The 72,089-nt window shown below is 35.1% G+C and overlaps 2 protein-coding genes and 1 non-coding gene across 4 annotated transcripts; 1 reads left to right on the top strand and 2 right to left on the bottom strand.

Annotated features, from left to right (window-relative positions):
• Window positions 1-107: 107 nt before the first annotated feature.
• On the bottom strand, window positions 108-214 carry LOC120076919 (small nucleolar RNA R71). The gene has a single exon (XR_005481666.1). It is a non-coding gene; the product is annotated as a small nucleolar RNA R71 (small nucleolar RNA).
• A 27,822-nt stretch (window positions 215-28,036) lies between these two features.
• Window positions 28,037-51,939, top strand: LOC120075366 (centromere protein O). Of its 2 annotated transcripts, XR_005481323.2 has the most exons (13): window positions 28,048-28,289; window positions 31,280-31,328; window positions 31,453-31,501; window positions 32,359-32,429; window positions 32,571-32,629; window positions 32,807-32,893; window positions 33,355-33,412; window positions 34,007-34,143; window positions 34,232-34,288; window positions 46,912-47,009; window positions 47,518-47,732; window positions 47,821-47,942; window positions 51,142-51,939. XR_005481323.2 is itself a non-coding variant. In XM_039028689.2 (12 exons), exons 1-12 carry the CDS (start codon window positions 28,215-28,217, stop codon window positions 47,889-47,891), a joined length of 1,026 nt encoding a protein of 341 aa, XP_038884617.1. In that variant the 5' UTR covers window positions 28,037-28,214; the 3' UTR covers window positions 47,892-48,302. The 2 variants fall into 2 exon arrangements, 1 of the variants encoding a protein (XP_038884617.1); XM_039028689.2 differs by lacking the exon at window positions 51,142-51,939 and having other exon boundaries at window positions 28,037-28,289; window positions 47,821-48,302.
• Window positions 48,665-57,649, bottom strand: LOC120075365 (plasma membrane ATPase 4-like). Its single transcript, XM_039028688.2, has 16 exons — window positions 57,355-57,649; window positions 53,433-53,552; window positions 53,089-53,325; window positions 52,233-52,994; window positions 52,022-52,144; window positions 51,694-51,798; window positions 51,470-51,614; window positions 51,222-51,386; window positions 50,748-50,986; window positions 50,556-50,588; window positions 50,377-50,458; window positions 50,132-50,292; window positions 49,871-50,044; window positions 49,558-49,740; window positions 49,159-49,340; window positions 48,665-49,040 (listed from the first exon to the last, which is right to left on the bottom strand). The coding sequence occupies exons 1-16, from the start codon at window positions 57,412-57,414 to the stop codon at window positions 48,944-48,946; spliced, it is 2,868 nt and encodes a 955-aa protein (XP_038884616.1). The 5' UTR covers window positions 57,415-57,649; the 3' UTR covers window positions 48,665-48,943.
• Window positions 57,650-72,089: the final 14,440 nt, after the last annotated feature.

Raw genomic sequence — 72,089 nt, 5'->3', positions numbered from 1 at the left:
ATCAAGCACGAAAATGGGCGTATTCTCTCGAACTGGGGGAGATCATTTCTTAGGAACAAGTGGTAGAGAAGTTTATGAAGAAATACTTCCCACCTACTGAAAATGTCAAGAGAAGGAAATTAATAACGAATTTTGAACAAGAAACTGACGAATAGCTCAGCGATGCTTGAGCGAGGTTTAAGAGGCTGGTAAGAGACTGTCCACATAATGGCTTACCAGACTGCTTGCAGATGGAGATTTTTTATCAAGGAATGAACCCTGCTTCGTAGACCACTGCCAATGTGGCAGCAGCTGGTGGTCTGCTTGACAAAACATATGAGGAGGCCAAAAATATAACTGATCGCATTTCCAAAAATCACGAGGACTAGTGAGAAAGTGATCAAAGATTAAAAATTAAATATAGTGACGTGAACAATGGGGCCATCGCATCCCTTCAGAACCAAATGACTATGATGATGAGTTTGATACAAGGCATTGCAATTAATAGCACGGGAGCGAAAAAAGGGCAAGTCAACGCAATTTCTCAAACGATCGCAAGTTGTGTCATCTGTGGAGACACTCATCCAATGGAATAATGCCCAGGAAATTTGCAGTCAATATGCTTCATAAAGAATAATCCCTATTCCAATACATACAACCCTAGGTGGAGAAACACCCAAATTTCGCATGGAAAAATCAACAAAGCTTTCAACCAGTGGCACAAAAAGAAGGGCCACCCGAATTTTTCCCGCAAACCAACGATCCAACGCATAACCAAGCCAGCTGTTCACAGACACCGCAATCTTCGTCCTTAGAGAGCTTGTTGAAGCAGTACATTGAGAAGAACGAATCAGTGCTTTAGAATCAAGCAACGTCCATCCGAAATCTCGAAATTCAGCTGGGACAAATTGCGGGCAAGCTAAAAAATAGATCGGAAGAAGATTTTCCGAGCTCAACTGAGCTTCCTTATAATGCTGGGGGTACAAGAAAGGAACAATGCTTAGCAGTCTCCTTGCTAAGCGCCAAAATGACTACGAAAGTAGGGGAGGAACCCATCACGACCAACTTAAATGCGGTGACAACCGAGGACCCGTTGACTTATAATTCGGAAAAGCCCGAGAAGATGAACCCTAAAGTTGCGTCCATCCTTGAGCCTTTAGAACACGAAATAGAAGAAGTCCAGCTACCACCATTCTCACAAAGATTGAAAAATAAACAAAATGATGAAGACAAGTTCGCGACAGTGGCAGTAATGCAAAATGCTATGATCCCACAAAAAATGTGCGACCCTGGAATCTTCATGATACCATGCTCTATTTGAGGGGTCTACAGTGGCTAAGCACTATGCGAACTTGAGGCGAGTATAAACGTAATGCCACTATCAATCTTCAAACAATTGAATATGGGCAAACTCACGCCCATGACGGAGACTCTCCTGCTTGTGGACAAATCCCGAATACATCCTGAGAGAGAGTTGAAAGATGCCGCAATCTCAATTGGTAAATTCATCTTGCTAGCAGACTTCATCATTTTGGATTATAAAGAGGACAAAGATGTACCCATCATATTGAGACGACCATTCCTCTCGACCGGTCGCGCTTAAATTGATGTGCGCAAGGGGGAGATTGTGATGAACATTAACGGGGAAAAGCTCCGGATTAAGGCAATCAAGATTCCAGAGGACAGAGAAAAGAAGAAAAAGTCGTCGTGGACGTAAAAAGTCCAGCTTGTATCGTAAAATAAGCCGTCCCAGAGCTACTATGCGATTCAACCTCATCAGAGACGCAATCCTTTTGAATATCATTTTTCTATATCAATACTTCATGAACCTTAATCACCTTGTTGTTATCTGTTATCGCATATCTACTTCTTTAAAAAAATAAAAAAATAAAAAAATAAAAGAGAATGCGATCGTGCTAAACGATTGCGGTAAACGATTCTGTAACTCTATTTTTTTAATATTATTTGACCCTCTCAATGTTTTTCTTGCAATGATCGAGGTGAACGATTGCGGAGGCGCTACATGAAGACGCAACTACTTTATTCCGTCACTGCAATCCAAAGAAAGGGGATCGTCGCAAAGCAGGATGCGTCAAAAAATAATGCGGGCGATAGCGCAAATTTGGGGGTTGTATCTTTCCTTGAATTTATTCCAAATTTTGCACTATCACATCGCATTTTAATTTTGAAAATTTTATCACTACATTCTCTTTGATTATCGTAATCATTTAACATTGATTAATTTAGTAAGTCACCGCATGCTTTCTCTTTGCCAATTATGATTTCAATGATGAAACGCATGCTCCTATTTTTTTCGTATATACTAGAGTCAACTTAATTTTAGGACAGTCCCCTCATGAAATATTTCTAGAAGTTAGTGGTTTGCTAGCTTTCTTTCAAACTAACCTTTTACGAAACTTCCTAAGAACATCACATGACTTCTTTCAATCTATTGGAAATGAGAACATTGCCGCATTTTCTAATCGAGGGTGCGGTATTCATTTTTTGACCTTGCCATATTTAGCCCTATCTAAAAAATATCATAACATTGCGATCGGATCCTACTCGTAGTTGGATGTCTGCATGAAACACGTGGGGGCAAGTCAAAACGAAGGTAGGAATCGTGATCAACGCATAAAAAATGACCACAACTCCGCTGCCAAGTAGGTATGAGTTTAATCTGAGAAAGAGCGCCTTACTCGTAGTTGGATGTCTGCATGACACACGTGAGGGCAAGCCAAAATGAAAGTAAGGCACTTGGATCAGCGCAAGGACAGAGAGAAAAAAAAATAATGTCTAAAATAAGCAAGGGTAAAAATCATTTAACACCCCAGTGAAAAAGTTTTTTTGAAAAAAAACATGCGATGTCCTGGAATCTAGTAAAGTCTTTTTTAAGGTTAAACTTGTGGTCCCTAAATTTTAGAAATATTTTAAGAAGAGACCTGAATAAGAATTAAGGAAAGTTTTGTGTTTAGGATTTGAATGAGACATCCTTGAGAAATCTAGGAAATCTTTAGCTTATGCTTGAGGACAAGCATTGTTTAAATTTATGAATGTGATAATGGGCAGAAATGCACGTTATTACAGTGCTAAGTTATTAAACAGTATAGGTTTGCGTTGATAAAATATATAAAATTGCGTCCAAAAAGCATTAAGTTCATAATATTGCGGTCGCATGCATCCATCGCATGAAAATGGGATCAACGCAAGGTTGGTGGAATGAACGCATCAACATATCTACCTTGGGAAAATCAAAAGCTGATGTTGACATTTCACCTACCATGCCGTTAACAGCAGAGATTCAGAAAGGACTAAACACGCCAAATGTCAGAAATAGAGCAGTTCATTAATGCTGTCAAGAATCCAGGCTTTATATAAAGAAGTCGATGAGCAGAAATTCAAGTTATCCAAGGTTTTCGCCTGGGGTCTGCCTAGGGTGGATCCTTGTGATCCAGAAAAATGCGTCACCTTCTTCATCCATTCCGAGTGACGACCGGATCCTTCGATCAGTGCTAGACTTGAGAGAATCAGCTCCACCGCCCATTGATGCGTTATTTTATGAAGTGAAATTATGGATGATATGCGATGGTGGAATTGCGTTGAGCACTCAAGTTTCCTCAGTGGAATCTAAGTGTAAACTCTACTGAGTTTCCTGGTAAGTCCAGGGTCGAACTCAGCGACTTGTGAAAACAGGTTGCGTTGGTAATTTTTTAGAAAACTTTGCGGTAACCAAATAAATCAATAGTTGTTGAGGTTGTTGTTTGCAGTGATGAAAAATAAATAAATGCGGTAGAGTTTGAAAAGAGTTGATTAAATGGGAAATGCGATGAGTATGAGGTGAACGGGTTGAGAAAAGTTTCGGCTAATACTTCCTAGGATGCGTTCATGCTATGCGATCATGCAATATGCATACAACAGTAAACCACCTCTCGGTGCGAATGCCACAGCTTCTAAGGCTAGAACGTATGTGATATATGCGATAAGTCTATAGAACCTACACATAAGTCTCTATTCTTATTTATGCGATGACAAAATGACACATACACAAATAAGGTGACCATATAATATCATTCCCATCTCTAGGATGCATGCGATGCAAGTTGGCAAATAGAGCTTATCTCTAAGTCCCTATCTCTTGTTTATGCAATTCTATTCTTGCTCTCTCGCATCCAGATTCTAACCTAGCTCTCTCGAGTCATTAGGTTCTTTCTTTGGACTCTCTCTCGAGTAGCTCTAAAGGGGTGTTGGGCACAACATAAAACAAGATAATCACAAGCAATGAACTTCTTAGGTCATGTTATCTTAGTTCTTCTCAACCCATTCGACTAGTTTAGTTACTCATGCATGCTAAGAGAGTGAATAGATGTAGAATAAGAACTTCCATTGTATAAATATAAAGATGAAGTACAAAATAACAATGCAAGTATAGAATAAAGGGCCTAGTAGCAATCTTTTGCTGCCCAGGCTTTTACACTATTTTTCTACTCGTGTTCAAAAGATAATTGCTCTCGCAGGAGTCTACCCGCTCTCTACTTCTACACCTCAAGGTTCTCTCTCGAGTTGCCCTGAGCGATTTTCGGCGTCTTTAATCTTCTCTTGCTTCGCCTTAAAATAAAAGGAAAAACTATGGACAAAGACGAGTTAAGCTCTTAAGTTCGTAAACAGATGAACTCGTTAATAGCCGAACCCCTTTTCTGAAGGATGCCTCTGGTATTTATAGAACTTCCAGGGTGAAAGTCGGCTTCTCTCTTATGATTGCGTAGATGGGACGACTTTAATTCCTAACTTATGCGCCGAATATTTGTCACCAAAAAGCTGAATGTACTTGTTTGTTAGCAGCTGTCAACTTAATTTGGATTTGATTGTAATCAGCTTTCTGTCCCATCATGATTAATTATGCCTTTCACCTAGATGCGTCCACCATGTTGCATCGACCAAGTTGCGACAATCCTTCTTCGGCAAATGTTTGCGAACACAATCACCGTAAGGCCTTGCGGTAATGCTGCGCTCGACCAATGATTTCCTATGATCGCAATTTCCACCTTGTGTCAACGCATATTCTACATAAAAACACAAAAATCAATTGTTCCTATGCGCTGAACGCATACGGCCGCAATATAATAAACTTAATGCTTTCTGGATGCAATTTAACATATTTTATCAACGCAAGCCAGCATTGTTTAAGACTTAGCACTATGATAACGTGCATTTCTACCCGTTATCACACCCCCAAATTTAAACAATGCTTGTCCTCGAGCATAAGCTAAAGACTTCCTTTAGCAAGTCAACCGCAATGTTCTTCTCCTAGATTTCTCAAGGATACTTCATTCAAATCCTATATACCAAAGTTTCCTTAAGTCTTATTCAAGTCTCCTCTTAAAATATTTCTAAGACATGGGGACCGCAAGCTTAACCTTCAAAAAGACTTTACTAACTTCTGGGACATCGCATGATTTATTTTAAAGACAAAACAAAAAAAATCCACCGGGGTGTCAAATGTTTTTATCATTGCATATTTCTTGACATTGTTATTTTTTGCTGACCTTGTGCTGATCTAAGTGCCTTGCCTTTGTTTTGGCTTGCTCTCACATGTGTCATGCGGATATCCAACTACGAGCAATGCGCTCTTCCTCAGACTAAACTCATACCAACTTGGCAGCAGAGTTCTGGTCATTTATTTATGCGTTGATCCTAGTGACTTACTTTCGTTTTGGCTTGCCCCCACTAGTGTCATGCGGACATCCAACTACGAGTAAGTGCCTTTCACAACTTAACTCTTATCAACATGGTTTCCCATTGCATTGACAGTGGAGTTGTTATTCTCAAAAAATTTCTCTCTTTTTTTTTCAAATAGCAAGGTCAAAAATAAATACCTCACCCCCAAATTTAAAATGCGGCAATGTCCTCATTGCCAAAAGATTGAAAGGAGTCATGCGATGTTCTTAGAAAGTTTCGTAAAAAGAGTTTGAAAGAAAGCTAGCAAACCCCTAACTTGTAGAAATATTTCATGAGGTGACTATCGTAAAGTTAAGTTGACTCTAGTATATATGAAAGACATAGAAGCATATTTTTCATCATTGGAATCATACTTGACAAAGAGACAGAATGCGATAACTTACTAAATTTATCCATGTCAAATGATTGCGGTAATCAAAGAGGATGCGGTGATAAAACTTTTAAAACTAAGATACGATGCGATAGTGCAAAATTTAAAATAGAGATAAGCAAGAATACACCCCCAAATTTGCGTTGTCGCCTGCATTGTATATTGACGCATCCATCTTTGCAGTGATCTGTCTTCTTTGGATTGTGGAGACGGAATAAAATAAATTGTTTCTTCTTGCATCATCTTCGCAATCCAGCACCTTGATCGAGAAAAACAGAGAAGGAGTCAAATAATTTTAAATAAAACAAAATTCTTAATCACAATCTTCATTTTTCTTTTTTTTTTTAAAAAAAGTAAGAATAGATAAAGATTGAAAAGATATAGTGAAAATTCTGAGTGGTATAGAAGAATTGAAGATTCCATGATTCTCAAAACTTGTGTCCCTGATGGATTGCGATCGTCTGATAACGCAGGGACCTCCTACTTCCTTCTTTATTCAAAGTTCTTGAGTTCCACCGAGTCGACTTGGCGATGCCAGCCTTCTCCATGATACGCCTTTACTTGCTGCCCATTAACTTTGAATATGTTGGTTCTGTCATCATTTGATAATTCAACCGCACCATGTGGAAATACCTGTGTAATTACGAATGGTCCGGATCAACAGAACTTTAATTTTCTTGAGAAGAGCCATAGACGTGAGGTTAATAGTAAGACCCTCTACCCAACCTGGAGGTTTTTACCGCATATGTGCTTGTCGTGCCAATGCTTGGTGCGCTCCTTGTAAATCTTTGCGTTCTTATATGCGTTAATCCTCCATTCTTCTAGCTCGACCAGTTGCATTTTTCGCGCTTCTCCTGCCTTCTTCAAATCAAAATTCAGCTTCTTTACCGCCCACAGTGCCTTATATTCCAGCTTTAGAGGCAAATGACACACCTTACCAAATACCAACGCATATGGGGACATACCTTTAGGTGTTTTAAATGCAGTTTGGTATGCCCACAACGCACCATCGAGCTTTGTTGCCCAATCTTTTCGTGAAGACCTTACTACCTTCTCAAGTATCAGCTTAATTTCTCGATTGGACACCTCGGCCTGACCATTCGTCTGTGGATGGTATGCGGTGGCCACTTTGTGGAGAATGTTGTATTTACGCAGCAAGTCCTTAACAGTATGATCGACAAAGTGTGGCCCCTCATCACTTATGATGACACGGGGAGTGCCAAAACGAGTGAAAATGTTCTTCTTTAGGAATTTAGAGACTACCGCTGCATCGCTTGCGGCGCACGCCATTGCCTCTACCCACTTGGATACATAATCGACGACTAATAAAATATAATGTTTACCATTAGAGGGAGGGAATGGTCCCATGAAATCAATACCCCATACGTCAAACAATTCAAGCTCCAAGATGGTGTTCATTGGCATTGCATGTTTCCTGAAATGTTACCTGTGCATTGGCACCGATCACACTTCATGGCATAGTCAGTTGCATCCTTAAACAGTGTAGGCCAAAATAATCCACTCTATAAAACCTTGGTTGCGGTGCGCTGTCCTTCAAAATGCCCACCGTATGGTGAGTCATGGCATTGCGATAATATGCGTTGTTGAGCAGCATTTGGTACGTATAATCGCAAGATCTGGTCTGCCCCCCTTTTGTACAAATTCGGCTCATCCCAGTAATAATGTTTGCATTCATGTTTGAGCTTCCTCTGTTGGTGGTAGGTATAATCTTCAGGAAATTGTCCGTAAACCAGATAGTTGACTATGTCAGCATACCAAGGAAACTTCAGGGTTTTCCAATCTGGACAAGTGATCCGCAACTTGGTTCTCTGTCCCCTTCCGGTCAATTATTTTTATGTCAAATTTTTGAAGGAGGAGAACCCATCTGATCAACCTCGGCTTTGCGTCCTTCTTTATCATTAAGTACTTTATTACCGAATGATCAGTATGGATGAGTACCTTTGTCCCCAACAGATATGCTCAAAATTTTTCCAACGCAAAATTTACCACCATAAGTTCTTTCTCTGTGGTGGTATAATTTGTCTAAGCAGGATTTAATATTTTACTCGCATATGCGATGGGATGTAAGATTGTTTTTCTCTTCTGTGCCAAAGCTGCTCCCATCGTAAACCCGCTTGCATCGCACATTATTTCAAAAGGAAGTGTCCAGTCAGGTACAATTAACACGGGTGCAGTAATCAGCGCATTCTTCAAAACTCTAAATGCGTTGAGGCAATTGTCATCAAAATCAAATTTTCTATCAACCTCCAATAACACACTCAGTGGTCGTGCTATTTGCGAAAAATATTTGACAAAGCATCTGTAGAATCAAGCATGCCCTAAGAAACTTTGTACAGCCTTCACGCTTGTTAGAGGTAGAAGTTTTTCAATTGCTTCGATTTTTGTTTTATCCACCTCCAACCCGTCCCGGGAAACCTTGTGCCCCAACACTATGCCCTCCTTTACCATGAAATGGCATTTTTCCCAGTTAAACACCAGATTCATCTCTTCGCATCGCTTCAGTATCTTCTCCAAGTTGGCTAGACAGACTTCATAACTGTTCCCATAAATAGAGAAGTCGTCCATAAACATTTCGACAGAGTCATCACGATAGTCTGAAAAGATGGCCATCATGCACCGTTGGAATGTTCTTGGCGCATTGCAAAGGCCGAACGGCATGCGGCGAAAAGCAAAGGTCCCATATAGGCAAGTGAATGTGGTCTTGTCTTGGTCTTTTGGAGCTATCATAATCTGGTTGTACCCTGCATAACTATCTAGAAAGCAGTAAAAGTCATTTCTAGCTAGACGGTCTAGCATTTGATCAATGAACGGCAGGGGGAAATGATCTTTCTTTGTGGCTGCATTCAGCTTGCGGTAGTCCATGCAAATGTGCCACCCAGTGACAATTTTTTGCGGTATTAGTTCATTGTTTTCATTCGAAACTACCGTTATGCCACCATTTTTCGACACACACTGCACGGGGCTGACCCATGTGCTATCTGCTATAGGATAAATAATGTCTGCATCTAACCATTTAATGATCTCCTTTTAACGACGTCTTTCATTGTAGGGTTGAGACTGCGTTAATGTTCGATCGTTGCCTTATGGTTCTCTTCAAGACGAATGCGGTGCATACAGTACGCTGGGCTAATTCCTCAAATGTTGGCAAGCGTCCAGCCAATTGCTCACACATGTTTCTTCAGAATGCTCATCAACGCATTCTCCTTGTCTTCGTTAAGTGCAGAGGAAATAATAATTGGCAGTTTCTCATTCTACCCTAAAAATGCATAATTTAAATGATTCGATAGGGTCTTTAATTCCAGTGTTGGTGGTTCTATTAGGGATGGTTGCATTGTTTTTCTGTCTTCTTTTTCTGTTGGCTCTTCTTCTTGGTTTGCGATCATCTCTTCTTCTTTGCTTGTTTTTGTTATGATCGCATTACAGGCAGCAATGGATGCGTTGGCATCCTCTTCTTCATTTTCTTCATCAAACTTTTCTTCTTCAATCAAATTTTGGTCGTCATCTGAGTCATGCAGGTCTTCTTCGTCAGGAAACTTCATGGCACAAATTATGTTGAACTTGAGCTTCTGTCCGTTGATGCTCAAAGTGATCTCCCCTTTATGCACATCAATCTGGGCACGACTTGTTGATAAAAATGGTTGCCCCAAGATGATGGGTACATCTTTGTCGGCCTCGTAATCCAAGATGATAAAGTCAGCTGGTAGGATAAATTTATCAATGGTGATCAGCATGTCCTTCACCTTTCTTTCTGGATGCACCAGAGATCGATCAGCCAGTTGGAGAGTCACGGTCGTGGGTACGAGTTGCCCCACATTCAGCTGCTTAAAGATCGACAGAGGCATTAAATTGATATTGGCTCCAAGGTCACACAAGGCTTGCCCGATGTACAGTCCTCCTATGGAGAAAGGTATAGTAAAGCTCCCAATATCACTCATCTTCGGGGAATGATTGATTTCGAACTTTGTGTTAAAGCTACCGTGACAAACTTACCAGCTCCCCTCTTCTTGGTTACCATATATATATATATATATATATATATATATAAATTTAAAATTTCAAAATTAACTCCTTCCCTTTAATTATCTCTCAATGAAATGTGTATGAGGAAGGTTGGTTCAGTTGACAGAATCTCCATCTTCTTCATTTTTTAGTTTTTACAGGAGATGGTGTCTCTCTGTGATTCACTGTAATCTCCCAAGAACACGTAGAGAAGAAAATATTTTCTTCTTCCTCTCTCAAAATCCCCTCCCTCTTCCCAACATCTTAGCAAAGATAACCACTCCTGCTTATTCTCATCCCTTAAGGATAGTACAGGAGGCTCACTTGTGGTGGTGGCTATTTGGGTTGCTACGGGTTTTTGGAGATCGAAGTGTTCGTGATCGGATCGAGGGGAATACATGAAGACCTTTTGGCTTCAAGGGTAGGTTTTAATTCTTCCCTTTTTCCTCCCTTAATTAGCATATTGTAAAATTTTTATAATGCATATTTTGTACGTTTTGTAATTTTAATTTTGTGAAAATTTGAAAATTGTATCGATCCCACTTCCGCTACAAACCTCAAGGTCCTTCAATTGGTATCAGAACCAGGTTCTTAGTCCTAATTTTATTTTTCCATAATTGAATTTCAGTTTGATGGTGGGTGTTGCATTCTGTATTTTTCTTCACGTTGATGATGAATGGATGAATGTGGTTTGCGATTTATGGATGTTTTTGGGATTAAGCTTTATATTTCAACTTTCTTTACAAATTTGATTTGTAAGAGCCCATTGTTTTGGGTATAATTATTGTTATAGAGTCTGTAATTCATTTGTCTTGAGTCGTTCATGTTGTTTTCAACATTTTTCTGGTGAAAATGAGGCCAAATCAAAGAAGAAACGAAGGAATTTACAACTATACAACAACGTTACAACGCTGCCAAGGGCAGACGAAATTTTTTTTTTTTTTTTGTAGCGTTGCAACACTAGATCATAGCATTATAATGCTCAGAGATGGAAAAAATTGATCGATTGGTGCGTGGTTTTGGTTCGTGGTTCAACCGGTTCACATCCGATTTGCAGGTGGTTCAGTTCGTGCGATTCAAGGTCTGGTTCACCTGTTTTAAATCAGTTATGCTATTATTTGATGTAATAGTTAGTTTTTTTATTAATTAAATTAATATAATTTAATTAATGGTTTAGAAGTCCAATCCCAATCCATAAATTGTTATTTAAATTATGCATTTGATGTATGGTTTAATTTTAATTATATATGTCATAATATATGCCATATAGTAAAATCTCACCATAGGTTATGCATTATTCATGCATCATCTATATTATAAATGTTATAATATATAGTTACATGATTTATTTTATTACTTACTCATGAATCATATAATATAGGTGTTATACTATATGTTTGCATGCATAATAACATTATTATCATCATTTATATTATAAGAGTTATAATATATAGTTTGATGTATGTATGAATGTTATTTTATTTCATTACTTTAGTATATATAAATGTTATGTATGTTAAGTAATGAAATGGAGATTGCATGAAGTATGTCATTACTTTAGGTAATTTTATAAATGTTATAATTTTACAAAGTATGATATCAAATGCAATGAATGGTTTTAATTTGTTTCATTTATTTTATAATTGTTATAATTAAATGAATCAATAATTAAAATCAATAATTTAGAATTGCATGCAAACTTAGGTTAAAAAAATTTTTAAAAATAGTTTTAAAATATGATTCACATAGACCTAAGATCACAAAATTTCTAATGAGATTAGAAATTAGTTTAATCTTTTTAATCAGTTTAATAGGATTAAATTGACTTTAATAAAAGATTAAATTTGTATCAAACGTTTCTATAAGGGACCGTCTAAGGCTAGTTTTGTCTAGGTTAGGGTATTTAAGCTTACGGAAATGGAACACCCTTATCTGGGAACTGACCTAAAAGGTGAATTAGATAGATTTGTTACAAGCATGCAATTGTTGGTTAAAGTTTGTTAAAATGCTTAACGAACATTAATAAAAATTATTTAACTATCCAAAGTAAGAGTTATTGTTGGGCAAACTTAAACAATCACTTAGCAAAAATAGTTAACCATATTTTCCCTAAGTTAAATAAACCCTAGTTTTTTTAAAATGCTAAGCGGGAGGAAAAAAAAATATATGATACATCAATCTTCCACTCACATTTCTCCCTTAATATTCACACCGTGAGACTTATGCTTGGCCTCGAGGTATCCTGGGAGCATCCCCCCTTTGGATGGTATTTACATGAGTCAATATCAAGGTAAATGGAGAGAGTATTTATAATAAGTGGGAGAGGGATGTGTGTCAACATGTCCTACGATCTCCATCATTAGTTTGCAATGTGAGATCTTCTTGCACGACCTTGAGGCACCCTGGGAGTATCCCCCTTCGGATGATTTGTGCATTAGGTCAATATCAAGGTGAACTCCATAAATGGATAGGATCACTTTAGTTTTTACCCCAATCGATTTTTCCTTTGATTGGCTCATTGGGGTGAAAGTCTATGGTCTAAAATGAAGGGTCACACTTATGAGAAATTCTTAAGCTAGTTAATGATTTCTTGATTAAATCAATGATGACTAGTTGTTATAAGAATAAGAGTTATTTTAGTGTAATAATTGGTTGATAGTGTCTTAGTTCAGTGAAGGGACAACTGACTATCCTTCGGTAGCTTTTGTCATAAATCATTGAAGCAACATCGCAAAAATTAGAAGTTAAATAGGGTTCACTCAGTTTTTTCTAAAAATTGATTGGATGTTTTAGAGTTATGCTAAAATCTAATGTAGATCATTTTGTTTCTTTTAAGCAAAAATGTCAAATTGCATTTTTTCATTATTTGCCTCTACTTGTTTGACCGTTTTAATTATACAACTTGGAAAGATTCGATTAAAACTTTTTTCGTGATTAACGACCTTAACATCGTCTTGACCGAGGATTGTCCTTAAGTCCCAACCCCTGATGCAACACGAAATATTCATGATGCATGCGAAATGTGGACGAAGGCTAATGATAAGGTCCGAGTTTACATTTTGGCAAGCATACCTAATGCCTTAGCCAAAAGATTTGAGAGCATGGTCACTGCACAATAGATCATGCAATCAATGCAATAATTGTTTGAGTGAAAATTCTCACAATTCAAACAAAATGGGGTCGATGACGACGAAACCAGTAATGTCAACTCACACGATAAACTCCAATCCATATTGAATGCCAAGGGACAAATAGAGAAAGCAAATGTTGTCGAATCTAGTGAAGTTAATCAATGAGGATTGTCCTCTGAGATAAAACTTGCAGTTTATGATATGGGTTTTAGAGCTAATCTTACTTCTCTCCAAAAAAATGAAGAACTCTGAAGAAAATAAATTTGATTTATTTGTCTTAGAGATGTGCTTAGTATAGAATGATGATTCTGCTTGGATAGTTGATTTAGAAGCTACTAATCACATATGTTCTTCCTATCAGGGATTTAATTCTTGGAGACAATTGGTAGCTGGAGAGATGGCTCTTAGAGTCAGTACTGATGAGACTGTTTCAGCTGTTGTCATGGGCAAGCTAAAGTTATTTTTGGACAAGAAACGATATATGTTATTGGATTACGTATATGTAGTTCTTAATATCAAGAGGAACTTAATTTGTGTTTCTTGTATGATTGAACAAAAGTATTCCCTATCCTTCTATGGAAATAATGTTGGTTTACAGATACATCCAGCAGAAGAAAACAAGATCATTAAGCATTCTAATTCACTAATTTTGACATCAAAATAAGCATTTCACAGAGAATTAAGAGTGTTTCAACACATACCTTTGAAGAATTTCTTAAATCTTGATCTTCAGCTGCAATCACCTTTTCCTTTGGTTGTGAACTACCACGAGGTCTTCCCTACTATTCTCTTGGAGCCTTAGATTGAATTGTGGACTCAAAATAAGTTTGAATTAGGGAAAAATGGAGAGGAGGTCACTGGTTTACTGAGATTGAAGACTTTCTTCAACATCTAGAATTTCTCAGCAAATTCAGTCAATTTGCATAAGAGTCTTTCAACTGAAGCTTATGTGATATATCCTGGAATATCATGCAATCCAATTGCATCAAATTCTGCCAGCTTCAAACCTAATTTTTGGTAGTGAGAAGTGAATAAGGTGCTTGGTTAGAAAGTGGAAAAATCCCACTTTTGGTGGGTTTTTCCATTTTCAAAATTTTAATTTCTCTATTAATTTTGAATTCATTTTCAAAATCAAATGTCATTTTCAGTTTTTTTATTTCATAATAAAACTGCAAATTTATTAATTTACAAAAATTAGTTCAAAATTAATTTTTCTAATAAGATTAATAATTAATTAAATTAATTCTAATTAATTTAATATCAAATAATAAATTAATTAATCACCAATTCATCTACCAAGAATCCCTACTCATGAAATTAATATTTAAATCATATTTAAATATTAATCAATTTTCCAATTCTGTTTAATTCCAAAATTAAACGTGTAACTATATCACATATATTTACTCATTCTCTTAATTCAAATTTAAACGTTTCATATCAACTTATCACACGATTCTAAAGCTTATCGTTTATGAGCTAGTAGGGGGACCTAATGGACCTACAGATCATGGATTCCAACGATCCGGGATTAATTGGCTAAACTCTTTACACCAAATTAACCCCCATTCGTTAACTACTGGATCACTCCACTAAAGCCCAATTGTTGCACTTCCTTCACTGTAGATATGTCGTGTCCACTCGATATAGCCATGATTAGTAAGTTAACCCTTCACAGGTTGTTCGTAATAACGACTGGGTCAAAAGGCTATTTTACTCCCATGATTACCTCTAGTTTCTTAAATCCCACTGATTCTCTAATAAAAAATTGGTTTGTGATCCGATCATCAAACGTCCCTCTCGAGCCAATGAGAGGGTGGGGCCCCTTGTTCAAGACATGGAGTCAGTACTTAAGAGAACAACTTCTCTATTATCCCTGAACGCGGGTAGGAGTGAATTCCATCTTACACCCTATGTCCCCACCTATCTACCCGGTCTTACCCCTAAAATGGAAGGTTTATTGAGCTGGCGCTGTTGAGCCAACTCTCACTCATACAAATCTAAGGACAATCTCGAATAAACAGAAGTTCATAGTTAGCTCAGGATTAAGATCAAGTTATATAGGCCATCATTGTGAAATAGTCAGTCTTAAATAGTAAACAACGTTATAAAATAAGAGTGACTTATTTCTTGGTCTGATTTTGCGCAAACTCATTGCACATGACGTCCCCACTCCTCATGTCACTACATGTACGAACTAGGATCACTTCGTCTGAAGCACTTTACAACTCCTTGTAACGACAACAGAGTAGGCCGCATCCGATAGTGTTACTAAAATAAGGCACCCAACCTTATTCATATACTATAGATCATTTGGACTATTTGCTCGAACCTGATCCGCTCTTATGTCTCCACATAAAGTTCAAGTACTCATGTAATAGTTATGGATCTTTTAGTTTATTGGATTTATTTCTAAAACGAAATAAGCAATTCATATATTCAATAACAACTTTATTGTATCAAACTTCAATAACAAATTTATTGAATTTCAGAATAAGTTTATTGTTTACAAACCACGAGTTTTAGGACATAAAACCCAACAAATAAAGCGTTTGCTCTTATGTCTCCACATAAAGTTCAAGTACTCATGTAATAGTTATGGATCTTTTAGTTTATTGGATTTATTTCTAAAACGAAATAAGCAATTCATATATTCAATAACAACTTTATTGTATCAAACTTCAATAACAAATTTATTGAATTTCAGAATAAGTTTATTGTTTACAAACCACGAGTTTTAGGACATAAAACCCAACAAATAAAGCGTTTGCTCTTATGTCTCCACATAAAGTTCAAGTACTCATGTAATAGTTATGGATCTTTTAGTTTATTGGATTTATTTCTAAAACGAAATAAGCAATTCATATATTCAATAACAACTTTATTGTATCAAACTTCAATAACAAATTTATTGAATTTCAGAATAAGTTTATTGTTTACAAACCACGGGTTTTAGGACATAAAACCCAACAAATAAAGTGTTTGCTCTTATATCTCCACATAAAGTTCAAGTACTCGTGTAATAGTTATGGATCTTTTAGTTTATTGGATTTATTTCTAAAACGAAATAAGCAATTCATATATTCAATAACAACTTTATTGAATCAAACTTCAATAACAAATTTGTTGAATTTCATAATAAGTTTATTGTTTACAAACCACGAGTTTTAGGACATAAAACCCAACGAATAAAGTGTTTTTATTTTTAGGAATGGAATGGAGCTAGGCTTTGGTTCAATGAAAAGTAGCTTGTATGTACTAAGGTCGTTAGTTACAAAAGTCGTGCTAAATATTGAAATGTTCAAAATGGCAAAAACTGTTAAAAGACTGAGAATTTCTCCTAAAGAAAATGCCCATTTTTGGCATCTAAGGTTAGGTCACATTAATCTTCATAGGATTGAGTGATTGGTGAAAAGTGAACTTCTAAATGGTTTAGAAGAAAACTCTTTACCTGCATTTGAGTCATGCTTTGAAGGTAAAATGACAAAATGACATTTTACTATAAAAGGTTATAGAGCCAAAGAGACTTTGGAGCTTATACATTCAGATCTCTACGATCCGATGAATGTAAGAGCACGATGAGGATATGAATATTTCATCTCTTTCATAGATGATTATTCTACATATGGGTATCTATACCTAATGCAACACAAGTTTGAAGCACTTGAAAAGTTCGAGGAGTACATGATTAAGGTTGAAAACTTATTAGGTAAAAAGATAAATTAAAGGATTGCCCTCATAAGTAGAAGTTCACAACTCACTCAGGATTAAGGTCAAATTACCTATAGTCATCCTGGTGAAATGTAAGTCTCTTCTAGTAACAACGTTATATGGAGAAACTTAACATTTTGTGGTCCGGTCTTTATGCAAACTCTTTTGTATAAGACACTCTTGCTCACATGTCTCCACAAGAATGATCAAGATCAAATCATTTGTAGTACTTTACTGTCACATCCCGCCCCGAACACGCCTCCTGTGCCCGGAGGGGAGGCGTGAAGGACCACAAATACCATCCTTTTGTGATACCTACTGGCCACCTGAACCTCTTTACTCTCATAAAACTTTAAGTCAAAGATGTAAATAACAACTGTTTGATTAAGCTCATTTTATTTCCAACAGTACAATGTTTATACAACTCTTAGGCTTAACTACAAAGTTTATAATAAAAACTCTAAAACCCGAAAGTGTGCATGTGGCTGTGGCAGACCTTGACCTTAGCAGCACCCTGAAACTTCTCACCTTTCGCTACCTAGGAAGAAAACATGAAAAGAAATGAATGAGCTTCAAGAAGCTCAGTGAGTGATACGCAATTTCTAAAGTCTATTTCAACTCATAAAATAACAAACATATCACAATACGAGGTTAATATTTAAACCTTAGCTTTGAATATGTTCTTAACTCTATCTACACGTACTGTAGATAGTTAAACTGATACTACTTAGAATGAGTCTGTTCTCAACTCTACCTACGCACATGGTAGATAGTTAAACTGATAAATCATAAACGCTTACTCTCTTGTGTTCCCTATGTTTCCTATGTGCACATAGATCCCCGCTTATGGGCTCAAAAGCTAGGCCTATCGGCCCTTTGACCATCCCATACGAGTTTCTTCTCACAGGCTGAGGAACTAGACCTCCCGATCCCCTGACCATCCCATGAGGTTCTACTCCTGGTCTCAGTAACTAGGTCTATTGACCCCCTGACCATCTCGTTCACATATCTCTTCTCATTTTAATTATTCATTCACAACATAAGCATAAACATATACTCTATAAGATATGCTTAAGACTTAAAGGAAATTACCATTCACCTTGGTAAGGTAGGAACCTTTCTCTCTAGAAATTCCTTGGTTTCCTCGGGCTCTCTTTTACCATTCACCTTGGTAAGATAAGAATCTTTCTCTCTAGAAATTCCTTGGTTTCCTCGGGCTCAGATTACTCATAGTTCCAAATCTTAGTTCGAGATACTTCATTCTACAAACATGTTCTAAAATTTCTTAGAAAGCTTACGTTAAAATCTTAGCTCATAACTTCTCGTGATTTGGTTGGAATCCTTAAAACATCAAGACTGACTCAAGCTTACCCGAGAGCTTGACCCTTCTGCCTTTTCCTCACTCTCTAGCATGATTCCCTAGAGCTTCTTTGGCGGCCCTGCCTTGAAAACTAGACTCTCTGAGCTTTCAAGTGGCTTTAGAATCACTCAAAATGCACGAGTATTCTGGGATAAATCCTCGTCCCAAGTTGATGCTACTTCTAGACCTCACTGTCTGACAACATCTCTTCCTCTTGGAACCGCTTGATCTTCCTCTGAATCTGCTCTCAGACCCTCTTCCTACTGTTCTTTGAAGAGAATTTATGTTATGAGCTGAAGAGACACCTTGTGGTGGTATTTATAGGCCAAAGGAACCGATCTTTCTCATTTTTTAAAGCTTCCAATGCAAGACACCTCCTTCTTTAACAACTTTTGGAGTTTGCACCAAGCTTTGCCACCACCTACTTGAAGGAGGTGGTGGCTAAGTGTGAAGTCAAAAAGAAATCATGCATTTGGTGTTAAGAAACATTAACGCATGAGGCTCTAATGAGGCTAAATTTGTAGAGGTTATTAAAGCCTTAAAGCCAAGGACAACCATGCATTGAGCTTATGAAGATTGCCCAACCGTTGGCATGACAACGGATGTATTTTGGTCGAAGTGTTAGCAAAGAGGCATTGCCCAAAGGTTACTCATGCGTTGGTCTGATGTGATGATGCGTGAGCGGGAGCGAGAGGGCTAGACAAGGAGCGCAAGACGCTGGGCATTTGAGCACGATCGCATAGTTGCATGCAGTGCTAAACGATAGCACTAGACGATAGCGCTAAACGATGGACTTGGGCATTACATGATCAACATAAGCACTAGACGATAGCACTAGATGATAAGCGTGAGCGTTACACGATAGGCAAAGCGTTAGATGATGGGCGTTGCATGATAGACGCAGTGCTAGACGATAAGCGGACTTGCTAAACGATGGGCGTGATGCGTTAGATGATAGGCATCAGCGCTATACGATGAGCGACAACGAGATCGTTAACAGCGAGAGCTACACAATGAGCGACAGATCGTTGATAGCGAGAGCTACGGGATGAGCGACAGTGAGAGCTACATGATGAGGGCAGCGAGAGATCACTAAACGATGGAGCTATGCGATGGGTGCAAGAGCTACACGATGAACTAAACGATGGGCCAAGTGTTTATGTGATGTTGAGGCTTGCGTTACGCAAGGCTGATGAATTCACTCGGATAAGTAGCTGTACTGAGAGGAGGTTGAGAGAGAAAGTACAGCTACTTATCCGAGTGAATTCATCAGCCTTGCGTAACGCAAGCCTCAACATCACATAAACACTTGGCCCATCGTTTAGTTCATCGTGTAGCTCTTGCACCCATCGCATAGCTCCATCGTTTAGTGATCTCTCGCTGCCCTCATCATGTAGCTCTCACTGTCGCTCATCCCGTAGCTCTCGCTATCAACGATCTGTCGCTCATTGTGTAGCTCTCGCTGTTAACGATCTCGTTGTCGCTCATCGTATAGCGCTGATGCCTATCATCTAACGCATCACACCCATCGTCTAGCAAGTCCGCTTATCGTCTAGCACTGCGTCTATCATGCAACGCCCATCATCTAGCGCTTCGCCTATCGTGTAACGCCCATGCTTATCATCTAGTGCTATCGTCTAGTGCTTATGTTGATCATGTAATGCCCAAGTCCATCGTTTAGCGCTATCGTCTAGTGCTATCGTTTAGCACCGCATGCAACTACGCGATCATGCTCAAATGCCCAGCGCCTTGCGCTCCTTGTATAGCCCTCTCGCTCCCCCTCACGCATCATCACATCAGACCAACGCATGAGTAACCCTTGGGCAATGCCTCTTTGCTAACACTTCGACCAAAATACATCCCTTGTCATGCCAACGGTTGGGCAATCTTCATAAGCTCAATGCATGGTTGTCCTTGGCTTTAATAACCTCTACAAATTTAGCCTCATTAGAGCCTCATGCGTTAATGTTTCCTAACACCAAATGCATGATTTCTTTTTGACTTCACACTTAGCCACCACCTACTTGAAGGAGTTCAAATATATTAATTGAATATGAATTTGATTCAAATTAAAACTATAGGTTAAAATTAATGTGTATTAGATGCACATTAAAACTATGGGTTATGAGAGAAATTCAATTGAATACGACTCAAATGTAGGCTAAATTAAATATTTGATATTTAATTTGATAATTATTTAATTGGAGAATTAAATAGTTATTTAATTTAATTTGATTTGATTAAATTAATTGAATTAAAAGTATAAGTTATGTGAGAGATGTTTCATGCAAATATGATTTAAATGAAATTATTAACTAAATTATATTTAATTAATTATTAAATAGTTTAATTAATTTAATTAATTAATTAATTAAATCATATAACTAGGGGAGTTATCTGAAATGTGGGCTATCTCATTTTTCCTCACTCTTCCTCATTTGGTTGAAAAACCTTCAAAACTTTTTTACATGTTATAAGGATTCTCTTCTCATAATTGTTTTGTGCCATAGAGAGCTCTAAAAAAAGTCTCATTTCCTTCTCCCTATTATTATTTTGGTTCTCACAAACCAATACCCAATAACTCCCAGTGAATAAGAAGGTTGCCCATTGGTGGTGTTCGAGAAATCCTAAGGAGAATTAACATTCAAGTCTTTAAACGAAGATATACTGGTATTTCACATTTTCTAAATTAATTTCGTGTAAGGTCCTAATATTTTCTGCTACATTAGAGCTTTTACCCTACAGATATAATCCTCAAGTATCGAATAGAAGTGTAGTGGAACCTCATAAATAGTCATAGTATGATCTATCCATGGTTGAACTCTATCGAATAACGGTATGCTATTGTGAAAAGAAATTAACCTATATAATAGTTAGATAGATGGATGACTACTTTAGGGGAGGCTCAGTTGGTCATTTGTTCGAGGAGAGGATTGTTGGGAATGCGACCAGGGTTCCACATTGGTTAAACAAGGAGATGATAGTGGGTACATAGGTGTATATATATGTAATTTCAATTGATTGAAAGTATAAAGTCTTTATTTTATTGAACCTATCTAGGATCTTGAAAAGAGAAAATGAATTTTGATCTTTATGGATTTAGTAGAATTTTAGTAGAATTTCTCAAAGGAAATAAACCAGTGGATCTTCACATATTTTGGTGCATATTCTCATATGATTAAACTATTTGAAATAACTACTATAAAGCCTTGATAGCATTTCTATAATACATCAAAAAGATGAACTACCAAATAATGGTGTAAGAACTTTAATAGTACTTTAGTAAATATCCCTTGATACATGTTTACTCAAATTTATTTGAGCTAGTCGTGTGATTATTTGTTTGTATGTTGATGACATACTGATCTTTAGTACAAACATAGATGTAAGTTATAATACTAAGTTATTTATGTCCTCACAATTTGAAATGAAAGATTTAGCTAAGGTTAATGTGATTCTTGGTGTTACTAAAAATGGATTTTCTTTATATCAATCACACATTGAAAAATGTTAAAGAGATTTGATTGATTTGATGAGAACACCTTATGATGCTAGTATGAGTATTAAGAAAAATAAGGGAGATAGTATTTGTCGATCTGAATATGCAAATATTATAGGAAGTATCATGTTTTTTACGAATTATATTAGACCTATTATTGCATATGTTGTGAGAGGATTGAGTAGATATATACATAATCATAGAGATCACTGGGTTGCTATTATCATTCATCAAGACATCTTAAGGGTACTATAGATTGTTGTTTGCGTTTTAATATTTTTTACCATATTAGAAGGGTATTATATCCAAACTAGATAACTTAGAATGGCGAAGTAAACTTTATTAGTGGATATGTGTTCTTATTGGGTAGAGGAGTTACTTCATGGAAGTGTGAATTTATTGCTCTAGAATTAGCAGGCATTAGTATGAGTGACTTAAAAGCCTACTGGGAGATGTACCATTGTGGGGGGCATTATACTAGTCCAAGAATAATGCATGTATTGGCAAAGGAAGCATATACGCCTCAGATATGGAGCTATGAAACAGTTGTTTAAAGGAGGAGTTATCTCCTTGAAGTTTGTGAGGTTTGAGAGGAACTTGGAGATCTTCTAACCAAAAGCCTAACAAGAAGAATAATTCAAGAATCATTGGACTCAAACCCTTATAGTAGTCCATAGCCCTTTATTTAGGTGGTCTTTTGTGATATACTTGATGATCCATAGCTCTTTATTTTGGTAGTTATAGTGTGGACTTGATGGATAGAACTAAACTCTTAAAATTCCACAACCATTTCTTTGGGTGGTCTTGGTATGGACTTGATGGATAATTATAAAATCTTCATAGCTTAGTTTTTTTAGTAGTTTGTCTATAACAGACTTGATGAAGTTGGTTCTAGTACGGACTAGATGATGGAAGTCTTCATAGCTCAGTTTTTAGGTGGTTTATCTCTAACAAATTTGATGAAGCAATTGACGTGATTGTGAAGGTGTGACAACCTTTTATGTAAGAGTTTAAGGGTCTCTTTCTAGAGCTTTCACAATGACCTAAGGTTTTAAGTGTATGGCCTTAACTAGCACATGGTTTACTATTGTTATCGTGGAATCAAGAAAAATACGAGGATTGAAATGTGTTGTGGGGGTTTCATTCATAACTATGGAAAGTTCGAAAGGTAACTTACTTTCTCTAGTCAGATTGTTGCCCTACCTCACTAAGCATTAATTCAAATTGATAAATATTGATGTTTAAGTTTATACTCCTTTCTTTGCTCAGATAAAATATTTTATTAATGTTTTCATTAAAATGCTAGTCATTAGTGGGGAATTGTTGGGAATGATTTATCATTGTAATGACTTCTACATTTAAGTTTGTGACCGTTTTAATGTTACAATTTGAAAATTGCATTTACAATTATTGTAACTTTTTTGTAGTTACAATTCGGACGTTTTAAATAAGCTTAACCGTTGTAGATCTAAAATTAATTTTGGATCTAATATGTTTTCCTACAAATTGAGAAGAAAGATTTTGGTTTTGTAAGATAGTTTTCTTCTTCTTCCAATTTTATATCTATTTGATTTTCTCTAAGAAAGTTATTCTTTGATTCCATTCCTTATTTCAATGAGTGCACGTCTGAGATTGGAGGTTGTGTAAACTGTGGGGAGCAACTGACGATTGCGATTTGACACCAAGGTCGAACCGAATTTTGCTTTTCAATGCAGTAGATCTTCTACTACACAACAATAATCGACATTTGATACCAACATTAAGAACACAGGAAAAAACAAGAATCGAAAAATACCGGAAAATGCTAGTTGGGTGGAGGAACCAATACAAATCCATCATTCTTTGAACAAAATTCGCAAGCTTAGAAGTTCGAAAGATGAAATTTTGAAGGCAAAGAAAGAGATCAGTGAGTTGTGCGAAGTTGAGTAGAGTGAACAAAGCATAAATCCAGAGATATTAAGCACATTGAATCTCGTCAACTAAGCTCAACAACATTTGAACAACAGAGACATAGTGATTGCTTCAACTCTGACCTTTGACGAACTTGACGAATTGAAGAGAAATTGAAGCTAAATGGCTTGGCCTGAATCTTCGGGGCTTTGAACTTTCATTTGCTTTCTCCATGTCCTTCAACCTCTGTCTCTACTCCGTGTCTTTCCTTTTCTTTTTTTTTGTTTGTTTAAATTCTATTTTGGTATATGAATTTTGAATCTGGTTCTATATTGGTCTTTAACTTTAAAAAACATCTATTTTAGTCCCTAATTTTTTTTAAAAAGCGAGTATTTTGATCCTTATTATTAAGATTAGATAAAATATGTTTAAGGATGATATTACATTTAGCATGAGTTGAGCAAAATAAAAATGAAAACCACCAACATGCCAAAAATGTTGAACAACCAAAATCTTGGACGCAAAATTACTTGAAATCTCTAAAGAAAATTGTTTTACCACCTAATTCAAAATTGAAACCCTAGATTTTTTAAAATGACTAATTTATTTGGTAGGCTAGTCATTTAAAAGTACAAGTCATCACACCATTATGTTTAGGAGTTAATAAAATCTTAATAACATAGACCAAAATAAACACTCTTTAAAAGTTCAAGGACTAAAATAAACATTTTTTAAGTTTAGAGACATAATAAGATTCAAAATTTATGAAGCATTTAAACCTTTTTCTCTCTCTTATAATTTAGTTTTTATTTTAAGATTGCTCTTTTTTCTAAAAAAGGAGAAAATTACTGTTCGAGGTTTGTTTCTTCGTAGCTATCTATAATCTGCATTCAATCTCAACTTCACCATTCTTCTTCTTCGGCAGCTCTTCAAAAAAAGGTTTCTCTTTCTTCGTTTTATTTTTTCAATATGCAATTGAAAATCTGCTTCTCTCTTAATTTTAAGTTTTTAATAATTTTATTATGAACCCTCTTCCAACCATTTGGAAAATTATCTTTTGGATTTGATTTTAGTTGGTTTGATAATTGATTTTGTGTTCTTTGAGCATGTTTTTTTTATGTATATATTTTGCATATAATTTATTAATTATTATATATAAAAATCATTTTCACCCTTTAAGGTAAAAACCGCCTTTTTTTTCTTTTAAATTTTTCGAGCGTTAATTTTTTTATCCTATATTGAATTTTGTATTTATAAAGTATGTTATGCATCATTATAACAAGTATAGTTTAGTGGATAAATGAAATACTAATATGAGTGTAAATTTGTACTACAGATCTCGAGTTTTGAGATTTGATCTCCCCATTCGATGCTTTTTTAAAATAGATAAATGAATCCATATTTTTTTTAAAAAAAATAATGTTTTTTAATAAATAATGACAAAAATAGGGTTGGGGGAAGTATTTTAAAAAATAGGTGTTTTGGGAAAGTATCGACAGATTTAGGGTAGTGAAATCGTGTACTCGATACATGATTTCTATGTGGCATATTCGTGTACTGGGTACACGCGTACCATTTAATCCAATCAGCTGATCATTGACCGGTCAAGCGAACTTGTGTACCCGGTACACGAGTTCGCTTATAAATTTTTTTTCTTTTTTTTTTTTTAAGTTAATTGTTAAAACTTAATTCCTTCATTGTTGCTTATAATTTTTTTTTAATTGTTAAACTTAATTCTTTCAATATTAAACTTAATTATATATTTAATCTACAATGAAAATATCTTGCACTCATATTAAAAAAAAATACCATGATATTAAATAATATTTACAATTAGTTCTTTTGAGACTTGCAATTTGAAAATGATACAATTTGGGATTTAAAAACGACCCCCTGGCCCTTACTCCTCATGGGGTTGTCTTCGTGTCCCTCTAAATTAGGTTCACTACACTGTCATCGTCGTCTACGACGAATACGTCTTCGATCGGTGTTAGCAACATTGAGTCGTCTTGTTTGTTGAATAATACTTTCTACGTTCGTCAATGTTTGCTGACACATTGAACCTAATTCTGGTAGGTTGTTCTGCACTGAATATTGTTGAACATCGCCGATAAAATTATTATGTAGAATAAAAAAATATATTAAACAATATTCATATTATATATATGGAAAATGTCTGATTTGAAATCTCTTACCATGCAGTAATAGTAAGCGCCGTTTGGTGAGATAAATCGCCTCGTGATCGAATTGTACCAGGAAAAGTAGTCGTCTAATACAGCTGGCTCATCTGTTAATTCTCCTTGTGCACAACGATCACGTCGTCCATGCCAGTAGGATAAATACTCCACATGGATTCGACGTCATTGGTCGTGCTTACCTCTTAAATCGATCTGGTGTAGTTCTGGAAGTGTATAGGACAACGAAGGTATCGTTTGTTGCATCCCGACTTATCTCAGCACACGATCTGGATGATGCCATTCTACTATATGGAAGCATATAAGAGGGCTAACAGTCAACCAGATGTCTTCATCATCACGACAATAATCAGGTAAGGATGACCAAATCTGTGAGTATGACGTCCAAATAACCTGACAAAATATATATATATACATATAAATTTTTTTAAATATTCATTTATATACATATATACTACCTGATTGGGCGTCAGTATGTCAAATGTTTTTCTGTACACGAGCAACATATTTGCTAACTGTTTAGAGGCAGCTAATACACCACTCCATCTAAAATTATAAAAAAATACAATTAATTTATATTCTTACATAAAATGGTAACGAAATAAATATATAAATAAAATAATACCTGACACTAAGTGGTAAATGATATGGAGTTTGTAGTTGGACTTGTGGTGCTACAATTGGAAATTGATTATAAGCCCACATTTGTAATAGTATCAGTGGCCCTGCTATTTCCAACGCTTGTGCATTGGAAGCCCGACAAAGTTCTATGTACAACCATGCAAGATATGCACCACCCCACGAGTACGTACCAACGTGCTCGAAATTAGACAATAATGGGAGGAACATGATATGCACCAGAGTATTTGACTTGTCGGCAAATAAAAATCCTCCAATAAGCTGCAGGATGTATGCTCGTGCGTACCTACGTATGCTGATGAGTCGGCATCGGGAGGTAATTCGGGAAACTGGGATGCCAACCAAGGGATACTCAATCTTGATCCCTTCAGATCCTCTGGTAGAACGCCTAATAGCTCTTCACAGACGTTCTTCCAGTCATACTGTAGTGAGTCTGTCAGTGGTTGCCCGTCCACTATTAACCCAAATTGTACGGCAACATCCTGCAGCGTAATAGTGCATTCCCCACAGGGCAGGTGAAACGTGTGGGTCTCTGGTATCCAGCGCTCAACTAGAGCAGTAATCAGGTGCCAATCAAGCTGGATGAAACCAATTTATGCAACCACAAGAAAACCTGCCTCCTAAACGTATGAAATAATGCGATTATCAAATGGGATAGTACTTTGTGCAGTCGCCTCCCTCCTCCAACAACTCAACACTATAGTGGACGAACTATCCCATACTGTCTGTGAACGATGCATGTTTTGTTGGTACAATTGGACAAGACTAGAAGGACTAGGCTTCATTACCTAAAAAGTTCAAATTATATTATATAATAGAATCGATAACATAAAAGATACATAAAAAGTACATAAGAACAACCGCACTCAGCCAATACAGAAGCTCTGAATATGATTTCTCCCAATCGTCAAACACGACAATTAACGCTTTTCCCTTGTCTTGCCACACCCATCTATAATTGACACTATAGCCACATTGTCTTTTAATGACTTATTGAAGTAGAGCCACAGGTACTCCGGGATCAGCTCTAACCAAATTTTGCAAATCAGTCAAACTAGAGAAAGAAATATACCAAGCAAAATTCGGCAACAAAAAATGTAGGAAAATCGAGCAACACGACCGCTACAATGAAGGATTCGGTAAGGATCAAATGGAGGACTGAAAATCGAGCAAAATTGAAATTTTGAAAGATTTCGGTGAGGAAAAACGGCGGGAGGGAATAACAATTGACGTTTCAGTGAGGAAGAAGAAGGGTTGGGCGGAAGTTTTAATGCGAGGGAATCGTGTACCCGGTACATGACTTCAATCAAAACAATGATTATTTTCTATACACTAAATCTTATCATAATTATTTTTTAATTGATAGAACTTAACAAACATTATTTGAATTGATTTTTTTCACCTAAAAATACTTTATTAAACATTTTAAAAGCAAGACTTTTAGATGTAATTTGGTCGCGTGTGTCTTAAAGTATTGACCATTTGTATATTTGAATTTTCGTTTTCATATTGAAATTGAAATTACAAGGGAAAAAAAAAAAGAAAAAAAGAAAACAGCGGGCATATTTCAAAGCCCTAATTTATGTGCCGGGAAAACCCGCCTAAATTTCACTGCAGTTCACTGGGCGCCAACGGCGAAGCTTGTCTTCTCAATTTCGGTGCGATTTTGATTCGGATTTGAGAAATGGAGAGCGACATCGAAGAATCAATCAGGAAGAAAGTCAGAAAGAATCCACACCCTGGCGAATCTTCTCGCAAGGTATGTTTATGGTCTCTCTGCTGATTGTTTTGTTCATTCGATAACGCGATGACTCCAAAACTACGTCCATGAAGTAGACATTGAGAGCGTAAGTTTCTGGATGGAATTTGGCATTACGAGAGTCTAATTCTTATGAATTATGATTTCTTCATGTGGCACTAGGAATTAGGATAGGACGTTTAGTAAGTGTCGCGGTGATTTATATTACAAACTTGATGGTGAATATTGAATAATGCTCAATGCTTGAGGTTCTGTTCACTTCTAGAATTGATTCTGTAATTATTTTAGTAATCTGAAGTCTCCAGTAGGGGATCATGCAGCGATTTCCCAGGGGACGACAGTAGTCAGTGATGTGCGAAAATGTAGTCATTTTACTTATAGGAGTTAATTAGTAAAGGTATATTGACTGGTTTATTATTATTTATCATTTTTTTATTTTTGGGGAACGATCATTGATGAAATGAAAAGAGGCTAATGCTTGGAGTACAATGAGACACAATAAGTAAGATAACCAAAAACAATCAAATACAGCCCAATGCTGGACTTGCCTAGGAAATTAAAGCAAATACAATCAAATATAACCAAAATGGAACAAATTGGCTCTTTAAACAAAAGCTCCAAATTCCTCTTCAATTTCATGCTCAGTAAACGTCCTTTTATGACTTACTGTTACTATGCTGTAGTTTGAGAAGTTTGAGTGGTGTTGAAACAAAAGGATTTGAGATGTATATGCATTAGTGCTAAAACACTAAAGTCTGTTTTCACGAGCAATTTATGGTTGAACAATTAAAATTACCTTAAGATATTGTGAAGAATCACCAATTGAAATGGACACGGTTAAATGAGTCAAACTAACTATATTTAGTTTGCAATGCTTTCTGTAGAGTTGTGGTTATTTGATCTGACAAAATGAAATAAAATACTAAATCTATTAGACTGGAACTGAAGATTTTTGCTGAGAACTACCCTCGTGTACTTTTAAATGTAAGTGGAGCTCTATCAGTGTTGTTGTTGTTGTTGTTTCTTTTTTTGTTTTTTGTTTTTTGTTTTATTTTTTTGTTTTTTTGTTTTTAAATAATTCTCTACACACCTCAACATCTTCAGAAGTACCGTCTAAAATTCCATTTTCCCATTTTCCTGGTACTAATTTATTGTCAAGGTACAAGGCATACTGTAACACAATTATTTTATGCCAAATGAGAACAAATGTGGCTATTTCTAGTGAATTAATTGTGCTTACATTCGAGCCAAGGAACAAAAATACATTAGTTTGGGTAATATGTTTTTGTTTGACATGTGTGACAATCGAACAGGTATTGGACACGTATTGTATTCTTGTTAGCACAGTAGACATATGTCAAAGACTCGATGCACAAAACTTAAATATGATGACACTTGTCTTGCACTTATTGAACACTTGTTAAGTCCATTAAATAAACATTCACAGTATTATAGTAATATAAGACAAGAATAATAAAGTTTGAGAGCATAATACATCAAACTCACTTTTTAAGCAATATGTGCATGAACTTATTGATTTTAGATTTCCTTCTTGTACAAAAATAAGGTGTATTCAAAGAAAAATATTTAGCATCATTTCCATGCACGTCTTAGATTTTAAAAAAATGTGCCACCATGTTGTGTCGTGTTGTATATGTGATTTACCTCTTGTTTGTATTCATGCTTCTTTACATTAGAGATTTGTGGATATTGATGAGAAATATTGGTGCCATGCATCTTCCTTTTATTAATTGGTATTTAGGTGTTCTATTGTAGATGACAATGCTGAAATTTAATGGACGTTAAATTGAAGAAAATTTGGTGTAGTCGAGGAGTTGTTTTATGATGAGCTTATTGTTGTTTATAGTTTTTTACTTTTGGGTATAGAGGATTTTTGTAAGTTCTACCAGTAACATGAGGCCTTGTGGAAGAAGGCCATGCTTGTGTAAGACCCCTAGTTATGGAGATAGTAGGATTATTAGAATAATATTAATATGGTTATTAGAAGGGGCATATTAGTAATTATATAGTGAGCTTGTTAGGGCCTTTGGTTATAAATAGTGGGAGTAGGTTGAGAGGAAGGGTGTGAAGAATTTTGCAGTGATTTCCTATGAGAAATATTGGGAGAGAGTAGCCCTCTCGAAAGGCTATGGATATATTGTAGTTTTTCCATTGATATTGCAATATATATCTATCTTTTAGTGTTCTTTGTTTGTTCTTTGTATTTTTGAGTATTCTTGTTAGGAGGTGTATCCTAACATCTTGCTCACTCAATCTTATGCCACAAGAATTGGGTTATAAGGATTAGGGGGCGCACACTAACTAAGTAAGAGGAGCAATGTGCAATGTCAACAACTTTGCTGCTCTAAGTTCTTTTTCTTGGCTCTTGTTCTAGTTACTTTTATGTCAAGAGTGAACACTAATTATCTCAGAAGTACCAACCTCACATTAGTATTGTATTAGAGTTGTTGAGGCAACACCCACTCCTTTCTTTCTTTTCTTTATATGTGTAAGTGAGGCCCATGGTTAACATGTGTTGCACATATTATGATGGTTTTTTGGCCAATGTCTATATTAGGATCCGTTCATAACTCATTGTTGTAGGTTGTGTTGTTTAGTTGTATTATGAAAATGTTTGCCCTACTACATATGTTCTAAATTTATATGGATTGGGGTATTCTTGTTATTTATGCCATCTTTATGAAGCTTTGGTTGTTGGGCCAAAGTGAGCTTGGATCAGTGGTATTGACATGTGTTTCGATCCAAGAGGGTGGAGGTTCAATCCCCCACCCTATAATTGTTGTACTAAAAAAAAAATATTCTTTTCATTGGACAACTGGCATCGTGTTGTAATTCTTCTTTTGTGATGTTTGGTTTTGAGTTTTGTTTATCTTCAATGCGCCTTTCCCTTTTTTTAAAACAAGGTAAAATTTTTTGTCATGGGTTGAATATTACCTTAAATTATTTTAATGTCTCTTTCTCTATGACAGAGTGGACTGGTAGATGAAGATATTAGAATAGAGACTACACGAGCAAGATGTACTTTGTTTTCTTCTATTCTTTTTGAAATTTCATTTACTTAATTTTACTGTTTAATGAAGTAGTGAAGTTTCTAGTTTCTCTCTACAACTTACTACGATACTTAGTAGTAGCTTTTTTGCAGTTTCAAATGTCCTCAAAAGGCACAGTGAATTAACTGAGCGTCTCTCCAGGTGGGCCATCTTTGAAGTAGTTATGTTTGTCTCAGCTTAATTTTGAACATGGTTGAACTTTGTGGGGGTTTATTTATTTATGATTATTTACTTTTAGAATGTTTGGAATTTGGATGGAAATAACATGACTAGACTTTGACCTCTTGTTCCTTTTAATAAAGGTGTAGTGATGCTCTTGAAATTCTTCACATGTTACTCCTTAATGGCATCATATATTTATTTCTAACTCACACATTTTATGACTTGTAAATTGATGCATAGCTGCTTTTTATTTTCCAGGTTTAAATTTGTTTTGTTAATATCTGTTGTTTTTTATTATGAAAGTTAGGGTTTTTCCCTATGGGTTCCTGTTCTCCCTGTTTATGGTGGAGTGTCTTCCTTTTTTGTGGGGCTCCCTTTATTCTGTGTTCTTCAACTTGCTGTAAGTTGGTTTCCATTAAAAAACGAATCAAATGACTTGTAAGTAGGCCGAGTATGGAAAATATATATATGTATATATATCTGGAAAAATTAATTATTGTTTTGCTTTTTTGTTACAATCCTGGTGTGGAGAAAATAATAGCTGCACATGACTCGATTTCTCTGATAAAATTTGCAGCTTATGTACATGCTATCTAGAACTCCCAGTATTTTGCCGTTGCATGCATGATGCATGACCATGTATATAAACTATGTTAGTTGATTCCCGTGAGACTGATGGGACTGGGTATGTGAAAAGAAATGTAGGTTGTGATAGGCCGATGAGATCAATATGTTTATCTTGCATGCATGATGCATGACCATGTATATAAACTTTCGTGCTTTACATCATATAAATATTGGTTTCTTAAATATTAATATTAAATACTCGACAATAGGGACTCTGACAAGATGATATTTGAGCGCTTACAAAAAGAATTTGAAGCTGCTAGAGCATCTCAGACTCAAGGTAACTTTCCGTGGTTTGCATTTTCTGAGATTGTCTTACTAACTTCCCCTTGTTAGTTTGGCATGGTGTCAGGAGTATGACGAGTTAGTTAGGATTAGGAAGTTAAGCGGCTTTCCCCCCTCTTTTTTGTGGGTTGTGCAGAGATATATTTGGATGGTGAACAATGGAACGATGGACTTTTAGCAACAATAAGAGAGCGGGTATGTCATTAAATCATGAAATTTAATTTAATTTTTTCCCCAGATTTTACATTCATTTTAGATAATTTGTTAATTCAAATAAGGACTATTGACGCCCAAATGTAGTCTATGCCTAGCCAATTCATTGATTCATGTTGTGGATGATTAATGCTTATGATACCGTCCTTCCTGTATCAGGTTCATATGGAAGCAGAGAGAAAGGCCATGCCTGAGGATGCAGATATTTTGCCACAGGAAAAAATCACCTATAAAGTTGGAACCAAGGTATGTTTTACGTGACTTATGCATTTTGATGGTTCTTTGGAATTCCAAAGTGCATGTGGGTTTTAGGAATGTGAGAACTGTTGATTGAAGGGGTTCTTAAGAATTTTTTTTGGGGCAAGTCCAGAGGGGACAATTAGATAAAGGCCATTAAATTTAAGGCTTGTCTTTGGCGTTTATTTTCCATTTTTTTCAAGCCTTTCTTTCTTTCTTTTATTTATTTTTAAATTAAACCTGCGGGAGGACTTTTTAAAATTCTTGTGACTTTTGTGTTGATACCTTGTCTCCGGTTGAGTAATTAATGGAAGTGTTTTCCTTTCCAAAACAATTTTTTACTAAACGTTAGTAGCTGTTCTAGAGGATAACTTTTAATGCAGAGTGACAATACCATAGTAAGGTATGGAGGAAATTATTTTCAGACAGGGCATGTGAAGTTGAAGATGAGTATGGTTTTGGTTGAACAGGTTATTTGCTGCTTGGAAGGAGCGAGGATTGGCATACAATATGAGACATCTTTTGCAGGTAACTTGATTCTTTCACGTTCTATATTATTTAGCTTGTGAAACAACAGAAAGGGAATTTGTGATTCTTTCAACAAAAGTGAATGTTATATGAGTCTGATACTTATATTCATTCTTTCAATAAAAGGAGTTTTAGGTGTGAGCTTTTGTGGGCCTCTGGGCCCTTTAAAATACTAGTATTATTTCATTTTTATATGTTGTTTAGGAACTTAAACCTAATGCTACGGTAAATATTGTGGTTGATATTTTGCACGGGATCTGCTAATTTCATGTTTCACGTAGCTAAGAAACTTGGATTTATGCCAGCAAGTATATGTATCATTTAGTGCTAGTATATGGGTTTGAATTGCACATAACTCCTATTATATCTTTTTCTTCTTGCTGAGAAACTTGAATTTTAGTGGTAAATATTTCGGCCATTGAACTACTTAATGCCGTTGATTTTTATTTTGGTGATATGATCCTTCATTATGTTATTCACTTTGGTAAAATATTTTGATCGAATCATTTATTGCTCTGATTTTTTATTTTGATGATATGACAGTTCATTATGTCATGCCTTGGAAGTGGAATGATCTGGTTGAATAATTTGCAGGTGAACCCTGTGAACTTTACCATTGCGTGCTTGAAAGCAAGTCATTCCTTGAAAAGATGACTGTCCTAGAACACACAATTCCATTCTTTCTGCCAGTAAGAGAAGCAGAAAATGATCTTCTCTCCTCTAACGCGATGGTAGAGTTGGCTGCATTTGCATTGATGATTTGAGATTAGTGCAAATAAATTGATTTAACATGTTGCCTTTGATCTTTCGATCCTGCAGAAATTTATAGATTACATTGGAGAACTTTTGCAGGCCTATGTGGATAGAAGGGAACAGGTAAGATATTGGAAAATTATCTTCCCACAATAATTTTGGGATTTTAAATTTAGCATGTTTGCTTCTATCATTCTTCTGTTGTCCACACAACACAGACCCTTGTGCACGTTCAAGTTAAGATAGCATTGAAGGAAATTATTTCTTTCCTTCGGTTTTGGACGTGTTATGTGGGGTGGTTAATTTGATTGTCATCCTGGTAGTCGGTTTAGTGCCCCCATTTAGTATGAGAAAGCCAAAATTATTACACGGATAAACTTCAAGAGAAATATTAGAATTTTTACGGTTTCTTTTATCCTCTTGTTAGCAAATAGAAATGTTGGCATTACCTAGTATGTTGGTTGTACTACATTCTCGGAGGTTGAAGATTCAAATTCTCATATCCCACTTAGTGTGCTAAATTTCAAAAAAAAACAAAGGAAAGTTTTCTTTTATGTTGTCTTGCGCAACCTATACGGCTCATACTTTCTTAACTGTATATCGATGGAAAAAAAAATCTTGAATGGGAGCTAGCTACCTTTTAACATCAGCCAATAGGTAGTTACAAACTTGCAAGCTTTCCAGATGCCATTACCTAACTAAAAAAATAAAAATAAAAACTATTCTTCCGTCTGATACTATTATAATTGTTGAGATATGGTGTATTTGCCCTAAGGGCGTTCTAGTCTTTTATTTTTCTCTGCTATTTTAAGGTTGTTCCAAGTCTATTTATTTCTGAGTCCGTGGTGCTTTGTAGATGTAAGAGATTAATAAGAATTTATCTATCGTGGTTTTTTCTCCTTGGCCTAGGGTTTTCCACGTAAACCTTGTCTTTGTCTTTTCTTCCCTTATTTTTCAATATGGTATTAGTGCAAGGTGATGAAACCCTAGCTGCGATAGAAGAAATTCAATCATCAACCCTAACAAGTGATGGATCTATGGTAGAAGCGACAAATACTGCAATTCAGGCTGCCGTCGACCGATATCTTTGATCCATCTTCAACCCAGTCCAGTCACAACAGTTGATTGGGACCAGCCGCTCCGCGCCGCACAAGATCCAATCGTCGATCGGAGCCCCCCTAGCCGTGCCGTCGATTGGGATTCTGCCAGCCGCTCAGTCGCACGTTCAAGCAACCGCTCAGTCGATCGGGACTAACCCAAACACACCGATCAAACCAGGAACCGTGCAGACGACCGGGACTAGCTTCGTGTCGATGCCTCAGCTCCAGATTACCGAGTCGTGCGTAAATCCCTCAACTTTGCGTCGATCAGGACCAGCCATGCAGACGATCACACCAGGCTCAGGTTCCAGCATTGAGTCGTTCGAGCGCCACTTCCAAGCTGGTCCAACCTCTGACGTTCTTCCAGTCGGAGCGTCGCTTTTGTCCAGTACTCTCCAAGTGCCGGTTCTTCTAGTGCCAGCCTTCCAGCCATCACACCAGCCGCCTGTCCAGCCTCAATTTCGAGCCATCGATCATATGAGGGAAGCTTCCTCCTCGGTTTCATGTGGGCAAAACCATCCTACAACAACCCCCTACATACCCCCATCAGCATGGGTCGATTGGTTATGGTGACTTAGGACCGATGAGTCTATCCCTGGTTGGAGTTCAAAAACAATTGGCTAGTCTTCGCAACAAATTGTAGCGCTCGGGGCTGTTTTTGGGACAAAAAATTTCTAGACAAATTCCCACTCAGATTTCTCGTCTAGTCTATCTACCTTTGTATACGAACAATCCGGTAACTGCTTTCCCTCATTTACCTATTGCAAATATTTTATTTGGAACTGTGGGAAATTTTGTAAGGGTAATCACAGGAGAGAAATTGAATGGCCAGAATTATTTCTCCTGGTCACAATTCGTTAAAATGGCTCCCGAGGGGCGACATAAGTTCAAGTATTTAACTGGCGAGATACCGAGACCAAACCCTGGGGACCCTCAAGAGCGTGTTTGGAAGGGAGAAGACTCCTTACTTCGCTCGATGCTGATTATGGAACCCCAAATCGAGAAACCTTTGCTCTATTCTGTTTTTTCTCAGGACATATGGGACACAGTCCAGAAGCTGTATTCTAAAAGGCAAAACGCATTATGCCTATATACATTGCGTAAACAGGTCCATGAGGACCATGGATTTGACTTCGTACTTCAATAAACTGTCTTTACTATGGCAAGAGATGGATTTGTGTCGAGATATTGTCTGGAATTGCTTGTGGAGGAGTTCAATATGAAGATTGAGGAAACTGATCGGGTTTATGATTTCCTTGCTGGGTTGAACTCAAAATTTGATACTGTCTGCAGTCGAATTCTGGGACAAAGGTCGATACTGTCCTTTATGGAGGTTTACTCCAAGGTCAGGTTGGAGGAAGATCGGTCGAGTGCTATGAACGGTTCCGTCGTTACAACTGTTGACTTGGTTGCGTTCGGGGTGAAATCATCTGGATCTGATAGTGACAAGCAGAATGAGAAAACTCCTCCAATATGTGAACATTGCAAGAAACCTTGACACACTAAGGATCAGTGATAGAAACTACGTGGTCCGCCCCTGAATGGCAAACGTCACCCTTCGAATGACAAGTCAAAATCTAGTAGAGCACTTGTGAGTGAGTCTATTGATGTTGCTGCATAGTCTCAGATGACCAACCCAAGTGACCTAGGTACTGTTGGGGTCAGTGCGATTGTCTAATTAGGTACCCCTCAATCTTTTAGTCGCCTTATTGAGGGACAAGAATCATGGATACGAGATTCAGGAGCGACCAATCACTTAACAGGTTCATCTGATTGATTCCTTTTATATTCTCCAAGTGTTGGAAATGAGAGGATTTGGATTGCAGATGGGTTCTTTGCTCCTATTCCAGGAAAAAGTCATTTGTCTCCCTTCCATGGCTTAATCTTACAGAATGTGTTACACGTGCCAAAGATCTCTTACAATTTAATGTCTATAAGTAAAAGAACTAGGGATTTAAACTGCAGAGTTATTTTCTCACATGATGCTGTTTCCTTTCAGGACTTGAGCTTGGGGACGACGATTGACACTACCCGGCATGATAGGGGTCTTTATTTCCTTTCTAATGATGCCACCTCTAGGAGTTTATCTAGGACTAGTTTATTATCTTCATTTACAATTTCTGAAAAAGATTATTTGTTGTGACATTTTCGCCTTGGTCATCCAAACTTTCAATATATGAAGTATTTGTTTCGTAATGTGGATATTTCTTCGTTATCTTATGATGTTTGTAGACGTGCAAAACAGCCCAGGGTTTCCTTCTCCTCTCAGCCTTACAAATCATCCCAACCTTTCCGTTTGGTTCATAGTGATGTTTAGGGTCCTTCAAACGTCACTATCTTATCTGGTAAGCGTTGGTTTGCCACTTTTATTGATAACCACACCCATCTTACATGGGTCTTTCTTCTTACTGATAAGTCGGAAGTCACGTATGTTTTCCAACAGTTCTATAGGACGGTCGAAACATAGTTTAATACGAAGATTTCTATTTTTTAAAGTGACAATGGGTGGGAGTTTGTTAATAACGCCCTGTGCGAGTTTTTAACTTCGAAAGGCATCGTTCATCAAAATTCATGTGCTTATACCCCACAACAAAATGGAGTAGCCGAACGAAAAAATCGCCACCTTATCGAGGTTGCTCGTTTCCTCATGCTTCTGCGTCTCTCCCTTCATATTTATGAGGGGATGTTGTTTTAATTGCTGCACACCTTATTAATCGGATGCCCTCCCGTGTTCTTAAATTCCACATACCCCTTGAGTGTTTCAAAGAGTCTTTCTCATCCATGCGTCTCATCCCAGATTTCCCCCATCGGGTGTTTGGTGTACTGCCTTTGTTCATAGCCACGGTCCTCACCAAACTAAATTTGCTCCTCGTGCTCAGAAGTGTGTCTTTGTCGGGTATCCGATTCACCAACGAGGTTATAAGTGCTTTCATCCATCCTCTAGGGAGTACTTTGTCACTATGGATGTCAAGTTCCTTGAGGATAAACCCTTTTTTCCCGTTCGTCCTTTTAATGGGGAGACCACTAGCGAAGAGACTAACTCATCTACATATTCTATTCCTATGGACTTCATTCCTACGCCTATCCTCGATACAAATGACCCTTCCTACTAAATAAGTACTATGGATAACATGCTATAGGAAGAATCTTAGAAAGGAAATAGTGCCTCCCATTGCTCCACCAAAAACTGTCCAAGAATTGGAACCGGTACCAGCTCAAGTTCAAGGTACTTCTGTTTTTTATGATGGTTTTGAACGTGTAAATGATTGCGTTGGAGGTGACGTGGGTGAGAATGATTGTGTTGGAGGTGATGTGGGTGAGAATGGTGAGACTAATAAGGTTGTCCCAGACAAGGTCGAAACTGCAGGTAGTAATGAGGCATTAGGAGATACTCAGGGGAGTGAGGACTTGCCACAAATGGGCAAGTGTGGTCCCCGTTCTTGTACTGATGAGAAGTCAGATAAACCAAGAGATTACGATGCCACGCTTGATATACCAATTGCACTACGAAAAGGGATTAGGTCATGTACCAGGTACTCTATGCAAAGTTTTTTGTCTTACAGTAACCTGTCGTCTGGGTTTAAAGCCTTCATTACCAACCTGGATATTGTGACAGTACCTACCAACATGCATATGGCCATGGAAATTCTGGAGAGGAGGGCTACTATTATGGAAGAGATGAAAGCTCTTGAAACAAATGGAACATGGGATCTGGTTGCTCTCCCTAAAGACCATAAAACGGTTGGGTGCAAGTGGATGTTCATGATTAAGTATTGAAAATAAAGGGAAGAAGAAAGAAGACAAGATTTTACGTGGAAAACCCTAGATCAGGGAGAAAAAACCACGATAGAGGAATTTTATTAATTTTTGTTACACATACACAACACCCAAGACTCAGATATAAATAGACCCAAAAACCCTAAAGCAGTAGACACATTGTAAAAAGACAAAAATGCCCTTAGGGCAGATACACCATATTTCAACACTCCCCCTCAAGTTGGGGCGTAGATATCAATAAGACCCAACTTGCTAACACGATAGTTTTTCTCTGATAAAGTGTCTGTCAATCTCCATATGTTTGGTTCTATCATGTTGCAACGGATTGTTGGCAATACTGATGGCAACCTTATTATCACAGTAAAATTTCATGGGACCATGACTGTCCTGATGAAGATCAGACAGAACCTTCTTTAACCATATTTCTTCACATATTCCCAAACTCATAGCCCTGTACTCTGCTTCAGCGCTGCTCCTAACAACCACCCCTTGTTTCTTACTTCACCAGGTAACCAGATTTCCCTAGTACCCTAAAGTGGATTTTCTATCTGTAACAGAACCTGCCCAATCTGAGTCAGTGTAGGTCCCAATACATCTTTTGTCATGTTTCCTGAATGCTAAGCCTTTTCCCGGAGTAGACTTCAAATACCTTAGAATCTGAGTAACAGCTTCCATGTGTCTCTCATAAAGAATATGCATAAACTGACTAAAATCATACTAACAACATATGATATATTGGGTCTGATATGAGACAGATAAATCAATTTCCCCACGAGATGTTGATACCTTTCTTTATTTACAGGAACCTTTTCAACAAAATCTCCTAGCCTGCTATTGACTTCAATAGGAGTATCAGCAGGTTTACACCCAGCTATTCTTGTTTCTTTTAACAAGTCCAGAGTATACTTCCGTTGAGAGATGGATATTCCTTCTTTCGATCTCGCTACCTCCATCCCAAGAAAATATCTCAAACAGCCAAGGTCTTTGATCTCAAATTCCTTTGCCATTCTTCGTTTTAATTTGACAATCTCTGCTGTATCATCACCTGACAAAACGATATCATCGATGTAGACAATCAGAACAACTACCTTCCTTGATGCTGATCTCTTAGTGAACAAGGTATGATCAGATGCCCTTGAACAAACCCTTGGGACTTAACAGAGGCAGTAAATCTATCGAACTAAGTCCTTGGAGACTACTTTAATCCGTATGGGGATTTCTTCGGTTTACAGACTCGATTATCAAAACGTGCTTCAAAACCTGGAGGAGGATTCATATAAACCTCTTCTTCTAACTCACCATTCAGGAATGCATTCTTTACATCCGGTTGATGTAAGGGCTAGTCCCTGTTAACAGCAATTGAGAGGAGAACTCGAATCGTGTTTAGCTTCGCCACTGGAGAGAAGGTTTTCGAGTAATCAACCCCATATGTTTGAGTATACCCTCTTGCAACCAGTCTGGCCTTGTACCCATCAAGAGTTCCATCAGACTTATACTTGACAGTGAACACCCACTTGCACCCGATGGTTTTATGACCTTTAGGAAGTGCAACCAGATCCCAAGTTTTATTTGTTTCAAGCGCTCTCATCTCTTCCATAACAGCAACTCTCCACTCGGGAATTTCCATGGCCTTATGCACATTGGTCGGTATCATCACAGTATCCAGGTTGGCAGTGAAAGCCTTAAATCCTTGGTACATGATCTAGTTCCTTTCCGTAGGGCAATTGGCATATCAAGAGTGTAGCATCATAGTCACTAGGTTTTTCTAACTGCTCATCAGTACAAGAACGGTGACGAGGCCCATGCTCGTTCTTCTGTTGCAAGTTTTCAGTCTCTTAAGTACCTCATGGTAACTTATCACCATCCACAGTCTTAACCTCCTCTAAAATCATCTCATTAACCACATCACCCTAAACACACTCATTTTTTACTTTCAGACACACCATCAGAAACAGAGATACCTTGAGTTGGTGCCGGTTCTGATTCTTGGACAATTTCCGGTGGAACAATAGTGGGAACTATTTCCTTTCTAAGATTCTTCCTGTAGTATGTTATCAAGGCACCTGTTGTGTAGGAAGGACAGGGTCATTTGTATCTGGGATAGGCTCAGGAAGGAGGTTTATAGGAATAGAATATGTGGATGAGTTAGTCTCTTCACTACTGGTCTCCCCTTGAAGAGGACCAACTGGAAAAAGGGTTTATTCTCGAGAAACATAACGTCCATAGTGACAAAATACTTTCTGGAGGATGGGTGAAAGCACGTATAGCCCCGTTGATGACGAGGATAGCCGAAAAACACACACTTTTGAGCACGAGTGAACTTAGTTTGGTGAGAACCGTGGTTATGAACAAAAGTGGTACACCCAAACACCCAGAGGGGAACATTCGGAAAAAGACGTGTGGAGAACAAAGATTCTTTAAAACTCTCAAGGGGTGTTTGGAATTTAAGAACACGAGAGGGCATTCGATTGATTAGGTGAGCTGTAGTGAGTACAACATCCCCCCATAGATACGAGGGTAGAGACGCAAGAATCATGAGAGATCGAGCAACCTAAATAAGATGGCGATTTTTCTGTTTAGCCATCCCATTTTGTTGAGGAGTATAAGCACACGAATGTTGATGGACGATACCTTTCGAAGTAAAAAAACTCACAAAGGGTGTGATTAACAAACTCCCGTCCATCGTCACTCTGAAGAATGGAAATTTTAGCATTAAATTAGGTTTCAACGGTAGTGTAAAATTGTTGAAAAATAGACGCCACTTCTGATTTATCAGTGAGAAGAAACACCCATGTAAGACGGGTGCGATCATCAATAAAGGTAACAAACCGACACTTGTCGGACAAGGTAGTGACATTGGAGAACCCCAAACATCACTATGAATCAAATGGAAAGGTTAGGAAGGTTTATAAGGCTGAGAAGCGAAGGTAACCCGGGCTATTTTGCATGTATACAGACATCACAAGACAAAGAAGAAACATCTACATTACAACATGAATGGGGAAACAAGTACTTCATATATTGAAAGCTTGGATGTCCAAGTCGAAAGTGCCATAACAAATAATCATTTTCAGAAACAGTAAATGACGATAACAAACTTGTCCTAGACAAACTCCTAGAGGAAGCATCATTGGAAAGGTAATAGAGGCCTCTACCATGTCGGGCAATGCTAATCGTCGTCCCTGAGTTCAAGTTCTGAAAAGAAACAACATCTGGTGAGAAAATAACTCTGCAGTTTAAATCTTTGGTTATTTTACTTATAGACAGCAAATTGTAAGAAATTTTCGGCACGTGCAACACATTATGTAAAATCAATCCTTGAAACGGAGACAAATGACCTTTCCCTGCAACAGGAGCAAAGGACCCATTTGCAATTTGAATTCTCTCATTTCCAGCACTCGGAGAATAGGAGAGAAATTGATCAGATGAGCCAGTTAAGTGATCGGTTGCTTCTGAATCTAGGATCCATGATTCGTTTCCCTCAATAAAGAAACTAAAGGATTCAGTACCTGATTGGACAATCGCACCGATCCCAATAGTACCTAAGTCAGCTGGATTGGTCACCTGAGACTGCGACGCATCATCAACAGATTCACTCATGGGAGCTCGACTAGACTTTGACTTGTCATCCAAAGGGTGACGTTTGCCATTTGGAGGTTGACCATGTAGTTTCTAGCATTGATCCTTCACGTGCCACGGTTTTTTGCAGTGCTCACAAATCGGGGGGGATTTACCATTCTGCTTGTCATTATCAGACCCAAAGGACTTGACCCCAAAAGTAGTAGAGTCCACAGTAGTAACCACGGAACTGTTCATAGCACTCGTCCTATCTTCCTCTAATCGGACCTCAAAGAAGACCTCCATCAGAGATGGTATCGGCCTTTGTCCCAGTATTCGACTCTGGACAATGTCAAATTTTAAGTTCAAGCCACCCAAGAAGTCGTAAACACGGTCAGTTTCCTCAATCTTCAAATACTGAACCTCGCTGCATGAGCAATTCCAGAAAAATTCGCAACACAAGTCCATCTCCTGCCACAATAGAGATAATTTATTGAAGTAGGAAATCACATCCATGGTCCCTTGCTTATTCATGGACCTGTTTCCGCAACATATACAGACGTGAAGTGTTCTGCCTTTTTGAATACAGCTTCTGGACTGCCTCCCAAATATCCTGAGCAGTAGTTGAATAGAGCATGGGCTTTTCGATTTGAGGTTCCATGCTGTTAATCAGTATTGAACGGAGGAGAGAGTCCTCTCCCTTCCAGACACGCTCTTGAGGGTCTCTAGGGTTTGGTCTTAGTATCTCACCAGTTAGATATCTGAACTTATGTCGCTCCTCAAGAACCATTTTAATGGATTGAAACCAAGAGAAATAATTCTGGCCATTTAGTTTCTCTCCTATGGTTATCCCTGTAGAGTTCCTCACAGAACCAGACAAAATACTTGCAGTAGGTAAATAAGGGAAAGTTGTTATCGGATTTTCCGAATATAGTGGAAGGCCAGAAGACAAGTCTGGATTGGAATTTGTCTGAAAGTTTGTCGTGGTCCCAAAGACCACCCCAAGCGCTGCAATATGTTGTTGAAGACTTGCTAACTGTTGTTGGATTCCAACGGAACCGCCATAACCAATTGACACATGCTGAGAAGGAATATATGGTGTCGGCATGGGATGCTTCTGCCCACATGAACCCGAAAACGAAGCCTCAGCCGTGGGAATGGCATAATGGAGCTGTGGCGCGGCTAGAAAAGAAGAAGATGGCGTCGAAACCAGAAACCCATCGGAGGAAACGACTGAGGCAAGATCACCTGGCGTTGCACTCGGTGTAGTTGGGATGCCCGAAGTCAGGAGGCGCTCGAACGGTTGAGCAGGATTGGACCCGATCGACTGGAAGACGCCTGGGACGCTTGAAGTAGCGCTGGAAGACGGCTGGGACCCGATCGGCTGGAAGGTGGCTAGGACTCGATCGGTTGCAAGAACAACGCAGCTGGAGAAGCTCCCGGTTGGACGACAGCGTCTGGGTGGGTTCCGGCTTGTTGAAGCTCATGTGGCACGGCCTGGTTGATTCTGATCAACTGTTGTGTTTTCATCGGGCCAAGAATAGACTGGAGGTATCGATCGACAACGGCTTGAATCGCATTGGTTGAAGTTTCTGTGGTAGTCCCATCACCTGCTAGGGTTGACGATTGAATTTCTTCTATCCCAACTAGGGTTTTATCACCTTCCTCTGATACCATATTGAAAATAAATGGTCCTAGAAAGAAGACAAAAGATTTTACATGGAAAACCCTAGATCAGGGAGAAACAACCACGATAGAGATTTTATTAATTTTTGTTACACATACACAACACCCTAGACTCATATATAAATAGATCCAAAAAACCCTAAAGCAATAGATATTGCAAAAAGACAAAAATACCCTTAGGGTAAATACACCATATTTCAACATTAAGTATAAGTCTGATGAGATCCTTGATAGGTACAAGGCCAGACTGGTTGCTAAAGCATTTACTCAGACATATGAGATTGACTACTCAGAAACTTTTTCTCCAGTGGCAAAGCTGAACACAATTTGGGTTTTTTCTCAGTTGTTGTTAATAAAAACTGGCCTCTCCATCAACTTGATGTAAAGAATGCATTCCTAAATGGTGAATTAGCAATGAGCCCTCCTCCTCGGTTCGAAGCACAATTTGATAGTCGGGTTTGTGAACTCAAAAAATCCTTATATGGCTTAAAACAATCTCTAAGAGCGTGGTTCAACAAATTCACCACCTTTGTTAAGTCCCAAGGTTTTGTTCAAGAGCATTCTGATCATACCTTGTTCACAAAGAGATCAACATCCAGGAAGATGGCGGTGTTGATCGTGTATGTTGATGACATTGTTTTGTCAGGTGACGATGCAACAGAGATTGTCAAATTAAAACAGAGAATGGCAGATGAGTTTGAAATCAAAGATCTTGGCAGTCTGAGATATTTCCTCGGAATGAAGGTAGCGAGATCGAAAGAAGGAATATCTGTTTCTCAACGGAAATATACTCTGGATTTGTTGAGAGAAATAAGAATGACTAGATGTAAACCCATTGATACTCCTGTTGAAGTCAATACCAAGCTGGGAGATTCTGTTGAAGGAGTTCCTGTTAATAAAGAAAGGTATCGTCTCGTAGGAAAATTGATTTACTTATCTCATACCAGACTAGATATATGTTATGCTGTCAGTATGGTCAGTTAGTTTATGCAGGCTCCTTACGACAAGCATATGGAGGTCGTTACTCGAATTTTGAGGTATTTGAAATCTACTATGGGAAAAGGCTTAATGTTCAGGAAACATGACAAAAGAGCCATCGAGGCTTATACTGACTCAGTTTGGGTAGGATCTATTATAGATCGAAAATCTACCTCTGGGTATTGTACCTTTGTGTGGGGTTATTATCTTGTTACCTGGCGAAGTAAGAAATAAAGGGTGGTTGCTAGAATTAGTGTTGAGGCAGAATACATGACTATGAGTCTGGGAATATGCGAAGAGATATGGTTGAAGAAAGTTTTGTCTGATCTTCACCAGGATAGTCATGAGCCTATGAAACTTTACTGCGATAATAAGGCAACTACCAGTATTACCAACAATCCAGTGCAACATGACAAAACAAAACATGTAGAGATTAACACACTTTATTAAAGAAAAACTAGACAACGACAATATTTGTATTCCTTACATTCCTTTAAGCCAACAAGTTGTTGATGTCCTCATTAAAGGATTGCCAAGGCAAAACTTCGACACTTGTATTAGCAAGTTGGGTCTTATTGATATCTATGCTCTAACTTGAGGGGGAGTGTTGAGATATGGTGTATTTGCCCTAAGAGTGTTTTAGTCTTTTACTTCTCTCTACTATTTTAAGGTTGTTTTGAGTCTATTTATTTCTGAGTCTGTGGTGCTTTGTAGATGTAACAAATTAATAAGAATTTATCTATTGTGGTTTTTTCTCCCTGGCCTAAGGTTTTCTACATAAACCTTGTCTTCGTCTTTTCTTCCCTTATTTTTCAATAATAATCATTGTTTGAGAAGCATTTTTTAATGAATAATTAAAAACAACAACAACAACAACAAAGGAACTTGCACAGATATTTACCAAAGGCAATGCCACCAATGATTTTGTTAAGAACCAAGGTAGTATGGATGCTTTTGTCCCACATTGGTTAGAATGGGATGACCAATGTTGGTACTTAAGTGGCTTAGCTCTCCCACCTCAATATCTAGCTTTTGGGGTGTAGTTCTCTAAGGTGCTTAAGTATCTAACAATGATATTCGAGCTGGTTGTTGATGTTCTTGAGTGGAACTGGCAGAGGGTTCTGACTGGGTGTGGCCGAGTGAAGTACCACCGGAATAGCCACTGGGACGTCGGCTTTCTGAGGATGGGGTATTGTTAGGAACCAAGGTAGTATGGGATGCCTTTGTCCCACGTTGGTTAGAATGAGATGACCAATGTTGGTACTTAAGTGGCTTAGCTCTCCCACCCCAATAGCTAGCTTTTGGGGTGTGGTTCTCCAAGGTACTTAAGTACCTAACAGATTTGTATGCCTCCAATATTTTGCAAGATTCAAGGTTCATATCTACTGAGATTCAGATTGATATCTCCCTGAAGCACCCTCAAGCAGCACGACCTGATTTCAATTTATTTTGGAAGTGCGCACACCTTTATTTTTTTGCAAGTATGAAACTTGGCAAGAAAGTTATTGGAAAAGATGATGAATTTGTAGATGTGTTTACTTGTGGCCGTATGGTTTTCTCTTTCTTGTTTGTAATTATGGTTTGTAGGATTCATCTTCTGTACTCACAAAGCGAAGATTTTATATTTTGTGTTCATAAATCATGCAGGTTCGGCTTATCAAGGAGTTGTATGGAAACCAAATCAGGGAGTTGTATCATAGCCTTCCATTCCATATGATTGAATTTGCGCTTGATGATTCTGACTGGTTAGTTCACTAAACTCAGTTGAATATATTGAGTTTAACTCTCTTTATATTTGGCTTATCACCTTACACCCTTTCCCATGAACTCTTAAAAGAAAATGTGAAAAGTGGAATTCTGTATACATTTAGTTAAAAGAAATATACCTTATTTGAACAAGATTTGTTCTATAGGTTAATTGTGTTCTTGAATAGAAAAAAAGGAGAAGCATTTGAATTAGTCAAATTCCAAAAATAAAAACTAATTTTTTTAGTTCTCAAAATTTGCCTTAGATAACAATCTAACATAATAATAAAATTTATAAGTGAAAGTAGTGTTTATAAGTTTAATATTTAAAGACAAAAAATAAAACGATTAACTTAACATTTAGTTTAATGTGAAGAGCTGAATGAGACAATCTACCTGAAATTCTGAGATATTGATCTGTTCATTTTAGTTTTCTGTCAGTGCCTGTTGTTTTATCAATGATCATCTTTTCGGACGATTCTAACTTTAGATTTGTCTTGTTTCCAGCACGGTGACTGTCAGTCTGAGATATGCTGATCTCATATATGTGCTGCCAACTAAAATCAGTGTGCTTGCATGGCCAATGCCTCAGATGAAGAAAAATACCGCAAATTCATCAATCTTGAGCATCAAAAAGGAAAATGGAGGAACTGTAAGTTATCCGATTCCAGCTCGTTTATCATATGCAGAGGATGCTTTACGAACCATGAGCTTACCAGAAGGTTTGGCAAATTCTTCCTTGTAGAATTATTTTCAGGTTAAATTAGTCATCCAGTTGCCATAACACTTTTTTATGCTTTTTCATATCAGCATATGCTGAGATTGTGCTGAATTTACCCCAAGCTATACAACAGATGTTTCCGCCGAAAACTAACTCATAGTATTTCAGCAACTCCTGGAGCTATGCGGAATTGTACAAAGTTATAACAGAGGTATGATCGTAGATTAGTGGCTATTATGTGACTGACTAGGATTTTATCGGTTGAAGCCAACCCAGCTCTTAGAGTTTTCATGAATTTGGTAAGAACATCAAAATCACAAATTGAAGTAGGTTCATTTATAGGATAGTTCATAACTAAATGATCTTTTTTCGTTAACATCCAGTTGTATAGAGCAAAAAATACATTAAGGTTGGCATTATTGTATGAAGTGGTTTTATTGTATCATATCCAATTTTTCTCATTTTAACCTTCCTAAAAGTTATTGGAAAACATATACCAATCCATTTTTGTAAACCGAGCTCATAACCCAAGCTCTATTTGATAAACTATTTAGTTTTTTATTTTTGAAAATTGAGCTTATGAATACTATTTTTTTTACCCGAGTTTCTTTATTTTGGTATCTAATTTTTAGGAGTGTTTTCAAAATCTAAACCAAAGCTTTAAAATTTGGCTATAAATTCAAGTGTGGTATGGGGCCAGTGGAATTTTGTTTGTAAGAAAGGATTGTGGAGAGCCAGGGTATTTAGAAGATTTGGATTGTTTTGTAGTATTCTCTGGAATCTTCCTTTGTTACCTTACTATTTGATTAATTTGATTATATAATAAAATTTACTATTTGATTAATTTGATTATATAATAAAAGTGTTGGGCAAGATCTATTGTAGTCTTCAATTGTGATGATTTTGTCTATTATACCATTACTAAGTTGTGAGTTGGGAAGGAATATGCATGATTGGAAATAAAGATAATGACAGTTAATACAAGGAAGCTGTAGCAACCGTACAATAATACAAGGAAAACTATGCAACGGTGTTTTGAATTCGGTTTTGGTTGAACAGAATACCATATTTCTGTTCCCTTACATAATTTAAAATAACAAAGCTAAGCAGACTAGACACTTTGATCATATAAAAGGAAAAGCTACCTAAAGTAGTCTTGATGGATTACACGTTATTTAGATGGATTTTCCACCAGACGAAATTGGAAGTCTTTTAAACTGTGTAGTGTTGTTGGATTGTATCGATGTCTAGTCCTTTCAGCTTCACTACTGATTCAACATGTCCCTTTAGTGTATGCAATTCTCGCAGCCTGCACCCACACATTTTGATTTTTTTTAAAATGGAAGGAAAAAAAAAATCAATGCTTTTCTAAAATGTGGAACAAAAAGAATTTTTTTAGGGAATCTCTGAAAGCTTAGCACACAGACCTTGCGACCTCAGCACGACGTTTGGCTTGCTCGGCAATCTCTGAAAGCTCCCTATAACTACTTTTCTCAGGGAAGAGATTGGAGTTTTCAGGTGGTTGTAGACCATGTAGAGTCCTCTGTGCGGCTGCCCACTGTGCTTCTCTCTCTTCTTTTCCATAATCCTTTTTGGTTGTGAAGGCAGTCTGTAATGTAATAGCAACAGAAGAGGCCAATGTCGATAATCCATAATATGATAGTGGAGAATTCAAATATACAATTCGATGTTGAACTTCCATGTATCATGATATAAGATAAGACTATTGTTGGCCTAGTTCGACTAGTTTAAGCTTTGTGCCTTCAATTCAAGAGGTTAGAAATTTAAATACTTCAATCTACACGTTAAACTGAAAAAATACATACCTTGTTCTCCAGAAGAGTGTCCCAAGCCTTCCCACTGTGAGCATATCGGATTCCAAATTTCAAAATGTCGAGAGGGATGTATGTTACCAAGCTGTACAGCCATATAACACCAGCCCACCCCCATCCCATTCCTTTGATCCTTGCAAAACCCCAATTTGCATAAACAGCTATCACAGTTGCCACCTGTCATTTATATATACCCAAATTCAAAGCTACTAGTTAACCTTACTCTTTGCACGGAGTTGCTAATTAGAAAGTTGTACTTTTTCCAAATATTACTAAGTCATTCCAAACTGGCTCGAAATCTCCTTACCAGCTGAGCAATGACGAAAGCACTGACTAGGAGGAATCCTGGACGTTCCAGGTATGACCAGCTGCGAGACCTCGTGACAAAGATAAGGGCCTGGCTTATTATGCTGACTTGTAGATACAAGGCTGCCATCAATTCTTGAGGACTATCCTTCAAGGGTTTCACATTAAATTTTTCCTTCATTGAAGCAAAATAGTGTAAGGAAAATAATGATAGCCGTCTTTAACGAGGCAGATATGATATTATATATAATAAGATTCTTACTGAGAAAAAGTTGGTATCCTTCACAGCCCAGAAGAATAACACTGTCATTAGTGCTAAGTATCCTCCAAGCACTATACCAGTTCCAAAAATCTCCTTCAGTTTCCAACTATCAGGCTGTGGAGATGGCTTTACTCGATCCTTTGATATTGTCATAATTGTTCCTAGAGGTAAAGCATAAAATCAGAAGCCTGATCATACTAAGCGAGTTGTATATATGAGATGAAGTTCTATTCATATGAATTTACCATCATTCAGAATGGCTATTATTAAAACCATAAAGGGAGCAAAGTCAAACTTCCAAATCAAAGCAATGAACATGAAGCCAAACTGCAATTCCCAAAGATTGTAGGAAGGAAAAGTGTTAGTGATTAGAAACATTTTTGGGCATATAATTAACATCACAACATATTTTACAATCACTTACCACTATACGAATGGTAATTGAAACGGCATAAATCTGCAGAAGATAGAAAAACAATTACACCACTGTGCAATGATCATCCAAGAATTTTTGGTATTTAGCTCATCCAAAGGCTATATTGGGGCGTCTAAGACAGTATGACCAAGAGAACCCACCTCTAGAAAACAACTTGGAAAAAGGAGAAAATGAACTAACCGTGTAATTCTTCATCCTCTGAAAAATAGCCCTACTTGTTAGCACCGCACTAATAATTACACTCAATCCTGGTTCTGTAAGGACAATATCTGAAGCACTTCTGGCAGCATCAGTAGCATCCGCAACAGCAATTCCAATATCTGCCTTCTTTAAAGCGGGAGCATCATTAACACCGTCTCCTGTCATCCCACATATATGTTTCCTTTCCTGCAACCTTTTCACAATTTCATATTTGTGTTCTGCACTATGTGAAAGCATCAAGAAATCAAAACATTTTCACTTCAACAAATTTGAAAGTAAATGAGATTAGTCTCTATGTATACTAATATTGGTCAAAGCCTAAACTGAATTCATGGGAAGTTGACATATATTCCAACTCTTATGATTGCACCAGAAAATTATCACTTCAAAAATGAATCATCATGCCAACAATGCATTCTGTTAAAGAAGGAAGAATATGAACGCAAGGCCCACCTGGGAATACTCCAGCAAACCCATCTGCCTTCTCAATCAACTCATCCACAGGAAGTGAAGCAATAGATTCATCCTTGTCTTGACCAAGTAATGATGAAGAAGGGTACATATTCGTTCCCATACCAAGTCTACGCCCAGTTTCCTTGGCTATGGCAAGTTGATCCCCTACATGTTTCAAAGAACTTATTTGTCAATTAAAGAGTATGCTAAGTAGAAATGTATAGGCCAAATAATTTTTTGATATGTACCAGTAATCATCTTCACATTTACTCCAAGGTTCAGAGCTCTTCTTATGGTTTCTGCACTATCGTGCCTAGGAGGATCAAATAGAGGCAACAAACCAACAAGCTGCCATGGTCCTCCAGGGCTATCTTTTGTTTTTTCAGGTACTTCCTGCATACATGTTAAAAGAGTAACATAAGCATTCAATTCTCGAATGGGAAAACTATATATACTCTAGTTCTAGAAAGACCTGTCTTGCAACACCCAGTGAACGAAGCCCACGCTCTGCAAACTTGTCAATCACTGCATGAACTTTTCTTCTGACGTCTTCCCTAGAGTTGCAAAGATTTAGGATCTGCTTGGAAGAAAGTTGCAAGATGATTAGTTACTTAAGTAACCTTGCAAGAACCACCGTTAGTATTAAATGATTTATATTACAAAATTTGATTCTATAATTTGAAAAAAGTTACAATTACGCTCTTTGATTTTGAAGTTAGAATTTCATCTTTTCTGTATGGCTTGATAAACATAAAAAATTTGGTTCAAAGTTGTAATTTAACCTATTAAAAGCCAGTTACCTGCTCAGGAGCACCTTTGCTTACTCGGTGCCAAATTCCATTAGAGTCTATATAAGTAAGGGCAGTTCTTTTGTCAACAGGATTGAATGGAAGGAAATGAACCTCTCTAATTCCTGCTCGTGCCTGAAAAGTTACAACTATACAAGTAATATGAATCCAACTTCTCAAATCTTGGTTTAAGAAAGAAAGATCAAATGCAACCAAATTTCACCTCTTTAGGATCCGCAAGCATTCCTACTATAGCTGCATCAATAGCATCCTGATTCTCTGTTCTCGAAGCCCTGGCTGCAAGGAGAATAACATACTCTTTCTCGACACCCTTGACAAACACTTCGATCAAGCTTCTATCTACAGTTAGCTTGTTCAAGGTCAGAGTTCCCGTCTTATCGCTGCAGAGGACATCCATGCCAGCCATTTCCTCGATGGCTGTCATTCTCTTCGTAATGGCACCCTGCTGAGAAAGCCTATGAGAACCGATGGCCATAGTGACAGACAAAACTGTTGGCATGGCAATAGGAATTCCACCAATCAAAAGCACCAGCAAGTTATCAATTCCATCTCTATACTTGCGTCGTTGTATCGGGTACATAACTATAAGCTCGATTAGTATTCCAACAGCGATCGAACAAATGCAGAAATTACCAATAGCAGTAAGAACTTTCTGGAAATGACCAACTTGATTGGTGCTATCCACCAAGTGAGCTGCTTTACCAAAAAATGTGTGCACACCAGTGGCAATCACAACAGCTTCAATTTCACCTTGTTTACATGTAGAGCCAGAAAATACTTCATCTGAGGGGTTCTTGGTGACTGGGAGCGATTCTCCTGTTAAGGCAGATTGATCAATTTTCAAAGGATCGCCCTCCAGAAGACGGGCATCTGCTGGTATTATATCTCCAAGCTTAATGCTTATGATATCTCCCGGAACAAGAATAGCAGCGTCTTGCTCACTCCAACGACCATCTCTTAGAACCTACAATACATATAAAAATATAAACAAGAAAAGAAAACAATGAGTAGATGAAGGAAAGCCTAAAGAGACATGAAAAACATGTTCTGTTTTATACCTTAGTTTTAGGAGCAAGACCAGCCATGAGTGCTGCAGCCGCGTTACCAGCATTGTTTTCTTCTATAAAGCTAATGGTAGAGTTGATAAAAAGTAAAGCAATGATCCCGACAAAGTCTTGCCAGTCTGGTGGTCTTCCACCACCATTTGCCAGGACTATAGCCATTAAGGCAGCAGCTTCCATGACCCAAGATAAAGGATTCCACATGAAACCCAAAAACTTGAGAATTTTGCTTTCCTATGTGCGCATTCAAGGGACCAAATGGAAAAATTAACAACGATATTCAACCGTAAGCATTAAGAAAAATACGCTACTTGTCACACCGAGTAAATTGAACCGTGTACCTTCTTCTCTTCTAGTTTGTTGGGTCCAAAAACTTGAAGCCGGTGGGCTCCTTCCTCTGATGTCAAACCTTCTCGTGTACATTTCAATTGTTCAAACACTTCCTCTATAGGAATATGTTCCTGCAGATAACAACATATGCCACTTAACACCTACCATATCGAGCCACTGTAATGATTTCAAGCGAACAAAAAATCAATAACTAGACTTTCAACATATTGTGGAAACATGCCATGCATAACACAGGCCATTGCATCTTATAAGCTTTATTAGCCTTGAAGTTCTCGTAGCTGGTGTTTTGATTTGCATGTCAAGCACGGGCTTTAACCATTTCGCAATGAACATAGCTAACAAATCTCCTTTGTGCTTGAGTTTGTTGCAAAACCCCATTGAGATTTTATCAATAAGTGCTGGCCCATATTATCATTCAGTTTGTTGCAAAACCCCATTGAGATTTTATCAATAAGAAAATCTAAGAGGTTTTAAATTCAAATATCTTGTCTTGAGTTGGAGAATCGGGCTTTTTCATAAATATAACACAAAGGAGGTAAATACTTAATAGGTAATAACTCCATAGGTACATTGTTTATCTAACAAAGCAAGGAACACTCGAACTTTCCAAGAAAGCCACCCTCACTATTTCGTTGAAAATTTTTAACATATCGTGTGTCAAGACAACATGTTTTTATTAATAAGTGAAATTTATTGACATGAATGTGAGGTCTATTATTATTTATAAAGATTGTAGCGTGAAGTGTTAACAAAAGAAATATATAAGATATTTCTGTAATGCTAAAAAAATCATACATCGATGCTTAAAGAAAATTAATTGAAATGCCAAGTTGCTTTTCTAGTCATGTAAATTATGATACAAAAGAAATAGGTTAAATTAAAAAAGAAAAAACATCAAAAGTTGTGGAAATTTGTTTGAATGTTAAATAAAAATCGAGACTATAGCAATAATTTAGAACACCAATCTTTTTACGTTTTAAAGGATTCGTATTTCAAAGATATATTGAAAACATTAATGAAGAGATTGGAATTTTGAAAGAATAAAAATATTTTTAAAAGAAATAACTAAGTTGAAGAGTTTTTTTTTTAATTATTTTTTTAATTTTTTTTACATAATTTAGCCAAATAGATGTGATAAGATTAGTTAATCATCACAAAACTAACTCACGTGACAATCAAGGCCACCACTGACACGTGAAAAAATAAGGTTAACCTTTTTAAGAGAAGTGGCACATGAACTTAGCACGCATCAGCAACAACCGTTTCTATTAAATAAGGTTAGCCACTGTAACATAAAAATGGGGAAAGTATTGATTTATGCATAATATTCATAACAAAAACGGGAAAGTATTGTATCACAGCAGATCGACAATATTCATACATCAGTTTAAAAGACCACACAAAATTTGTGTGGCATCCAGCCTCTTTTATTATTATTATTTTTTGAGAAATATTAATATATATCTATTATAATGAATGGATGATTCTCAAAGTAATCATAATGAAGAATGTAAATTAATTGATTATGAAAATTTAGGAGTTTAATAGATAAAAATTATAAATTTTACACGAAATTAACTAAACGAAATCTGGAGAAAGATGTAAATTGATAATCTAGGATTTTAATTAATAAAGTAAAAGAAAAAAAATATGTGCATAAATTGATATTTGTCCTATTTTTATTTTTTTATTCAAACATCATTGTGGGATGAACGGGAGACTTGAGCCTTTCACCATTAAATTTACAAATCAAAGATAAATCAACTAATTTATTGCAGAAATTCAAATTATTAAAATTAAGGAACTAAATATCTCATTGATTATTTGGAATTGAACAGAACATGCATGATAATAGGGGAAAAAATTAAAAAACATCTCAAATAGTCTATTTTTTTTTATGTTTTATATAAAAATAAAGTAGGATAAAGAATAAAAAATACACATCCAAGTTGGAACTGAGAAAGAAAAACTGCACATCCAAGGAAGCTTCATTATGACAAACTTTAACCTTTTGGAATGTCTTAGGAACTCAATAAAAATAATATGGAAAAAAAAAAAAACAATTTAGAAAACATCCTTAAAAATATAGAAGACCGATCTTCCCACTGTAACTTCAAATATTAAAGAACGTTTAAATTAAAATAATTTTTGACATGTACGATAACATCCAGCTCAGATTAAAAAAAAATTGAAAAGGAAAGAAGCACAATAATCCATGAAAATCGCTACAGATTCCTCATAAAAATTTAAATAAAAATTCGTTAATCCCAATTAGCTTTGTTTGATTCCCAATTCCACATTAAAAATTATGAAAACAACGACACCGAAAAAGGTAAGCATCTTATGCGATTTTTATTCGGCGCGAAATTTCGGCATTTGGCCTTACGAAAACGTAGAACGTAGCCTGTTCATGACTGCCACGCGTCCACAATAAACTGGGCCCCCACTTTGAAAGTTTCAAATGCTTTAAAAAGTCTTGAAAATTCTCATCTCATGTATTATTACGTCCGCCATCTCGCCGGAGAAATCACGGCGTAATAAGATCCGACGCGGCCGTTGGAATTCCGATCTGTCTATTTTATTTTTACTTTTCAAAAATCAAATTCCGAAAATGTTGACAACGTTGTAAGGATTCTACAGAATTACAGAGAAGGGTTCGACCTTAATCAAGTATATATTCTTTTCAAAACATTTTTTTTGAGGTAAATCATATATGTTTAATTTTAAATAGAAAAATAATAGAAAAATTATTTTTAAATAACAAAACTGCTGGAAATATTTATAAATAATAACAAAATATTACATTTATTTGCGATAGATTACTAAATCTAATAGTGTCTTAGTTTATCGCAATTTATTGTAGATAGTAAAAATTTACTATATTTATAAATATTTTAGTTCATTTTTCTATATTTGAAAACAATCTAAACACAAAATTAAATCTTAAAAAAGCATCCAACATAATACAAATATACGGTAGGTTTTTTAGAAAGCAATATATTATTTTCTCTATTTCAAGCTAAATATTTTTTTTCCCTTCCTGATTTATAAAATAATATTACATAACCAATAAGGAGCAACGTAAAATTACTCAAGTAGAAAAAAAGGACATCAAAATAAATAATTTTAATGTTCTATTTATCTTTTTGCTGAGCTAACACCAACATAGCTCAACGTTAAAATTTTTATTATTAACTAATTAAGTTCCATTCCTCCACCTTTTTGTTAAAAAAAAAAGGAAACAAAAAAAGAACATATCTATATCTTTTTAATAGATGATCTTGCTTTTATAAATAGTGCGGTAAAGGATTTCAATTCTCAGTCATTTCTTTTTTTAAAGAAAAATAATAAAAAAGTATTACAAGATACTTATCTCATTAAAAGAATCAATAGTTAAAAAAAGGTATTATAAACTTAATTATAGAAAACCAAACCGTAATCAAACCGGATCATGGCCTTAGTTAAATAGAAGTTAACAAAATAATTAATAAAATCCGGAAAATTACTAGAGATATTAAAATTAATCGCAGACTACACTACACTGTATGAAAAATGTCGTTCGGCCTAATTTTTAGCGCCAAATTTTCAGCCGTGTAAAGAAAGCAACCGATCCAGTAAAGAGAGTAACTAAAACAAACAAACATCCGAATGGACGATTCATCTCCGCTGCGACGAGAATACGATTATCGATCGAACCAAAGAAAACAAATCATTGCACAGAAAATCGTAAACAACTAATGAACCTTCCGCTCTGGTAAGACAACATGCAAACACAGAGAAAAATCCGGCCGAATTCATTCGCAAGCGATTATTCTAGTTATTTTTCTCGGCAACCAAAACACAAAGCGCAGAAGAAACAGATCGAAATGAGCAAGATAGAAGAAAGAAGCAATTAGCATTTAGCGTACGTACCAGATCAACAGCTTCGTTTTTAATCTCCTCGAGAGTGATAGCTTTATGATCGCCGCCCATTTTCGACGAGCAAGGTCGGTGAATAGTAAAGGAAATGAAGAAGATGAAGTCGGATATGAAAAGTATATTTAGAAATACGAGAAGTCCATGAGAATCATGGAAGAATCGTAACGACCGCCATTAAAGAAGAGGAAAGAGAAAAGAAAGAAAGAAGAAGGACGATACGGAAAATAAAGAAATGGAGGGTTTCACGTAGGTGGTGATTGGGGGAAATCAGTTAATTAGGGCAGTGAAGAAAGTCTGTTGAAATCTGTACTCACTTTTATAGTAGCCTTCGGCGCTTGAAGTCACGCTACTGTCGTGGGCCCCACTTACCAACGCCTTTTATTGCCTCCGGCCACGTTCGCTCACTACACGCGCCTCTTATTCAAATGAGATACACGCGTCTTCTTTTTTCGAATAAGTATTTGAAATATTCACATACTCAATTTTTTGAAAACATGGATGTTTAATTAGGGTGTCTTTCCAACCACAATTATTCTAAGACTATAATAACTATATTTTGTTAGAGTAATACTATTTTATATTTTTCAATTAGTATTAGTTAACACTATTTTAAAACTCACATTTGTTATTATATACACAATTTGCTACCGTTTTTATTATTTTACATTTATCATCTTTTTATTATTTACTACCGTGCTTACTATTTCCTTCTGAACCTCAAACACATATTAGTATAACTCAAACTAAAATAATTTGTACCCTAAATACAAATTATTATAACCTAACTATAATAATCTAGGACTATAATAACAAACTATTTGCCCCAAACGCTCTTTAATATTTTTAAAATAACTATAAATTAAATTACAAAATATTTAATTAATAAATAGCTTATATTTTATTAATGGGTTAAAATGCTTATTTCTTATATGAGATTTTTTTTTTTTTTTTTTTTTTCATGTGAGCCTTATTTCTATTGGAGAAGGGCTTCAATAAAAAGGAGATCGTGGGATCAAGTGGACGTTCAAAATTGTGGGATTGATTTGAATATTTAACATTTAAATTAAATTGTATAACGTCTTAACTCTCGAGTCTTAACTATTAGTATCTTAAATTTTTTTAAAAGAAAAAAACTTAAATACTTAAATCAAAAGAAATAGATATGTGAACGATTCAACATGTACTATTTGTCTTAAAAATTTTGTGCATATCTTCATACCATATTATTGAACTAAAAAATCATTAATATATTTTAATAATGGCAACATACTTCTTTGATATTGTTTACATGTACAACTCAATAAGTCTTTCGACAAAAGTCACTTGACTTAAGTGGCACATCTATTTATCTAAATAGAATTTAATTTAATGACATAGTTTTCTATTTTTGAATTTTAAGATTTTTTTTCTTGTTTGAGAAATGATTTAATTAAACGTTTTTAAATACTAAGAGTGGATTTTGAGAATGATAAAATATTAGGTACCAAATTGAAAATTAACATAATTTCGACTCTTTAATTTATTTACCCTTTTTACTTTATCACAAATCTTTTCCGAATTAGTTTGAGCAAGGAGAGAGTGAGTGTTAGGGAAACTAGGATAGATGACCAAAACAAAAGGTCCACATGAAATTTGACCTCAATTTTGAAAACAAATGAAAAATGGCTTTTTGCTTACATCATCCACACTTATGAAATTAGTACACTGTAATCCCTAATTATGGGTATACATGGGTTGGGTGGAGGGTGTCTTTTGGACAAACCTAAAAATTACAACCCAAAAGATCCGAACAAAATCTCCAACCCAACCCAACCCAACCTCAAAATTCAGGTTAGATTGGGTTGAATTATCGGATTATAACTCATTTTTTCTTATTAATTTAAAATATGTAAAATTATCTACAACACATTGCTAATAACTAAATTCTCATACAATTAAAATATTAAAAACCAGTTATCTATGATATTTATTACAAACTTTAAATAAATACAAACATCATAACAATTTTAAAAGAAAAATATTAAAAATTCATAAAATTCATTAACCCAAAATAGTCCAACTTTAAACTAAGAGAAATATATATATATATATATATATAATTCGAGCTGGATTGAGTCAGCTCGCATTTTTACTTAGCCAATCCGAGACCTAACCCAACCCAATAAAAGTAGAAAAAGTTAACTCAACCCAATCCAAGAACAAAACTAACCCGATCCAAACCTAGTTTGGGTTGGTAGTATGGATTGTTCAGGTTGTCATTTTTTTAACATCCTTACCCCTAATGAACTCCTAGGAAAATTACATAGAGCGCCCTTCAAACGAAAAATAACCTCAAGTTTGGAAATCAATGACTTTTGGCCCTTTGCTTATGTCAGCTTCAAATAAATTTACCACTTTAACCCTAAACGGTATACTTCCTCTTCCTTCTTCTTCCATTCATGTTTATTGCATTTTTCTTTTCTTTTTTTCCCCTTTTTCTTTTTGTTTTCTGCATTTTTGTTTTTTATTTTTTATTTTTTGTATGTTTCTTTTCTTCTTGCTTTTCTTCTACTCTTCTCTTCTTCTTCATTTCATTTTCAGCAATTCTCTTCTTCTTCTTCCATTTTTCTGTGTTTTCTTCTTCTCCTTCCTCCTTTTCTCTTGCATTTTTAATTTTTTCTTCGTTTTGTTTTTTCTTCCGCCATCTTCTTCTACCTAAGGAGTGAGATCAAGAATAAGAATCGAGAACCAAGAACGAGTACCAAGAAGCGAGATCTAAAGGGATTTGAATTCCCCGGAGCGGAAGTAGTTGAGGACGGAACTAATAGGATAAACTAATTGAATCTTGAGCATGCTTCTACTGAAATAATATAGAGAGGAAAAGGAAATCGAGACTAACTCTTGAAAAACAAAAACCTTCACATTTCCTCTCGGGTGAAAGATCACGAACCGATCTCCTTCGGTTCTCCCTTTTATAGCAACACGTACACAACAACAAGGTTGGATTCGAACACCACCATAATGTCTTCCTAGATATTCTCGAGGAGAGAGCCACATAGAGTTGTGGCCTTCCGTGGATTAATTTTATTGAAGGGAAGATTGGAAATCTTGAGAGAATTTTTCTTGCAGAGGAGATTAAGAATGAAAAAGAACTCTTTCTATGAAAACAAATTTCAAGTCACCAATCCCTTAACCACTCCTTTGTGTTTCACGTATATGGGAGAAAGGGGATTGAGAGAGTTATCAAAATAATTTCCTCCCATTTTTTTAATTTTCAAAATTCAAAATTGAATCTTTAGTAATAATATATATTAAATAATTTAATATATATCATATCATATAACTATAAACTATAATTTACATTATATCACATATAATATAACCTATAGTTTATTATTCTCTCGTATAACCTATAGTATCAATACGAATCATATTCATATTAATTTTAACTTATAGTTCTTATATGAATCATATTCATATAATAAATATTTGAATCATATTCAAATATTTATTTTTCTCACTAAAACTTTATATTATAATGCATCATATACATTATATTAATTGTATCATATACAACTAATTCAATTTATTAATTTGAACAATTCAAACTAATCCAAAATGAGTTTGATTCTTATTAATTCTTATTGAGCTAACAATGGGACCTTACGGACCTATAGATTGAAGTTTCAATAATACCTAATTAATTAATTAAACTATTTAATTAAATTAATCAATCTTCATTAACTACAAGTCACTCCACTAAAGACCGACAGTCGTACTCTTTACATTATAGATATATTTCTTTGCCCACTGGATATAACCAATCAATAGTGAGTTGACACTTTACAAATTGTTCGCAAATATACTTGGATCAAAATTATCATTTTACCCCTATAGATACATTTAACTTCTTAAGTACCACTGATTTATCTAATGAACAATTAGTCATAATCCAACTATAACTAAACCTCTCTCAGGCCAGAAGAGGGTGTGACGCAACATTGTTCAAGACTCGAAATCAACCCTTAAGGGAGCAATCTATCTACTTACCTTAACAATCGGGAAAGAGTGAATTCCTTTTTGTGTAGTTGTGTTCCCAACTGCCCAATCAAATGAATCCCCAAAAATTAATCTTTTATTTAATTAAATTTAATCATATCAAAATGGAATTCAAAGATTAAACCTATTTTTAATCTCATTAGAAATATTATTAACATAAGTCTAGGTGTAATCAATTTTAAACCATTTAAAATTAATTTAACCTATGTTTGCATACAACTCTTGTTATAGATTTTAATTCAAACTTCATTAACTTATAACACTTATAAAGATTAATGAAATAATTAGAACATATACATGCATCTAATGACATACATAAAAATAAAATAATTACATTTTTCTAAAGTAATGTCATGCTACATGTATTTCCATATTCATTACATAGCATAACAACTATATTATAAAGTAATGGAAAAAAAAATAACAGACATCCATCCTCCACAACTATATATTATATCAATTACAATATAATATGATGCATGGACATGTTATTAATGCATGCATTCATATAATATAACAATTATATTAAATATGATGCACGAGCATGGTTAATAAAATCATGCAACTATATAATATAACACTTATATTAAAAATGATGTATGAAATAATGTTTATCATATGGTGGGATTTTTATACTATATGATATACAATATGCTATATAATCAAATAAATCATACATCACATGTATAAACTAATAAAAGCAACATTAGACCGAAAATTGACATCCTAAACATTAATTAAATTAATATAACCCTTATATTAATTTAATTAATGAAAATAAAAATAATTAAATTAATTATTATAAATTAATAATTAAATAAAGCAAAATTGCCTTCAACTACACACCAGGAGACTCGAAGCTACTATTTGGAAGTGCCTCACGCAGGAGCGAACCGTGCTCGGAGCGTAACGATGTTTGGCACCAGCGTCATTACGTTGACTTTTGCATTGTTGCAGCATTGCTATGCTGGCTTTTGAGTTGACATAGCATAGCTTTACGTTGCATGCAGCACTGCAACACTGCTACTGAGCATAGCTACGCTAGACATTCTGCCTTACAGCATAATGCACGACATCGTTACGTTGTGTGTCACGCTCTAGGGAAGAATGCTTCCTCTGTATCGATCCCTCATCCATTTTGTTCCAAATTTCTCTAAATTAAAGCCGAAAACTCACCACACAAGTGACACGAACTTTTATAAACTCAATTGTAAAAATAAAATGAAAAAAAAATACATTGGATCCTTACAAATCGACTGAATAAAGTAGTAAAGCTAAGCCAATTTTCGAAACATCCAAGTGCCAAATTCAACATACATTCATAATACATCAAAAACATCTACCAAAAAAACTTTGAATTGAAGTTCGAAAATGAAAATCAAAGACACAACCTGGCTTTGATATCAATTCAAGAGATTAAAAGTTCCCAAAGTGGAAGCAATTGAATGCATCATGTCTCTAATTTTTTTTTACAGAACATTACAATGTAGAGGGCGGAAACTAAATAGGATAAACCAATTGAATCTTAAGCATGCTTCTACTAAAATAAATAGAGAGGAAAGGGAAATCGAGACTAACCTTTGAAGAACAAAAACCTTCACGTTTCCACTCTACTGAAAGATCACGAATGGATCTCCTCTAGTTCTCCCCTTTACAACAACATGGATGGAATTCGAACACCACTATAATGTTTTCCTCAATATTCTTAAGGAGAGAATCATAGAGAGTTGTGGGCTTCCGTAGATGAATTTTGGTGAAGGGAGGATTGGAAATCTTGAGAGATTTTTTCTTGCAAAGGAGATTAAGAATGAGGGAGAACTCTTTCTATAAAAACCAATTGAATTCTTAATAATAATATATATTAACTAATTTAGTATATATTATATTAAATCATATGTTATATCGTATATGACATATAACCTATAGTTTACATTATATCACATATAATATAGCTTATAGTTTATTATTCTCTCATATAACCTATAGTATTAATATGAATCATATTCATATTAACTTCAACTTGTAGTTTTTATATGAATCATATTCATATAATTAATATTTAAATCATATTAAAATATTTATTTCTCTTACTAAAACTTTATATTATAATGCATCATATACGTTACATTATTATATCATATGCAATTAATTCTCTTTATTAATTTGAACAATTCAAATTAATCCAAAATTAATTTGATTCTCATTAATCCTTATTGAGCTAACAAGGGGACCGTGTGGACCTATAGATTGAAGCTCCAATGATACTTGATTAATTAATTAAACTCTTTAATTAAATTAATCAACCTTCATTAGCTGTCAGTCACTCCACTAAAGACCGACAACTGCACTTTTTGAACAATAGATATATTTTTGTGTCCATTGGACATAACCAATCAACAATGTGTTGACCCTTCACAAATTGCTCGTAAGTATAGTTGGGTTAAAATTATCGTTTTACCATTATAGTTACATCTAACTCCTAAGTACTATTGATCCCTCCAATGAACAATTAGTCATAGTCCAACTATAGTTGAATCCCTTCTTAGGGGAGCCATTTATCTACTTACCCTAACATTCGGGAAGGAGAGAATTCCTCCTTGTGTAGTTGTGTTCTCAACTCCCCAATTAGACGAATTCTCAAAATGGTAGGCATATTGAGTCAGCGAATCTAGCTACTCTCACCCATGCAGATCAAAGAATTACCCTCATAGGCAGGAGTTCACAACTCACTCAGGATTATGGTCAAGTCATTTATGGTCATTTTGGTGAAATATAAGTCTATTATAGCAATGATGTTATAAAAAGAGACTATTCATTTTGTGGTTCGTTCTTATACAAACTCTTTGTATTGGATACCCTCGCTCCCATGTCTCCACATGAATGATCAAGATCAGATCATTTGTAGCACTTTAAATAATTGTAACAACTATAAAGCGGTTTGTGTCCATAGTGTCACCAGGATAAGGTACCTAGTCTTATCTATCTACTACAAAGGTTATTATTTAAACATGATCTACTTGTATGTCTCCACATACATGTTTAGTAACCTTGAATCTTAGTTTATTGGTTTTGGGTTAATACAAGTAAATATCAAATAAAATAATATTTATTTTATTAAATAAATAATATGTTTGTACAATACAATTTACGAACTACAAGACCATGAGATTTAGGACATCTATTTCAACAAGATTGAGAATCGAGAATCGAAGAAAAGCGTTGATAAGGGAAAAAGTTGGAAAAGCGAGAAGTGAGAAACGAGATCAAGAATATAGAAGCGATATCGAGAAGCGAGATTAATTTTGCTCTCAATCCATTTGCAGGTTGAATCGGTAATTTCATAGTGCGCTTATGTTAGCAGAAGGTTGAATTTCATTCGATTTCAAATCGTGGGCCGAATTTCATTTACATCCTTGTAAAAGGGCCAACCATATGAAGATCCCTGAACTCTTCTTCCTTCTTCGTTTCCCAGCTTTTTTTTTTTTTTTTTTTTTTTTTTTTCATGTTCTTCCTTCAACTGCTTCTTCTTCCTCTTCTTCCGCTCGTTTCTTCTCCTCCTTTTCCTCCTCCTCCATTTTTCTTCTTCTTCGTTCACCAACTTTTTTTTCTCTTTCTTCTTCGTTCTGCAGTTTTTTCCCCAAGAAAAAAATTACATAAGTGCTTGGTGAGAAACAAGAGGAATGAACGATAAGCTAGAGGAAGAATTTGAACAAAGGAAAAAAAATTGAAGAAAAAACATCTAGGATTGTGCCTGATGGGGAACAATAAAAATGAGCGAGAAATGAGTAGTAGGAGTGAGAAACAAGAGGAAAATTTTAAACAAAGAAAAAAAATCGAATAAAAAGTTACAATTATGTTTGATGAAGAACAAAAAGAAGGGACGAGAATTCGTTTGAGTGTAAGGCCTTCACATACAATTTGGGGACAATATCATATTTTTACATGCACCTGACCAAAACAATATCATCTTGAGCCAAAATTCGTTTGAGCCCCTAAAGAGGAGCTTTTCGTACAAAAAAAACCCATAAGTGTTAAAACAACAAAAAGGTATTATAATGTTTGTTAACGGTTACAATCTTCACATTTTTCTAGTACATAAATCACAATGTTTATGAGTGGAAAAATTGGCCTAATTATTAGAACGTGCCAACAAAATAACTACTTAATTCAATAATTAAAAGATCGAACTAGTAACAAACTAGCTAAAACATCATACATTCGTCTTACATAAAAATGTTCACTCATTAGATTATAAAAAAAATCTCGCTCATTAGATTATGGAACTAAAAGGAATAAAACAATTGAAAATAAAATAAAGAAAAATATTAACTTTATTATGAATATAATAATAATAAATAAATGTTCATTGTTTAGTGTTCCAAAAGTCATGTATCACCCTTTATGTTGTCCATGTGCCTTATAATTATTCATGTTTGGTGTCCATGTAAGTCCATATTCTATTTGTCATTTTATCTATAAATAGTGACATTTGGTGGATTTTAAAATTATACACATTTTTGGACAAATTCCATACAAATTAAAAGTGGAGATATTTGAGAATTTTCTCATTTCTCATTTTATTATTTTATTTTGTTTTATTTATTTAATATTATATTATATTTTATTACAATTCTGGTTATGTCGTGTTTCTCAAATTCACAACAAACTTAATTATTTGGAGAGAGTTAAAAAATTAAAATAAACATGTTAAATGCATGATAATTCTAAAATTTAGAGCTAAATAAAATTTAATCAAACCCAATAGAAATACTTACACCAAAATAATACAATTATAGACCAAAATACCATTTTGGTTTCATACTTCCAATAAAATTTAAATTTAGTCCTTTTAAAGTTAATTTTTATTTAAGTTATTTAAATAATTATAATAATTTTTTCAAACAATGACATATATTTTTTAAAAAATCAACAATAAACTAATTACATATAGATGCAACCTGTAGTGTCCATCTCAAAAGGGATAAAAAATCTCCCGATTTGATGGGAAATGGGATAGGAATAGAGAGAAAAAAATTTTCATTGACTAAGCGAAGATGGGGACCGAGATTATATTCCTTATTCCGGTCCTCGCCCCGAATTTTAATTATATATATTTAAGGTTTTAATTTTTGTTTTATATATTCACACACACCTATATAATTCACTATACAACTCACAGTAGGTTATAAAAGAGTTATATATATATATTATTGTATTATTTAATTTTAAATTTTTAGAAATTATGAAAATTTTACCTTTTTAATCATATCTATGTCATATATGAATGAAATATTTAACTATTTAAATAATAATTGTATAGTGATGATTTAGATTAATTAATCTTTTTTAAAAATTCAAACAGAAAAAAAATTTCTTCCTGAAACCCAATCTCTATGGAAAATTTTGTGAGATAAAGAATAAAATTAGTAGTAGGGACAAGGATGGAAAACTCATCCCGGCTCCACTCCGTCTCGTTTCATGGACATCTTTAACTGCATAGATTAAAATTTAGATTTATTAAAAGTAGATAGATTAATATTAGACATCTAAAAATAGAGACCAAAATAAAACAAAATCCAAAATATATATATACCAAATGGGTATTTTAACATAAATTTGTACAATGGAGCGTGAAATACACGCTATTGAAGGTGAAACGATTCAAAACCCAGGAAAAAAAAGAGAGAAACAAAACACTGAACCAAAAGCAGCAATTTCCTCTATTACGCTTAAAACGCTGTCGTTTCCAAAGCAGACAACGTTGATCCTAATTAAAATTGGTGCGACTTTGAAAAATAAAAATAAAATAATGGTATGACTTGGACGGGACGGGGTTACGCTGCGCTAATTCCAACAAAGTACATTGCTAATTTACCGTACAAGTGGCTGATGGAATTTATTTTTATTAAAAGTCAACTTTACATTAATATATCTATGTTGTATCAATTTAAACCTTTCTAAATAATGATATCAATTTGAATTTTGAACTTTTACAAGTATATTAATTTAAACTCTGAATTTTTATAGATATATTAATTTAAACCATGAACTTCATAAGTGTATTTAAATAAAACATAATTGATGGTTTAAATTGATACATTTGTAAAATTTCAAGTTAAAATTAATACATTTATGAAAATTCATGGTTTAAATTAATACAATTATTAGTTTGTAAATCGATACACTTATGAAAGTTCAAAAGTTAAATTGATACAACTATTAATTTAGGGTTTAAATTGATACAATTCAGATTTGTAATTTGATATTTTTCCTTTTGTTTTTTATATTTGTTCTCATAGTTTTGTAAAATTTTATAAATTATCAGTATAATGATTACTTTTTAATTAACTTATATGGTCATGAGAGGATGTTTTTCGTTTGGTCGACTATTATAGTTGATAAGAATTAATCTAGAATTTTGTCTAAGGACTTCAATTCAATCAAGTTAATTTTCTTGCAATTTTGTATAGTTACATCAAAGAAAATATCATTTTAAAAGTTAAATTTGTAAAAGATGAAAATTTAAAGTGTATAGTCAATCTAAGCCCAACTCAATTGATTAATATATATATAAAGATGTTAGAGATTTGAATTCTCCTTATTCCCGATAATTTTTTACTTGATATATATAAAAGAGATGTGACAAGGACGTTTCCAAGTAGATTATGGCTCCACTACAACATTATGATATAAGGTCGAGTAAATAAACATTAAAAAAAAAAAGGCACATTTGTTGATTGTGATTGTTTTACTGGTAGTTAATTTACTTAATGACAAAGTTGTCAATTTCTGTAAAATATTTTTCATCATCAATGAGACTAATTAGTCAAAGGTGCATAATTCAGGTTGTATCCACCATTTTCTCTTATTCATCGTTGTCACAATGTTTTAGGGTGCTCTCTTGCAAAATTTGGCTACGGAGGAGGATGTGTCTACCCTTCTCCATATCCCTTACCTTAAATGGTTTATTTTACTTGTGCCATGTAATGAGATTATGTTGTTTGTTCTGTTGTTGTCCATTTTTTCAAAAAAAAAAAAAAAAAAAGAAAAGAAAAGAAAAAAAGACTTATTGAGAATTCGAAATTAAACTTCTAATCAATTACTCGTGAAACAAAACATTTATTTTCTACCTATTTAACAAGGCCAAATATTTTTGCTTGAATACGAAAAGATCTATCCTACATCTAATCAAATATGTATTATCATCCTTTTAGCCATGAATATTATGAACTAAAAGCATTCAATGTTTTGTCGAAACTTTCTTAAAAAGTAAATTGTTGTCATGAGACTCAAGACGCATTATTTTCAATTTCATCAAACGACTCAATTTTAACAAAGGCATAGCTTGTCAAATTATTGTTTTTCTACATATTTATTTTGTGAATAAATTAAAATAAAATCTCACTTAAGACGATCAACTTGTTTTGTTGGCTCGAAAGGGTATGGGAGGTCTTTTCAACATCTTGGTAGTTGAATCTGAACTCACCTTTTGATAAAAATGTAGGTTATATATATAATTAAAAAAAAAAAAAAAGGATGGATGTGAATCATTCATTACTTTCCTTGGAAAAAATTGAAATTTGAATTTATGGGTGAAAGGTTTTCACTGGTCAATGCTTGGGTACTTGGGGACTCAAAAGGACTCAAATTTTGAATATTGTACAGCAAAGAATCAATATTAGATATGGATACGTCAAGATACGTGGTTGGTACGTGATTTAAAGTATATAATTTTTGAAATTTTAGATACACGTTTTGATTCCAGGTAGGTGAAAGGAATATACAAGTACTCAAAAAGCCCAACCTACAACCCATTTAATTTAAGTGTATGTTTGAGAGTGATTTTAAAATCGTCAAAATCATTTTAGTCATTTTTAAAATCACTCGGAAACACACTTTTAATTTCTCAAAATTAATTCAGTTTTCAATTTTATACTTTTAAATGCAATTTTCATATCATCAAAATTAGTTTTGAAAGACTAAACATGTCTCACGGTGATTTTAAAAATGATAAAAGTGATTTTAACCCTTTTAAAATCACTCCAGAACATAAAAATCCATTTAAATCGAGCAATAAAAACAGAGATTAAAAATGATAAAAACGTAAAAAGTTAAAAGAAAAACCCAAAACATAATTAAATATTCATTTTCCATTCTCTCTCACTATCTAAATCATGATTCACACTTCTTCATCTTCAACTCCATCCTTCAATCTTAATCTTCAACTTTTTTGTCATCTGCTCTAGTTGGAGCAACCACCACTAGATGTTACTGGATTTTTTTTTTCAAGTTTTCACTCTTTTCTTCAATCTATTTTAATCTAACTTAAAAAGAAAGTATTATAACAATTAATTGGACATTCATAGTTACAATAATTGGGCGATATCATATATATAACATTTGTATTTTAATTTTTTAGAAATTGACGTATCATCTTATCGTATCGTATCCATATCCTGTATCCATATCTGTGTTTATGCTTCTTAAATTAAGTTACTCTGTTTGAAAATAAATAAATTAAATATTTGTCAGGAAACTGAAAGAACATAAATAGCCAAAAAGGAAAAAAAAAATTAGCCAAGAAATGTAAAACAATCTTTTAAAAAATGAATTGGTCTACCAACAACAAGATGTGAGTATAGTAAAGATGCCCTATAATTTGAGAACTATTATAGAACACTTTAAATAATCCATAATATATATGTGAAAATAAGTTTAACTAAGCGAAATCGACATATATCTTTTTTCCCTATAATTTGAGAACTATTATAGAACACTTTAAATAATCCATAATATATATGTGAAAATAAGTTTAACTAAGCGAAATCGACATATATCTTTTTTCTATATAGTTAAAAATTTGATCTCCATTCTTACTATTGTTGAACTAAACAATAATAACAACAATACATAGTTCATCATCTTATTCCATTTCACATAAAAAGAAAAAAAAATCATGTCATCCTCTTTGAACTTACCTACTTTGGACTTCATCTTTTCTTTTTCAAAAAAGAAAAAAAAAATCAAAAGATTCTTTTATTTTAAAGGAAAAAAATAATTTTAACTATGGTTGTGTTATATCAATTTGAATTTTAAACTTTTAATTTCATCAAGTTGATCCAAACTTAAATAAGTGTTACAATATTTTTCCTCTCTATTCAATTTTCACTAATTAGCTCATTAATTTTGACCAAATACAGTGTAAAGATTTTCATAAACTCACTTATTTTAATAAAAAAAATAAAATAAAATTTTGTACAAAAGTAAACTTGACACGATGCATAAATTAACTATCGAATAATTTTATCAAATAATTCAAAATTTTCAAAAAAAAAAAGTAATGTTTTTTTCTAAAAAAAAATTGTATCAAATTTTATACATATATCTTTAATAATTCATTGAATAAAAGAAAGATTAAAAAATTTATCAGTATTTGAAACAATGATTTACTAAAGGATTAAAAATGTAATATTTTTATTAGAAGTTTACAATTAAGATTGTAACAATGATTCAAATTTGAAGCAAATTGAAAGTTTAGAATTAAAATTAAAATTTCTCAATTTTAAAAGTAGATAATGATTTATAATTTGGTGACCCATCACTGAAATGGAAAATTGCACTTTTTAGTTCATTATTTTTGGAATAATATTAAATACCACTCTTATTTTTGTTCCTTCTTACCACCCCTTGTTCACTATTTCTCTCTCGACCTCCACTTTTCTTTTTCCTTGTAACTTTCACCATAATTTTAATTGGATTCTCATTCCAATCAATAATAAACAATATCCTCATTTTATTCGAATTCTAAAATAAATTTTAACAACAAAAACGTAACAATATAGATTCAATTCTCAATATTATTGTTCATCTCAATCCTCCATGTTTCTTCTTTCCGTTAAACACGCTAGCACAAATTCATCATTTAATTTTCTCTTTATAGTTTGACTTATTCTATTTGATTCTTATATATTTTTTTTTAAAAAATAATTAAGTTAAAAGTATTTATAATCTCTGACCATTTGTGAAAGTAACAATTAAGTAATTGCTAAGAGCGTAGCTCAATTGACATAATACTTATACTATCAACCTCGAGATCTAAGGTTCAATTCCCCCACTCCACACTTTAATTATAATACATTAAAAAAAAAAACAATTAAATAACTTCAATCTTAATTTTGTAATAATTTGGTCTCTATATTTTGGTATACATTGACTAAAAGCACTTTAAGCTACCAAGTTTGTTTGGAGTGATTTTTTAAGTGTTAAAAGAATATATATTTATTTTTTCACTTATCTTAAAAATTCACTTCAACCAAACTTATTACATAATACAAATTGATACCTAATTTGATGTGATGAGATTTTTCATGATACATATTGTTATAAATTTTAAAGTGTAATTAAAAAGATTAAATTATTGTATCTTAAAGTTCAAAGATTAAACTGACCTAACAAAAAATACAAAAGAATAATTATTGTCACATAAAAAATGTGTTATTGAATGGTTGTAAGAGCAACACCTAGGTCTAAAAAATGGTCCATATGATTTATTTTTCTTAATATAGGGTATTTCAAGGGGACCACTTAATTATTTATTTATTTTATTTAAAATTGATATATTACCAGTTTGAGATTTCACTCATACCCTCTTAACATGTGATAGCAATAAGCAAAGGAGTGTAGAAAAGCAA

This window comes from Benincasa hispida, chromosome 4, assembly GCF_027475165.1.
Source record: "Benincasa hispida cultivar pf3 chromosome 4, pf3_genome.v1.1, whole genome shotgun sequence".
NCBI lineage: Eukaryota > Viridiplantae > Streptophyta > Magnoliopsida > Cucurbitales > Cucurbitaceae > Benincasa > Benincasa hispida.
The sequence above is the reverse complement of the archived record's forward strand: the minus strand, read 5'-3'. Positions and strand labels throughout refer to the sequence as shown.

What these genes read in the sequence shown, in the direction of transcription:
- LOC120075366 (XM_039028689.2), top strand. Translation starts at nt 28,215, where the DNA reads ATGGAGAGCGACATCGAAGAATCAATCAGGAAGAAAGTCAGAAAGAAT. An exon ending in ATATGAGACATCTTTTGCAG is followed by an intron (nt 33,413 to 34,006) that starts GTAACTTGATTC and finishes AATAATTTGCAG; the next exon opens with GTGAACCCTGTGAACTTTAC. An exon ending in AACCATGAGCTTACCAGAAG is followed by an intron (nt 47,733 to 47,820) that starts GTTTGGCAAATT and finishes TTTTCATATCAG; the next exon opens with CATATGCTGAGATTGTGCTG.
- LOC120075365 (XM_039028688.2), bottom strand. Translation starts at nt 57,414, where the DNA reads ATGGGCGGCGATCATAAAGCTATCACTCTCGAGGAGATTAAAAACGAA. An exon ending in ACAAACTAGAAGAGAAGAAG is followed by an intron (nt 53,326 to 53,432) that starts GTACACGGTTCA and finishes ATGCGCACATAG; the next exon opens with GAAAGCAAAATTCTCAAGTT. An exon ending in AAATGTGAAGATGATTACTG is followed by an intron (nt 51,387 to 51,469) that starts GTACATATCAAA and finishes TGAAACATGTAG; the next exon opens with GGGATCAACTTGCCATAGCC.